General features: G+C 38.6%; 2 protein-coding genes across 2 annotated transcripts in view; both read right to left on the minus strand.

Annotated features, from left to right (window-relative positions):
• Positions 1–7106: 7106 nt before the first annotated feature.
• LOC144222219 (uncharacterized) lies at positions 7107–25526 on the minus strand. The gene is made up of 4 exons (XM_077752728.1): positions 25310–25526; positions 24818–24972; positions 20135–20311; positions 7107–7363 (listed from the first exon to the last, which is right to left on the minus strand). The coding sequence occupies exons 1-4, from the start codon at positions 25524–25526 to the stop codon at positions 7202–7204; spliced, it is 711 nt and encodes a 236-aa protein (XP_077608854.1). The 3' UTR covers positions 7107–7201.
• A 25473-nt stretch (positions 25527–50999) lies between these two features.
• TMX3 (thioredoxin related transmembrane protein 3) overlaps positions 51000–72089 on the minus strand; it is a 43857-nt gene continuing 22767 nt past the window's right edge. Inside the window, exons 9-16 of the mRNA XM_077752673.1 lie at positions 69504–69570; positions 65486–65584; positions 63146–63203; positions 62903–62956; positions 62003–62059; positions 57523–57652; positions 56045–56113; positions 51000–54455 (exon numbers count right to left, since the gene is read on the minus strand). Coding sequence (XP_077608799.1) covers positions 54198–54455; positions 56045–56113; positions 57523–57652; positions 62003–62059; positions 62903–62956; positions 63146–63203; positions 65486–65584; positions 69504–69570 — 792 coding nt within the window. The 3' untranslated portion in view covers positions 51000–54197. The remainder of the gene's footprint in view (positions 54456–56044; positions 56114–57522; positions 57653–62002; positions 62060–62902; positions 62957–63145; positions 63204–65485; positions 65585–69503; positions 69571–72089) is intronic.

The following is a 72089-nucleotide window of genomic DNA, read 5'->3' on the forward strand; positions in this document are numbered from 1 at the left end:
ATTGTGCACTTAGATATCTTACAATTTTATTTGTCATTTATACCTCAATAAACTTGGGAAAGTGAAATAAATAAAATAAATAAATAAATTTAAGCATCAGAAAGAATGATAACAGTAGGAACTTTAAAAATATCACTGATGTTAAAATGAATGAGTTATTATTTTTGCTATTACTAATAGTAGTAAAACTAACTGTTCAATCCTAGAAATTGCCAAAATCCTCTGTTATGACTCTGGTGAATTGATAAAGACATCCAGTTGCAGTTTCTTTTGGCTGTATTTGTGTGACTATGTGACAAAAGGTATTCATATTCTCTTCCTTTTCCTGGGAAAATAACCACAGACCCACAGTGAAATCCCACTGGTATTATCTCTTGTGTCATTTGGAATGTAAAGCAGATAGTGTCACTCACATTCAAACCAAAACCAAAACCAAGTTGATTGCTAAACAAAGGGGAATTTAAACAAGCCATTTGCTTATTTCATTCACTCTCAGTTCCTATATGCAACTGCATTTTGAGAAGGATTATAGATGATACCTACCATACTTAAAAGCAAGAGATAGAATTGATCAGTACTTGGCTCCTCTAAGAGGGCAAATAATTTCATGATAATGTCAAGAGTTTCAGGCCCTATACAGAGATTACCCGCCACAACTCCCCCCATAACAGTAGCCTGGCAGGAAAGTCATGTGGTGAAATCAGGAGCCCCTAGTACTTCACAACCTGACAGTGTTTGGAGACAAGTTCTTTGCAGAGGTAATTAAGCTAAAATGAGGTCACTAGGATGGCTTCCAACCCAATATAACTAGTGTCCTTATAAGAGTAGGAATATTTAGACAAAGGTATATAGACAGAAGGAAGATGATGAAGATGAAGACACAAAGAAAAGATGGCCATCTACAAGCCAATGAGGGAGGCTGAAGAAGCCTTCTTTCCTGGTCCCCAGAAGGAACTAAACCTTCCTGACATGTCGATCTCAGACTTCTGGCCTCCAGAACTGTGAAACAATAGATGTATGCCATTTAAGCCACCCAGTCTGTGGTACTTACAAACTCCTACAAGGGCTGAAACACATCTTTGTCCAAATGGCATTAGCTAACCAGCATAATTAATGCCTGGAACCTTGACTGGGGTCGCATCCACATGAAAGACACAAGTATATATTTCCGTAGGAGTAACAAGGTATGGGAAAATTACATAATTTTAAAGGGTAGATGCAGATGTAGAAACACAAAAAGAAACCAGTTAGTGACGAAACACGTTATGAATATTTCCTACACTGCAGCTATGTATTTTCCAGGAAACTTCAGGAGATTTTACTACCTTCACACTAAAAAATAGAGTTTAGTTACTGCATGTGTCAAAAGAAGGATTCCATCTCATGCCATTTCAAAACGGAACGTTCAACAAATTGTAACTAAAATGAAATGGTACAAATACATATTTACTTCTATAATTGCCCTTGAATTTATTATTTATTTCAGAAGCTTTCAGTTAAGATTGGAGTGAGTCACCTAAAATATAGAATAGAATGGACTACAGTTGTATGCCTTTCCCCAGTAAAAGAATATGTATTAAGGAAAAGCAATTGTTTGATGATGTGTGGGACACAACCAGATCTATTTGTATTCTGCCCTTTGAAATAGTCCTTGTATATACATATTTTTATGCCATACAGCTCAAGGGCTGGTGATTATCTCTTTAAAGAAACTGCTAACCATTTCAGGAAATTGTTGAATATAATATCTGAAAATGATTTCAGAGTGTGAAAACATTTTATACACTTTGCAAATCAAATGCATTTGGCTGGAAGGGACTAGTTTATGTTACTGGCTCGATTTTGCATGTTTTTAATACTTAAGAGTTAGATGGTTTAATCTTTGGTTTCTTTAATAAAATGCAGGTGCAATTACACTGATACACCTCAGTAAGCATCCTCCCTTAACATAATCTCAGTTTTCAGGTTTGCCTCATGATGTGACATTTTCTGCTGATGGCAGAATAGTAAGCAAACGAATGGGTCTTTTTCTATAGATTTTTTATGCTTTCAGTCACACCTAGAGTTAAGGAACATAAAAAGTTCACTCAGAGTTGATCCAAAAAGAAAAGGAAACAGTAAAATTGCAAGCAAAAATCTCTTTAAAAACTTGGGCTTGAAGCCAGTTTTAAGAGTAACAGCCTAATTAGTTTCTTTTGCTAACAAGGGAAAATGGGAAGAAGAGAAAACAGACATGCACAGCCATTAGCATGGGGTCATTACTTCTCTAGACCAGCACCCTAGTGACTTGGTGGACCTCATCACATCCCTATAAGGTATGACCTTGGGTCTGGACCCTATTTGCCTATAACTTATATTACTTAAAACTACATTGTTCCAAGGGGTACATGGGAAATTTCTATACCATCCTGAAATGTTGCTGTGAACCTAAAACTGCTCTAAAAAGTTAAGTCTTAACAAAATTTTGTTCCACTTTGCAAAAGTCAGTTAAGAGAATGAAAAGACAAGTCATAGCCTGGAAGAAAATGTTTGCAAAGCACACATATAATAAAGGACTAGTATCTAAACTATACAAAGAATTCTTCAAAATCAACAACAGGAAAATGAACGATCCAATTGAAAAATGAACAAAAGATTTGAGCAGACACCTTTTACCAGAGCAAATATACAGATGATGAAGAATCAAACCAGCGCCATGACCAGCTTCAGGAGGCCCCAGAAATTAAGAGGCCCAAATTTCTGAGGCATGACTCAGCAGGCTTAAACAACCGCCATTCCCCCTGCGGGAACCAATCACTGGGGGTTGGGAAGCACCGGTCGTTCCCGCTGCTTCTCAGGCCCTCCTAGTTTTAAACTCACCAATCCCTCTGCGCTGCACCGGCCTCCGCCGCCACCCTGTCCTATCACATTGCAGTTTCTGCCTATCGCCCCTTTCCCGCCCTGTCTGAAATAAAAACCTTACCCCTCCATTGTTCGGGGCTCTCAGCACGGATCCACTGCGTTGGTGAGGTCTGGGAGCCCGAGCTTAAGCCCGAATAAACGCCCTTTGCTTTTGCATACGTGACTCAGACTCCTTGGTGGTCTTGGGATTTGGGGGAGATCGCGATGTGGGCATAGCAATGACAAATAAGCATATTAAAAGATCCTCAATATCCTGTGTCTTTAGGAAAGTACATATTAAAACAGCAATACGATACTGCGACACATCTATTAGAATAGCTAACACCTGAAGTCTTGAAAATCCCCAGTGGTGGGATGCCTGGGTGGCTCAGTAGGTTGAGAGTCTGACTTCAGCTCAGATCATGATCTCACAGCTCACGAGTTCGAGCCCTGCGGCAGGCTCTGTGCTGACAGCTTGGAGCCTGGAGCATGCCTCAGATTCTGTGTCTCCCCCTCTCTCTGCCCCTCCATGCCAATGCTCTGTCTCTCTTTGTTTCTCAATTATAAATAAACACACACACACACAAAATACCCAATGGTGATAAGGCTGTGGAACAACAGGAGCTTGCATTCATTGCTTCTGGGGAAGGAACATGGAACAGCCACTTTGGAAGACAGTTTGATGCTTTCTTATGGAAATGCACATCATCTTACCATACAATACAGCAGTTGTACTACTTGGTTTACCCAAATTGGTTGAAAACTTATGTCCATGCAAAAACCACACTGATATTTTACAGCAATTTTCTTCATATTTGCCAAAATATGAAAGCAACCAAGTTGTCCTTCAATAGGGAAATGGATAAACAAGCTGGCACATCCAGATAACAGGATAACAGGATATTATTTAGCAATAAAAAGAAATGAGCTATGGAAAAAACACGGAGGAGCACTATATGCACACAGCTAAATGAAAGAGGCCAAATGGAAAGGCTACATACTAAATGGTTCCAAATATATGACATTCTGGAAAATGCACAACTATGGAGACAGTAAAAAAAAAAATCAGTGGTTTCCAAGGATTCAGGGATAGAGAGGTATTAATACATTGAAAATGGGGAATTTTTAGGACAGTAAAACTACTCTGTATGATACAGTAATGGTGGACACATGTAGTACATTTGTAAAAACCTAACAAAGTGCACAACATAAAAAGTGAATCTTAATGTAAACTGTGGTTGTAATAAGGTATCAGTTTTGGCCCTTCCATCCTCACAAATGTGCTACACTAATGCAAGATGTTAACAATAGGAAAACTGTACTATGGTGTCGGGGAGAAGGGGTCTGTGGACACTGTCTTCACTTTTTGTTTAATTTCTCTGTAAATATAAAATTTCTCACAAAATAAAGCCTATTGATTTTTAAAAACTACACGATACTACAACACATTGAAAGAAATACTTCCCAAGATTGGGACTAAGAGCAAAGGTCATGTTCTTTGTGGGAATCAAGTAATGCCAAGTGGGTTTTGTGTCTCGTTTCTACCCGCTTTTATTTAGTGGGCCTCAGCCATCGTGGCATTCAGAAATGAAGTATATCTTGTTTTCCAGCTGCTTTCACAATTTCCAGGCTCTAGAGAACCATGGGGAACAACTATTCTAATAAAATATATACACAAAGATACAGTGTTATCAGTTGTGCTTAATGTTTTATGAGCAGTGAGCAAAGAAAAAAATAATTTTACATCAACTCCTACATAGTTCTTACTGGTTTGGACATTGATGAACTTTTAGGTGCTGGGGGTGCACGTATGTCCCATGTCCTTCGGAAACTTCCCATTATGCACTTTTACCATTTCTTCACTTTTTCTTTTCTGTGACTTGCTTTTTTTCATATTTTCTTTAGCAAAACTTGAATTCAGTTAAACTCAGCAGGCACTACTTAAGCATCTACCATACACAAGACTCTACTTTGGGCATTCGATGTGATACAAAAGCACACAAATATATCTATCCTCACATAGACTGCAAGTGTGCAGGAAGGCAATGACAGATATCATCTAACATATAACAAATAATATAGATTCTCCCACTTACCATTTAGGGATAAAACCAAATGCTATGACAGCAAATGTGTGTGTATTATATAACTAATGAGTGAGAAGGAATCACTGAGTAGGTGGATCAGAAACTGGGAAAAATGTTTCAATAAAATAGTTAATGGAAGGTAGGTAATTTGCTTATTGTTTTTTTGTTTATTACTTATTATGCATGAGTAAATTTACATCTTTGCTGAGAATTAAGCATGGACTGTGTGTGTGTGTGTGTGTGCACGTGCACGTTGTGTCTCCTTCTCTTTCTGCCCCTCCCCTGCTTGCACTTTGTCTCTCTCTCTGAAAAATAAATAAATATTTTAAAAAATTTTTTGAAAAGTTCTACAATTTCTTCTCAGTATCAGTTTGGTCACATTCCACGGTTCTTTCTTTTATTTGAGAGGAGAATGTGGGGAGGGGCAGAGAGAGAGAGAGAGAGAGAGAGAGAATCCCAAGCAGGCTTCACATTCAGCTGAGGGCCTGAAGTGGGGCTCGCTCCTACCACCCTGAGATTATGACTTCAGCTGAAATCAAGACTCAGATGCTCAAGTGACTGAGCTACCCAGGCACCCCATCCATAGTTCTTAACTTATAGCCCTATCACTGTATAGCTCAGAGTTTTGAATTTGAAGAACTGTATGAAACGGCATTAAAAAAATGCATTTGAAATATAATGCATAGGCTTTTTCATTATTTATTTGTTGTTGATTTTAAATTGACTTTATAGTAGTCCGAGAAAAGTGATTTGCATCTTTTTTCTTGAGAAGTTAATGAGGTAGTCTTTGTGACTTAACACAGGGCCAATTTCTGTGATTCTTCATCTTTAAAAAAAAAAAAATATCCAATCTCTCTTGATTATTTGTTCTCATGAATACTCAAGCTTCTTAATTAAGGATTCGAGTCCACAGTATCCTTACTCGAAAGTCTTCTCTGCTTGGTCTATCCAGTGACCAGAGAAGACTTGAGGTTTCCCAGTGTGATCATTTTGTCTTCATAGTCTCATAATTTCATCAATTTTTCTTTCAGATTTTTCAAACTTGTAATATATGTAAACATTCATGACTTTTGTACTTTCTGTTTGCATTTTGTATTCCATCAGTATGAAATATCTCTCCGGGTACCTTTTTAATGTAGTTAATATCAAAGTCTATGTTGTGAAATAATATTAGCAAATCTGTGATTTTTTAAGTATTTACCAGAGATTAGGTTTTTTTCCTCTTTCTCTTTTTCTCATTCTTGCTCTCTCATTCTTTTCTTTCTCCTTTTATAAAATAATAAAACCTATGGCAGATACCAAATTGTGCTAAAGGGAAAATGAAATATTAACTAGTTTCCTTTTTTAAATTTTAACTAAAATGTCTTTTCTATCTTAAATTTATTTAAAATACTCCTTTGGAAATCTAGATCATGACACTCTATCATATTTTATCGAAGCATTATAATTGAGAGTAATTGAAGCTCTGATTCAAAGCTGCCTCTAAAATAAAGGTTGTTTAAGGGTACCTGGGTGGTTCAGCCAGTTGAGTGGCTGACTTCAGCTCAGGTCATGATCTCTCAGTTCGTGAGTTCGAGCCCCACCTCGGGCTCTGTGTTGACAGCTCGGAGCCTGGAGTCGGCTTCAGATTGTGTGTCTCCTTCTCTCTCTGCCCTTCCCTTGCTCACGCTCTGACTTTCAAAAGTAAGTACGCATTAAAAAAAAGTAAAATAAAGGTTATTTAACAGAAAATTTTGTAAATTATCTTATACTTTTTCTATCCTGATCAAATTTCAATCCAAATTGGTAAATTCTCATCAATCGTCCATAGAAAACAGGCATTTCATTTTTAATGTTACATATTTGAAAGTAATCATGTATCTAAAGGGAGAAAGTTGATCATTTTGAAGATTCAAGCTTTATTTTTGAAAACAAGGAGGGTTGAAGGAAAATGTCAGACAATAGGGGAAAACCCATAAACTGCTAACAGACTCAGCCCACGGCTGCTTGTTTTCTCTCTCAAGAGTGTTTGCTGCCCTCTGTCGTTCTTTGCAGAAATAGGATGTAAAAATAAAAAAGATTAAAAAGGCAAAACTAATTTTTTTCAAAAACGTCAATGAACAGCAAGCATCTGTAAATATAATTGTCAAAAAAGGGCAAATGTATAAGGGCTTGAGGTTCAAATATTTTGGAGGACAATTATGTGATGAATAAAATAAGCTTTGTAGAGGGATCTGTGAGATTGTAAAGCTGCCTCATCCCTGGTCTCTATGGAGAAAGAGGTGATTAAGGACCCCACCGTGTGAGCTGCCAGCTGTATGTTCTCTGGTCACTCCCACCGATGGGTCTCCTTCATGATGACGACCATCTATACAGTCCACACAAATTAGACTGTATGATATGAAGTCCACGCAAACCTGCACAGGAAATGCACTTTCTGTTGAAAGATGATTAAGCAGCTTTACAGGACATGCAAAGAGCACCGTAGGAACAGAGAGAAGCAGCAGGGGAAAGTTGAAGTTGATGGCAAAAGCAGGATTTGGCATAAAAAGAGGTAAGAACAACATAGAGAAAACGAAACTAAAAAAAGAAGAGCTCACTACAAAAGTTCACATGTTGAATAGGCACCAGATACCCAGCTCAGGCTATTGCTACATCCTGAAAGGTACCCCAGGACAACATGCGGCCTCTTTGAGATAATTCCCAATACCTACAGACTCCCCAATTTATCTTTACAACCAACCCATATTACCTAACATGCCTATATTTCTCTTCTTCCATGTGATATGAAAGGTATTATTTTATATAAGCCAATTTAAGTCTACAAATGTGTCAGTGATTAGTATATGTCATAAGTCCCTAAATATGATAATGAAAGATGACCTGGCCCCGTTTCCAGTTCTTACAACATAGAATTCTATACCTTAGACAAACTACTGTTTTCAAAACTTTATTTTCTTTTTTTCCCCTGCTTTATTGAAGTGTAATTGCTAAGAACTGTATATATTTAAGGTGTAGGATGTGATGAGCTAATACATGTATGCACTGTGAAATGATTACCATAATCAATTTAATGAACACATTCATCTTTTCAGTTACCTTTTTTGTGTGTGAGATGAGAATACTTAAGATCTACACTCAGCAAATTACAAATGTAGAACACAGTATTGTTAATTATAGCCACAATGCTGTACACGAGATCTCCAGGACTTACTCATCTTATAACTGAAAGTTTGTACCTTTTGACCAACATCTTTTTGTTTCCCCCACCGCCGGCCGCTGACAACCACCATCCCACTCCCTGTTTCTATGAGTTGGACTTTTTAGATTCCATGAGCAGTATTTGTCTTTCTGTGTCTGGCTTCCTTCAGTTAGCATGATGTTCTCTAGGTTCATCCATGTTTTCACAAATGGTAGAATCTCCTTTTTTTATGGCAGAATAATAATCCTTTGTATATAAGGCACATATGTACATATGTGTATATACGCACAAACACGCACGCACATATTTCTTCATCCACTCATCTGTCAGTGGACATTTGGGTTGTTTTCATACCTTGGCTCTAGTCAGTAATGCTGCAGTGAATATGGGAGTGTAGATGTCTCTTCAAGATACTGATTTCATTCCTTCAGATAAATATGCAGAAGTGGAATTGCTAGATCATATGGTGGTTCTATTTTTAGGTTTTTTTTGGTGGAACTTCCCATACTGTTTTCCGTAATGGCTGTACAAATTTACATTCCCACCAACAGTATACTAGGATTCTTTTTCATTCACACCTTTGCCAACATGGATCTCTCGTTTTTTAAACAATAGCCATTCTAATAGCAGTGAGGTGATATCTCATGGTGGTTTTGAAGTGGATTGTCCTGATGATAGAAATGTTGAGCATCTTTTCATATGCTTGTTGGCCAGTTGTATGTCTTGGGGAAAATGTCCAAATCAATTAATAAATAAGAAAACTAGGCCAAATAATGATCAAGATGAGGACCTTTTAAGGATCATGCTTACTTCACTTGTGTGCTCCTGAGATTCAAAAAGAAAAGAAAAGAAAAGAAGAAAAGAAAGAACTAGAAAGATTATACTTATGGAACAGAATGGTCCAGACATATGCACATAGTTGGTATCCTAGAAAATACACTTTTTAATGGAAGACATGGAAAATTTAATGGAAAACTGTCTTCAGATGCATAATATGAAAAATAAACTTTCTGAAATAAAGTGCTAAATTTTCATATTAAAAGAGGAAAAAGTGGTAAGGAATTACTAATTGCAGAACATACTTATCAAAGTGGAGTCAGAAAAATATATTTGTACAAGAAGGGAAAATCAGGTACCTGAGAGTGTTCCACTGAACTTCCAGTGTCAGCAAAGTTTTAAGCAAAAGGAAGTGCAAAAAGAAAATTTTATTCCCATCCATTTTTCCCCTAAAAAGTATTAAGGAAATAGATATTCATTTTCAAGCACATATAACGCAGAAACATAGGACCTATGAGCTCTTCTTGGAAGGAAAAATGCATTTGAAGGTGAAATCCAGGCAACTCAGAGCAAATATAGAACAAAGAACTCAGGAAGCGAATCAGTAGCGGGGGTGAGCATCAAATTGATTTACATGTAAAACTGTAACTAAACTCTGGGAACTATGGTTACAAAGCAGATTGTGGAAATTATGAACCTTATTAAAAATAAAAATATAACAAAATCAATAGTTTAGGAGAATGGATGTAGGAGGAAGTGTAAGTACATTGATTTCCTCATTTTTCATAATAAGGAGTCAGTAGACACGTCTCATTTTAATGGTAGTTAATGGACTCTAATCTCCTGCAGTGTTATTCATAGTCTTAGTTCTTAACCTGAGAGGAACCCCTCAGGAAATAACTTCTCATATCATGAAAGCATTTTCCTGAATTTCACCTTTTCCGACAGATCCATGTTATAACTTAAAATTGTATTTGTGAGGGGCGCCTGGGTGGCTTAGTTGGTTAAGCGTCCGACTTTCGCTTAGGTCATGATCTCGCAGTTCGTGGGTTCGAGCCCCGCGTCGGGCTCTGTGCTGACTGCCAGCTCAGAGCCTGGAGCCTATTTCAGAGTCTGTGTCTCCCTCTCTCTCTGACCCTCCCCTGCTCACGCTGTCTCTCTCTCTCTCTCTCCTATAAATAAAATAAAAATATTAAAAAAAAATAAAATTGTATTTATGAAAGTTCATACCACAGTCAAATTTGGAAAATTTAGAAAAGGGAAAGGTCAATATCCATTATAGAAACAAAAATAATATTATTATTCATTCCAAAGAAAAGCACAAAACAGAAAAGGAAGAATCTCAGGGGTTCTAGGATACTAGTCATTTTTTTAAATGAAGTTCATTTTTGTTAAAAGGCAATCATTGCTGTTTTAGGAAAGGAATGAAATCTGTGGCATTAACCTCTGTGTAATGATGTGTTCAGCTGTTATCGATCAGTGAGCTTTATATAATTAACATAAATCATTGTCTCCTTGACATTTTGCTGTACAATCCTAAGTGACACTAATATGAACAGTTTATGGCTCAACAATAAAATTTTGTAGTAAAATATGAAACTAATTGACACATTCTGTTTTCTAATCTGTTACTGCTGGAGAGAAAAACTTTAAGAAATATTTCCATGATGACATGAATATAGTTTTAGTGAACACAAGCATCTTTAGGAATTTTCTTTACTAGAGGAAGGTTTCAATGCATGACTGTGCCGTGACATCGGCTCCGAACGACCACATTCCTGCCTGTAGACATGGGAGAAAACGATGAGATGCTCAGTGATTTGACGTGCAGCCTGGGAAATGCAGACTGCCTCTGGACACATAAACTCCTAAAATTCTCATCCAGTTTTCATGGTTTCTTTTTTTATCTTTAACTTTCTCTAACATTCTATATTCAAGTTAATTAGTGATTGTCTGTCTCCCCCAACTGTTTATATATATTGAATGATGGAAGGACTTCATTTTTGTTCACCTCTGTGCTCCCAGATCCTAGAAATTTGACTGAGACATATTTGGAGCTCACGAGATGTTTGTTGAACAAATTGAATGCATGAATATGTAAGCTATAACCATAAGTTATCTGCCGTAAAGTATATTTTAGAAAGAGGTTGTTATTTCCAGGAGTCGCTTTAGCCACATCATATTAAGAATATCCTTAAGTTTTTGCATGAAAGCACTCATTAAAACCTCAACCTGTGGTCTTTTTTGATATTGATGTAATTGATACTTTGATATTTGATATTGATATTATTGTCTCTAAATCCTTAATAGGAGTCACATCTTAAGGGCAGACAAACTCATATTCAAATCCCAGTAGTTCACTTTTTAATTCTTTTTAATGTTTATTTTTGAGAGAAAGAGAGATACACACACAGAGTGTGAGTGGGGAAGGGTCAGAGAGAAAGGGAGACAGAATCCAAAGCGGACTCCAGGCTCTGAGCTGTCAGCACAGAGCCTGACACTGGACTTGAACTGACGAACCATGAGATCATGACATGAGCCAAAGTCGGCCGCTTAATGGACTGAGCCACCCAGGCACCCCAAATCCCAGTAGTTCAATTTACTAAAACTGTAAACTTACTGGTCAGGTAGACTGCATACTGCCTATATAGAATGTGGGAAATTACCTCGTCTTGCTAAAACTCATTTCTAAATTGTAAAACAGAGCATGTAGAGACATCTAGTGTTTATCCATGCCGATTTTTCTTTTGTTTTGGTATTAGATTATTTTTCCACCCCTAAAACAGAGCAGGACTATTTAGCGCATCCTTCCAAACTTGTTATGAGCATAAGCTATTTTGGCAACCAGGGAGTCCTCTGTTTAAAACAGTGGGAGCCAGTGTCCCACGGTCAGGGCAGAGTCATGTGTGGAAGAGCTCTTGACCCGCTGACGCAAGCTGGACTTGCACTAGAAGCACGAGATAAAAATCTGTGTGGTAGGATTTAATTTGTTATTGAGAGATAATAAAAATCTTGAGTAATATATGAGAGTGATATTTACCTCCTAATATTATTAAGTGTGTATCTAATACATTTAAAACAATAGGCTTGGTGCCTGTACAACTTTTAAAAGTCTGTGATTTATATCATTGTTATTACCATTACTGTTATTACTTCCTCTTATTCACTAAATCATTTTAAAGTAACCTCAAGAAGATATAGGAAAAGGGAACAAATGAGAATAAATGAGTAAAAGAAATACAAAAACAGAACATGGAAATTAAACTGGTTATAATATTCGTAATGACAGAGATAATATACAGATATTAACTGCCACATCCAAAATATTAGCTTAAATTTCATTACTTTAGACAAGGCTTCCAAAAAATGAATTGTGAGAAAGAAGTGGAAATAAAGAGGGGTGCCTGGGTGGTTCAGTCGGTTGAGAGTTTGACTTCGGCTAGGGTCATGATCTCATAGTTCCGCAGGTTCAAGCCCCATGTGGGGTCTGTGCTGACAGCGCAGAACCTGGAGACTGCCTTGGATTCTGTGTCTCCTTCTTTCTCTGACCATCCCCCGTTTGCACTGTGTCTGTCTCTGTATCTCAAAAATAAATAAATGTAAAAAATATTTTTTTAAGAAATGGAAATAAACAATATATGAAAATATTCTAATCCAAAGAAAAACTCAACTTATCAGCATTAGTTAAAGCAGCTACATAGAAATGAAAAACCTACATACCCTCCCCTCACCAATATAATACAGGTCAGAAATAAAAATATGTTACTCGGTTTTGTAGAAATAGACAAGCTTATTCTAAAATCTGTATGAAGACACACAAACTCTAGAATGATTAAAACAATCTTGAAATGGCAGAATGAAGTGATGGGAATCTTTGTACTCAATACTGTGGTTTACAATATAGCTACATTAGTCAAAACGGTATAGTGTTAGCGAAGGGATAGATACAAAGATCAATGAAACAATAACAGAATATAAAGTCGAGAATAGATCCACAGAAATGTGATTTTTGACAAAAATGCAAAAGTAATTTCACAGAGCAAGAAGAGTCTTTTCAACAAATGATGCTGATACAATTGAATGTTCATAGGCTAAATTGATTAACCTAAATCTCACATTTCATCTAAAAACTAATTCAAAGTGAATTGTGGACTTAATGATAAAATGTTAACAGTATAAGATTTTTAGGAAAAAAAATACAAGAAAAACTTCATAATCTAGGGCTAGGTTAAAAGATTGTAGGCCTGACATCAAAAACATGATATGAAAGGGGAAAAAATAAAGCTGTACCTTTTAAAGTATTTATTTAAAATCCAGTTAGTTAATATACAATATAGTATTAGGTTCAGGAATATAATACAATGATTCAATACTTCCATATGTCATCCGGTGCTCATCACAAATGCATTAATTAGTCTCTATCACCTATTTAATCTGTCTCCCTGCCCACCTGCCCTTTAGCAACCATCATTTTGTTCTCTTTAATAAAATTCTGTCTTTTGATTTGCCTCTCTCTCTCTCTTTTTTTTTTTAATGTTTTATTTATTTCTAGGAGAGAGAGAGACAGCGTGAACAGGGGAGGGTCAGAGAGAGAGGGAGTCACAGACTGAAACAGGCTCCAGGCTCTGAGCTGGCAGTCAGCACAGAGCCCGACGCGGGGCTCGAACCCACGAACCGCGAGATCATGACCTAAGCGAAAGTCTGTCGCTTAACCGACTAAGCCACCCAGGCGCCCCTGCCTCTCTCTTCTGTTTTTCCCTTTGCTCTTTTGTTTTGTTTCTTAAATTCCACATATGAGTGAAATCATGTGGTATTTGTCTTTCTCTGACTTATCTTGTTCACCGTAATACTCTCTAGCTTCATCCATGTCTTTGCAAATGGCGAGATTTCATTCTTTCTGATGACTGAATACTACTCCATTGTGTATATATACTATCACTTCTTTAACTGTTCATCAGTTGATGGATACTTGAGCTATTTCCATTGTTTGGCAATTGTAGATAATGCTGCTCCAAACATCAGAGTGTATGTATCCCTTTGAATTAGTAATTTTTGTTCTTCGTGTAGATACCCAGTAGTGCAATTGCTGGATTAAAGGATAATTCTATTTTTAACTTTCCGAGGAGCCTCCACACTGTTTTCCAGAGTGGCTGCACCAGTTTGTATTCCTACCAACAATGCAAGAGAGTTTCCCTTTCTCATCATCCTCACCAACACCTGTTTTTTCTTGCATTGTTGATGTTAGCCATCGTGGCAGGTGTGAGGTAATAATCTCAATGTAGTTTTGATTTGCATTTCCCTGACGGGAACTGATGATGAATATCTTTTCACGTATCTGTTGGATATCTGTATGTCGTCTTTGGAAAACTGTCCTTTCATGTCTTCTACCCATTTTTAATTGGATTATTTGTTTTTTGTGTCTTGAGTTTTATAAGTTCTTTATATATTTTGGATACTAACCCTTTATCAGACATAATTTCCAAATATATATCTTCTCTCACTTTTTAGTTTGCTTTTTAGCTTTGCTAATTGTTTCCTTCACTGTGCAGAAGATTTTTTATTTTGATGTAGTCCCAACAGTTTTTTTGTTTTTATTTCCCTTGCCTTAGGAGATCTATCTAGAAAAAAAAGCTATAATGGACGATGTCAAGGAAATTATTGCCTGTGCTTTCTTGAAGGACTTTTATGGTTTCAGGTCTCATATTTAATTCTTTAAGTTTTGAGGGGTTTTTTTGTGTGTGGTGAATGATAATGGTCCAGTTTCAGTTTTTGCATGTTGCTGTCCAGTTTTCCCCGCACTATTTGTTGAAGAGATTATGTTTTCCCCCATTTTCCCCATTGTATATTCTTTCCTACTTTGTTGAAGATTAATTGACCATATATTTGTGGGTTTGTTTCTGGGTTTTCTGTTCTGTTCCACTGATCTATGTGTCCATTTTTGTGCCAGTACCATACTGTTTTGATTACTACAGCTTTGTAATACAACTTGAAGTCTGGAATTGTGATGCCTCCAGCTTGGCCTTTCTTTCTCAAGATTGCTTTGGCTATTAAAGTGTCTTTTATGGTTCCATGCATATTTTAGGATTCTTTGTTCTAGTTCTGTGAAAAATGCTGTTGGCATTTTGATAGAGATTGCATTAAATGTGTAGATTGCTTTCGGTAGTATAGACATTTTAACAATATTTATTCTTGCAATCCATGAGCATGGACTCTCTTTCCATTTCTTTGTGACATCTTCACTTTCTTTCATCAGTGTTTTAGAGTTTTCAGAGTACAAATCTTTAATCTCTTTGGTTAGGTTTATTCTCAGATATCTTACTGTTTTGGGAGCAATTGTAAATGAAATTGATTCCTTAATTTATCTTTCTGCAGCTTCATTTTTGGTGTACAGAAATGCAACAGATTTCTGTATGTTCATTTGGAATCTGCAACTTTACTGAATTTGTTTATCAGTTTAGCATTATTTTAGTGGAGTCTTTGGGTTTTTGACAAATAGTATGTCATCTGCAAATAGTGCAAGTTTTATTCCTTCCTTGCCAATTTGGATGTATTTTTTTTTTCTTTTGGTTGTCAGATTGCCGTGGTTAGGACTTCCAGTACTATGTTGATTAAATGTGGTGAGAGTACACATCCTTGTGTGGTTTCTCACTGTGCAGGAAAAGTTCCTGGTTTTCCCGCATTTAAGATGCTATTCACTCTGGGTTTTTTATATACTGACGTTATTATGTTGAGGTATGTTCTCTCCAAACCTCAAAAACTTTGTTGAAGGTTTTTGTCATGAGTGGATGTTGTATTTTATCAAATGCTTTCTCTTCATCTATTGAAATAATCATATGATTCTTATCTTTTCTTTTATTAATGTGGTGTATCATGTTGATTGATTTGTCAATATTGAACTACCCTTGCAACCCAGGAATAAATCCTGCTTGTTCTCGGTAAATGATTCTCTTAATGTATTGTTGGATTCAGTTTGCTACTATTTTGTTGATTTTTACATTTATATTCATCAGCTATATTGGCCTGCAGTTCTCTCTCTCTCTCTCCCTCTCTCTCTCTCTCTTTTGTTTGTTTGTTTGTCTGTTTGTGTTGTCTTTATCTGGATTTGGTATCAGAATAATGCTGGCCCCATAGAATAAATTTTGAATTTTCTTTCCTTTTCTATTTTTTGGAATCATTAGGGAAGGATGGATATTAACTCTTGTTTACATGTTTGGTAGAATTTGCCTGTGAAACCATCCAGTCCTGGACTTTTGTTTTTGGGGAGATTTTTGATTATTGATTCAATTTCTTTTCTGGTTGTCAGTCTGTTCTAATTTTCTATTCCTGTTTCCGTTTTGGTAGATTATTTCTAGGAATTTGTCATTTCTTCTAGGTTGTTCAATTTGTTGGCATATAGCTTTTCATAATGTTGCCTTATAATTGTTTGTATTTCTGTGGTGAAGGTTGTTATCTCTTTTCTCTTATTTGCAATTTTATTTATTTGTGTCTTTTTCCTTTTTGATAAGTCTGGCTAGAGGTTCATCAATTTTATGCATTTTTTCAAAGAACCAGTTCATGGTTTCATTGATCTGTTTTATTGGATTTTTTTTTTAGATTCAATATAATTTATTTCTGCTCCAACATTTATTATGTCCTACCTTCTACTGGCTTTAGGCTTCTTTTGTTGTTCTTTTCTAGCACCTTTATATGTAAGGTTAGGTTGTTTATTTGAGATTTTTCTTGCTTCTTGAGATAAGCCTGTATTGCTATGTAATTTCTTCTTACAACTGCTTTTGCTGCATCCCAAAGATTTTGGACCATTGTGTTTTCATTTTCATTGGTTTCCATGCTTTTTAAAAATTTCTTCTTTGGTTTTCTGGTTGACTGATTCATTGTCTAGTAGCTGTTTAACCTCCATGTATTTGTGCACTTTCCAGATTTTTCCTTGTGATTGGCTTCTAGTTGTGTAGCATTGTGGTCAGAAAACTTGCATGGTATGATTTTGATCTTCTTAAATTTGTTGAGGCCTGTTTTGAGTCCTAATATGTTATCTATTCTGGAGAATGTCTCATGTGCACTTGAAAAGAAGGTGTATTTTGCTATTTTAGGATGGGACATTGTGTTAAGTTCATTTGGACCAGGGTATCATTCAAAGCCATTGTTTTTTTGTTGATTTTCTGTTTAGATAATCTGTCCATTGTTATAAGTGGATGTTAAAATCTCCTACTATTATTGTATTATTACCAAGTAGTTTCTTTATGTTTGTTTTATGTATTTGGGTGTTTCCATGTTAGGTGCATAAATATTTATGGTTACATCTTTTTGTTAGATTATCCTCTTTATTATTATATAGGGCACTTCTTTGCATCTGATTATAGTCTGTTTTAAAGTCCAATATAAGTATTGTCTAATATAAATGTTGCTACTTCAGCTTTCATTTAATATCCATTTGCATGTTTCTTAATCCCCTCACTTTCAATCTGCAGGTGTCTTTAGGTCTGACATAAGTCTCTTGGAGCACATGAGAGGCTCAGATGGTTAAGTGTCCCACTTCAGCTCAGGTCATGATCTCGCAGTTTGTGGGTTCAAGCCCCACATCAGGCTCTGTGCTGACAGCTCAGAGCATGGAGCCTGCTTCAGAGTCTATGTATCCCTCTCTCTTTCTGCCCCTCCCCCACTCATGTTCTGTCTCTCTCAAAAATAAATAAACATTAAAAAAATAACTCTCTTGTAGGCAGCATATAGATGAGTCTTTTATTTAATCCATTCTGACACCCTATATCTTTTGGCTGGAGTATTTAGCCATTTACATTCAAGTAATTATTGACAAATATGTATTTATTGCCATTTTCTCACTTGTTTTGTGGTTGTTTCTAGAGATTTTCTCTGATCCTTTCTTGTTTTTCTGTCCTTCATAATTTTCTGGTTTTCATTAGTGATCTATTTGGACTTCATTTTCTTTCTTGTTTGTATATTTATTAGTAGTTTTTGATACATGCTTACCATTAGGTTTGTAGATAACCTCTTCTGCATAGAGTAGTCTATAGTAAGTTGATAGTTGTTTAAGTTTGAACTCATTCTTTACTTCTCCCCATACTTTAGGTATATGTTGTTATATTCTATATCCTTTTTGTGAGTTCTTTGATTTTTTTTCCAGAAATATTCGTTTTTACTGATTTTGCATTTTCTCCCTTTATACTATCACTTTTGGTCTCTCCTTTGCACTCTAAGAATCCCCTTTAATATTTCTTGCTGGGCTGGTGTAGTCATCACAATTCCTTTAATTTTTGTTTGTTTGGGAAACTCTGTACTTTCTATCCTGAATGATAGCCTTGCTAGATAGTGTATTCTTGGCTGCATATTTTTCCCATTCAGCAAGTTGAATATATCATGCCACTGCCTTCTGGCTTGCAGACTTTCTATTGAAAAATATCCTGCTAGCCTTATGAATTTCCCGTCTAAGTTACTGACCTCTTTTGTCTTGCTGCTTTTAAGATATTTTTTCTTTAGCACTATATTTTGCAAATTTAATCACAATATGTCGTGGTGTATGTCTGCTTTTGTTGATTTTGATGGGAGTTCTCTGTACCTTCTGGATCTGGATGTCTGTTTCATTCCCTAGATTGGAAAGTTTTCAGCTATTATCTCTTCAAATAAATTTTCTGTCCCCTTTTTTCTCTGTTTTTCTTCTGAGACTCCTATACTATGAATGTTATGTTGGATGGAATCAGTGAATTCCCTAAATCTTTTATTTTGCATAATTCTTCTTTCTCTTTTCTTCAGCCTCATCATTTTCCATTACTTTGTCTCCTAGGTAGTAAATTGTTCCTCTGCTTCTCCCAGCCAGCTATTCCTTTCATCAAGAGTGTTTCTAATTTCATTCATTGTACTCTTCATCTTTGATTATTTTTAACTCTTTTATCTCTGTGGTAAGGGTCTCACTGAAGTCTTCCATTCTTTTTTCAAGTCCAGTGAGTGTGCAGGTGTTTGTGCTAGTCTTCTAGGGGAGGGGCCCACTACACTGGTCCTGAGCTGGTCTTCCAGCAGAGGGTCCCACTACAGTGGTACTGAGCTGGTCTTCTAGGGGAGGGGCCCACTACACTGGTCCTGAGCTTGTCTTCTAGGGGAGGGGCCCACTACAGTGGTCCTGAGCTGGTCTTCTGGGGGAGGGGCCCACTACACTGGTCCTGAGCTGGTCTTCCAGCAGAGGGTTCCACTACAGTGGTACTGAGCTGGTCTTCTAGGGGAGGGGCCCACTACACTGGTCCTGAGCTTGTCTTCTAGGGGAAGGGCCCACTACAGTGGTCCTGAGCTGGTCTTCTGGGGGAGGGGCCCACTACAGTGGTCCTGAGCTGATCTTCTGGGGGAGGGGCCCACTGCACTGGTCCTGAGCTGGTCTTCCAGCAGAGGGGCCCACTGCACTGGTCCTGAGCTGGTCTTCTGGGGGAGGGGCCCACTGCACTGGTCCTGAGCTTGTCTTCTAGCAGAGGGACCCACTGCACTGGTCCTGAGCTGGTCTTCTAGGGGAGGGGCCCACTACAGTGGTACTGAGCTGGTCTTCTGGGGGAGGGGCCCACTACAGTGGTACTGAGCTGGTCTTCTGGGGGAGGGGCCCACTGCACTGGTCCTGAGCTGGTCTTCTGGGGGAGGGGCCCACTGCACTGGTCCTGAGGTAAGCATGACTGAGAAGGGCAGTTCCACAAGCTCAAGGGGGCTTCGGGTAATTAAGTTAGGCAAACAGTGTCAGGGCTCTGCTGCCTCCTGCAGGTGGCTGTGTGTTTATGCTCAGGGGCAGGGGAGGGAAATGCTTTGGCCGCTCCTTTGTTCCCAGAGAGGTATTTCTATGAAGCCTGCCTCTCAGGGACACACTCTGAGAAGAGCAAATAATCTCCAAGCTGTGTCCCCAGGGGCTCTTCAGATTGCTGTTTCACCATCTGTGCTGCTGGGCTGTTTTCCCGTCTTCTCCCCCGGAGCAGTGCAGTGCCCTCCAGCCTCTATCCTAGCCAACCAAGCCCACTGACCTTTCAAACTCCAGGCTTTGAGCCCTGCTAGTTGCAAGAACTCACAAAATTCAGCCCCTTTGAAGCCAGAGGCTATGAGGAAACATTCTCGTTGTTGTGCACTCTCTTGTGTGCTCCTCTCTGTCACCTTTCTCCATGACTATGGCTCCCTCCCTTTCACAGCAGCCAAGATCCCTTTCTCCCCCAAACCATGTGTCTGTGTTTCCTACCTTCTTCGATGCAGTGTCTTCTCTCCTTTGAACCATGGAATTTGTTCTGCAAGTCTTCAGCTCCATTTCTGGGGTATTTAGAATTATCTGACAATTATCTAGTTGAATTTGTGGGACGAGGCAAGCGTAGGGTCCTCCCGCTCTGCCGCCATCTTCCTGTGTCCTGAAAGGCCATGTCTTAAGAAGATAAGTGACAAGTGATAGACTGGACAACATATTTGCAAACAGCATATCTGACAGAACACTAGTATCTAGAATATGCAAAATGTCTCAAAACTCAACAGTAAAAATAACAACAACATCCAATATGAAAATAGGCAGCAGACATGAATATGCATTTTACCAAACAGGATATACGGAAAGCAAATGAGCAAATGAGAAGGTGCACAGTTTCATTACCCATCTTCGAAATGCAAGTTAAAATCGCAATGGATAGCCTAGAAAACTTCTACATTAGTGACAACACCAAATGCTGATGAGGAGGAAGTGAAACTGGATCCCCTGTACATCACAGGTACAGGGCTAAAATGGCACAGCAACTCTGGAAGACAGCGTGGCTGTTTCTGTAACACTAAACATGCACTTACCATATAAGCCACAAATTGCACTCTTTGGTATATGTCATAGCAACTTTATTTGTAATAGCCCCAAACTGGAAACAACCCAGTGGCCTTCAAAAAAATTGGTAAGTAGTTAAACTGTGCTGTATTCATAACACAGAAGAGTCCATATTCAATGATAACAAAGAAGGCACTATTAATACAACCTAGATAAATACAATACAACTATTGGTTACAACCTAGATGAATCTCTTAGAATTATGCTGAGTTAAAAATGCCAATTTCCAAAGGTTATACACTGTATTATTCTTTATATTAAATTACTTGTAACATCAAAATTAAGACAGAGTGAACAGATTAGTGGCTGTCAGTGGTTAAGCATGAGTTGGTAGAAGTTGGAGAGATGTGAGTTGTGGTATAAAAGAGCAACATGAGGGATCCGTTTTTAAGAAAACATGTTTCTTTTATTTTGAGAGAGACACAGTGAGTGTGAGCATGTGTGAGTGAGGGAGGGACAGAGGGAGAGCCAGAAAGAGAATCTCAAGCAGGCTTCTGCACTGCCAGGGCAGAGCCCAACATGGTTCTCAAACTCACAAACCATGAGATCCTGACCCAAGCCGAAACTGAGAGTCACATGCTTAACCAACCTGGCTTACCACCCAGGCACCCCAGGAGGGAACCTTTTGGTTTTGGAACTGGTCCATACTTGACCAGGTTTATACACAAAACTACAAACGTAATAAAATGGCATAGAACTACACACGCACACACACACACACACACACACACACACACACAGAGGAGAATAACTAAAACGGGGTATCTGAAGACTAGTGGATTGTACCAATGTCAGTGTATCAATGGTTGTAATATTTTACTCCATTTTTTCAAGTTATTATCCTTAAGGGAAACTGAGTAAATGTACATAATCTCTATTATTTCTGACAACTGTGTTCAACTCCACAATAACCACAAAATTGAAAATGTAATTGAAAGATCATTACTCAAAAGTATAAGAATGATATTTCATATCTAATTAGGAAAAAAAGGAGCAATAGTTTTAACATTCTGAATGAAAATAATCCTGAATCTAGAATTTACTGTTGGAATTCTCACTGAAATGGGAGCACAAATTGACATTCTCAAATAAAAAAGGTTAAGAAATCTTATCATTCAGTAGCCTATTCTGGGGGGAAAAAAAAAGGACAATGACAACTTACAGATCTTTAAAATGAGAATGGACTCCAAGAATGGAATTCAAGATTGGATCTCACAGTACGTGAGTTCGAGCCCCACACTGGGCTCTGCACTAACAATGTGGAGCCTGCTTAGGATTCTCCCTCTCCCTCTCTCTCTGCCCTTCCCTTGCTTGTGCTCTCTCTCTCTCTCTTTCTCTATCTCAAAATAAATCAATAAATAAATAAACTGAAAAACAAAGAACAGAAAATTCTAACAATTGAGCAGAAATCTGAAATGAAAAATACTAAACTGCAACAAATAGAGAATATCAAATAAATATTAATAAGACCAAAGATTATCACTAATCTAATGAATGTGAAAATATCAAATTATCATACAAAATAATAGATTACTAAACAGAGTTAAAATATTTAGTTGAGGGGCGCCTGGCTGGCTCAGTCCATTAAACATCTGACTTCGGCTCAGGTCATGATCTCATGGTTCGTGGGTTTGAGCCCTGTGTCGGGCTCTGTGCTGACAGCCTGGAGCCTGTTTCAGATTCTGTGTCTCCCGCTCTGTCTCTCTCTCTCTCTCTCCTTCTCTCTCTCTCAAAAATAAATTTTAAAAAATCATTTAAAAAATATTCAGTTGCATCCATGATTTGATCCATCAAATCAGAAGGTTGAGAATAATGGAACCAAAACAGAAAAATTAAAAGAAGCTAATAGAAAAATAGACAATTACTAAAGAAGAAATAAGAATGGTAGGTAAGCATAATAAGCGATATTAACCTCATCTGCTTTATTAAATCAGGTTTACTTTTTTCACATTAGGTTAAAATTTTTTAAAAAATATCTAGTATCCAATATTGATGAAAGTGTAGGAAATTAGCTCTCTAATAAATCTCTATGAAATAAAATCTAAAAAGTGTGTGTATGTTATTTTATGGAGTTACTTTTGCATTAACATATAAAGTCTTTATGAAAGTTGCAGTTAAAAAAAAAAACTTTAGTGATACATTTAACCTCTTTCCCAAAGTTGTTTGACTACAGGCCCTTTTGCTAATAAGATGTATTAACATCCTGGGGTGCCTGGGTGGCTTAGTAGGTTAAGCGACTGACTTCTGCTCAGGTCATGAACTCAACGGTGGTTTGTGGGTTCGAGCCCCGCGTCGGGCTCTGTGCTGACAGCTGTGAACCTGCAGCCTGCTTCAGACTCTGTGTCTCCCTCTCCCTGTCCCTCCACAACTCGTGCTCTGTCTCTCTCTCTCAAAAAAATTTTTTTTAAATATTTTTAAAAAGATATATTAATGTCCTCCAAAACAATTAATGCATGCCACCTTAGTCAGTGGCTTAGTGAAGGAACGTGGTTCCATAGGTCTACCTACCCCAGAACAAGTGTCCTTTTAAAAGGAATAATAAAAACAAACAAGGTACTTGAAAGACAGTGAGAGGTTTTTATATTAAGATTCATGGTCCTGATACAGACTGTGCGTGTGTTTCAGCCACATCCCCTTGTATCTAAGCTCAGCATTTACTTTAAAAAATTAACAAGTCAAGAAATGCTGTGCCACAGAGTGAAGGAATTAACTCACATTCGGTCTTCAGCTTGTTTTAAAACCAGTGTTACTTATTTTCCAGATATGGAAATGATTTGCCTGGGAACATTTTGCATAGGCCTTACTATTTGCTAATTTTACAGGAAATTCATAGAAATATTCTTCTTAATATTTTATTGTTTCTCACAGTTGTCTGCAATGATCATGAGGAAAGCTTTGTCTGTGTACTATCAGCCATATTATGTTAGAATTAGAACCTAAAAATATACTGACTTTCAGTAAGAGTTTGTATATAATATCAAAGATTAATTTTTAGGCGACACAAATTTAGAATTATTTGCTCATTTGATCACAGAATAAATATACTGTTAATAAGGTGTGTCAATAGGAGGTGAGTTGGAAAAGGCCATTTCTTGCTAAAACAATGTCATTTTGAGCTCATCTGCATGAACATGATAATGGGTAACCGTTACTGTTAGGGAGAGCTGATCTCCTCTAAATACAGAAAGCATTCCTCCTACACTTCTTAGTCTATTTCCAGAAACTTTATCGATGTGTTTCCATTCCTCCAACAGAGCTCCCCTGGATTCCACTCTGTAGCTCAGAGGTGCTCTTTTCCTCTCCTGTGGATGCTTGGTCTATGTTTGTGTCCCCTCTCCCAAATTCCTATGTTGAAATAACTGATGAAGGAAGGAAGGAAGGAAGGAAGGAAGGAAGGAAGGAAGGAAGGAAGGAAGGAGAGAGAGAGAAGGAAGGAAGGAAGGAAGAAAGAAAGAAAGAGAAAGAAAGAAAGAAAGAAAGAAAGAAAGAAAGAAAGAAAGAAAGAAAGAAAGAAAGAAAGAAACAGAAAAGAGAAGAACAGAACAGAAAAGAATAGAAAGGAACAAAACAGAAAAGAAAAGAATAGAAAAGAAAAGAAGAGAAAAGAAGAGAAAAGAAAAGAAAAGAAAAGAAAAGAAAAGAAAAGAAAAGAAAGAAACGAAAAAAAATCCTAGCGCTTCATGGGATGGTTTTAGGTGCAGGGCCCTTTGGGAGGAGCTTAGCTCATGAAGGTGGAGCCCTCAAGAGTGGGATGGGTGCCTAATGAAAGAGGCTCCAGAGAGCTCCCTTGCCCCTCTCACCACGCAGAAGGTGGTGAATCATGGCACCTGACTGGCCCAGGCTCCCCATCTCCCCGTCCAGCCTCCGGAACTGTGGGAAAGACACGGTTTGTGAGCTACCCGGCCCGTGGATTTTGTTAGAGGCAGCTCTGCGCACCACCAGGACGCCCACCCCAGGGCGCCCACCCCGGGGCAGAGAGGCTGCCCGCCCGCCCTTCACGGACATCCCGCGGGGGGCTTTCTGGGGATCTGTTCCCCGCAGGCAGCCCCTTGACTTTCACCTTACCAGGGAGGTGCCCCGTGGGGTAAGGAGAGGGTGGCCCAGAGCGGGCCGTGTGTCAGTCTGCGGCTCTAGAAGACGGCCCTGTTTCCTCGGCACCCTCAGTTTGAGTGGGTTGGGTGACTGCTTGATCTGACAATTGTAAAATAAGATGCACTTAACTTACTATTCTCTACTCCCAGTGTGACAGAATCTTTTCCATTTTAAGCGTGATACGCAGTTTGGGGCAGCAGTGGTTCCAGAATCTCTGTTGTGAAGGGAACCAGGCCCGTGACGTGGCTGGGACGGGTGGGTCAGGCGAGATGGAAGGGCTGGGGAATTTATCTAGATTTTTCCCCATGAAAGCACACTTATCTGAGGATGGAGATGGAGATCCTAAGGGAGTAAAGATGTCATCAGCCTTTTTTTTGGTTGGGGGTAGGGGGGTGCCAGTTAGCATTAAGTGGAAACTGCCTTGTCTTCTGCAGGTATTCTGCAGTGGTGACCTGCGTCACTTGCTTTTGTGACGTGAAGCCCCGTCTGAGGCTGGTCGGCACCTGTAGCTCTGTTTTGGAGCGTGGTCAGTGTGCAGCTCTGCGGACCACAGAGGCGGGGCCGGAACCAGCCGATCCACTGCTTCTCGGGTTCTCAACACCCCTTTTCCTTGCGTTCTCTTATAAAGATGCAGAGAAAAATACAAAAACTTTATCCTGTAAAACGCTGAAAACACTGTCATCCTTCCACATTTGTTTACTCCTGTTGATTTTTAATCCCGGGAGAAGCAAGGGCAAGCAACAGTGTGGTGTGGTCAAAAGGAAGGAGGGAGAAAAGTTGCCCTCTTCTCTCTCTCTCTCTTTTTTTTTTAAATAGTTTATTGTCAGATTAGTTTCCACATAACACCCAGTGCTCATCCCCACAAGTGCCCTCCTCCATGCCCATCCCCCCCTCCCCCCCACATCCATCAGTCCTCAGCTTTTGTCAGCATTCAAGAGTCTCTCATGGTTTGCCTNAGATCTTTTGTGATTGCATACAAATTTTAGGATAGTTTGTTCTAGTTTTGAGAAGTATGCTGGTGCAATTTTGATTGGAATTGCATTGAATGTGTAGATTGCTTTGGGTAGTAATGACATTTTAACTATATTCTTCCTATCCATTGGCATGAAATGTTCTTCCATTTCTTTGTGTCTTCTTCAATTTCCTTCATAAGTTTTCTGTAATTTTCATCATACAGATCTCTTGTATCCTTGGTTAGGTTTATTCCGAGGTATTTTATGGTTTTTTGTGCAATTGTGAATGGGATCAGTTTCTTTCTTTAAATCTTTAAATCATCATTAGCTGAGGCTGCTAAAATATTCCCTTAGTGATTATTTTCAGGGCAGGAGAATACCTGTCACAAGTATTAAAATAAGTTGTGAAAACCTTCCATTTACAAACTACGGACACAACTCCAGGATAACGCGGAGTTATAAATTGTTAATATCCTGGTTGTTCGTGTGATTTCGAGTAGACAGCTTATCCAATCTAAGCACTTTTTTCAAAAAAGAAGACAAGACCCCTTCCTAATCCTTTTGTATCTAGCACGAAGCATATTTTTTGTTGTATGATGTAACAGTGTTTTTTCTTAGTTTTATCTTCTGCAGATTAGTACAATGACCTCTTGCATAGCTCATGATTAATCTGCCTATTGAGATTGGTTAAATGCAATTTTTCTCAGCCTTTTGAAGGGAAAAAAGAAAACTCTTCAAGGTAATTCCTTAATACTTAACTAAAAATCTCCTAATTGCTAATAAACAATAAATAACTTTTGCTTCTTGCCATATTTCATATTTTCTCTCTATACTCAGGAGCCTGAATGTACAATTAAATAGACTGTTGTTATGTTTTAGTCCAATTAATAAATATATCATTTCATTTTAGTCTTTTGTCAATAACATGGTCAATATTTGATTACTCTGGCATTGGTCTTAAATCCTAAAGAAACCTGTTCTAATAATTTTCTTCCCTTCCTCTATGCGATTATTTTAGGCTTATCACTTGCCACTCATTTTGATCCTATTTCAAATTTTAGGACCAACTCTTGGTATCCGATTAATTAAAAACCAGAGATGCCACTTATGCTGTTTTCAAGAGGAAGGGAACTCTCTGCTATGCTAAAAATTTCCTCCCACTCTTTATACTTATTTTTAAAAATGCAATCCTGGCAGCAAATAATACCACAATCTGTAAGTAATAACCTGTTGGGATGGCGGGAGGGGAGCAAACTGACAACGCGATTATAATCAGTATTGTGGGAGTCGGTAATGTTACATAAATAATTTATTGTTATGTTTCTTCCTTAGAAAGGAATCCAGTGGTTGGGCAAACACATGTTCCCCTCACAGCCTGCCACTCATCTCTAGCTTCACATTATTGGGTAGGTATTTAGAGCAAGATTTTATCTGGAGCAACGACTACCTACTCTGTGACTCGCAACTACAACCCTGCGAAACAGATTTCCAGGGACACATCGACCACTGTGGCTCCCCAGTAAAGTTTATTATAAGCGACGCCGAGCAATATTTCTTAGATAAAAAGATAGCTCTGCACAGATCCTCTTGAAAGAGTGGGCAGAAAGTCAGTGGAATGATACTAAGCCACAGCGTGCTGACCGATAGGTGACAAGCTCTGTTGAACATTATGAATTCACTCATCTTGAAATTCAGTCATCATGCTTTGTGGAAGCAGAGGCCACGCTGAGGAGGTGACTAGTAAGTACTCCAGCTTACTCCTCAGGAAAGATCAAGATCCAGATGACATCAACCTCTAGACATTGGAGTGAGGGAGTCTTTGAGGTGCTTCCATCCTTGGCCTCCACCTGATTGCAAACACATGAGAGGACTGAACGAGCACGAATGCCTTAGCTGACTCCAGTCAACTCAGAATCATGAGAGATGGCGATGGTGATAATATTAATAATACTAATGATGATAAATAATTGTGATTTTTACTGTTTTACCCCACGGTTTCAGATAGAAGAAGAGGAACTGGAACTTGGTGTTTGTTAGCTCTGAAATTCTCATTTGTTCACTTTTAAAGTTGTTTCCGGTTTAAATTCTCAACCTTGTCATTCATCTCTTAAAGTATTGTTAAGTGTCTGCATCTTGAAGTCTGTCTCGGGTAAGTTCAGCGATTGGGATCTCTGAGTTGGTTATTGGCCACACAGTTCCTTCCGATTTTTCTTCATCTCGAGCTGCTGTCTCATCTCAGTCTTGTCCTGATTATTCTTTTATTGGGCAATAAACATTTTATTGAAATAACTCGAGGCCTAAAATGCATACTATCTTCCTCCTGAGATGATTTATGTTTCTCTTCTCCAAGATCCTACTTTTGTAAATTTTGCACTTTGAATTAGAATTGTTGACAGAATGACTCAGTAGATGAAGGACATCTTAGTGAATTATAGCGTCAAAACTTTTAGCCCAAAATGAAAACAGTCACTTCAATCTTTTGAGAAATAAATGCAATATAAATTCAGGCTTAGTTCTTTGTAATTAAAATATGATGGTACTTTGAAAATCCATTAATTCTTGAATCAATTTATATGTGCATGCACTGAAGACACAGAGACAAAAGTTATAGTACCAGCCTTCCAGAGCTTCCTCAATAGAAGAGGAAGTAGCTTAATTAATTAACTATAAAAATAATCTAAAATAATAAGTGGTGTAATAGAAGTCGCATGCCACACTAGGAGAGTGTGGAAATTGTTAGGCAAAGCTTGAGCCACAAAATTGGGCTGACTAAAGAAGGAATCACCTGTCCAAAGGTGTGGTCCTTCNTCTTTTTTTTATATCACTCTGATACTCTTTGGATTTAACTAGTTACACCCATTTGGTTCTCTCTGAAAGAAAGAAATACATTCTGAATTGCTTAGTCACCCACCTGGCAAACCTTCTCCCATCATTTAGCATTCCTGTAGCACTTTGGATTTGTTAAGTGATTTATAATAATTCTTATTCTCTTGACTGTTATACTTTTGATGAGTAACAATATTTCAAATGTACTTTATTACTCTGGTTGCTTCTACATATCACTAAGGAGGAGACATAAGATCGAGTGGGAGGTCCTTGACAATATTAGTTTGAGGTCTTTATACAGAGTATTAATACTTTAACCAAGTGGAAAACTTTGGAATAAATAGTATAATCTGAATTAAATCACCATCACTTTCCTATAGTTTAGATTTATTTCTATGCATGTGGCACTGCTGTGCTTTCTCCAGGGTACTCAAACTTCTAGAGCCAACTTTCTGCTGAATCAGGCTTGACAGTAAATCACTGATTCACTGATAATTTTTCAGGTTCAGGGACAGTTTTTTTCTTCTTTTATATCACTTCATGGTCTCTAGGTCCCCTTAAGATAGTCATATTTCATCTTCAACTAAAGAAATAACCTAGGTATATAGAGTGTACACTAAGATTTTTCTGGGCTTTCAATAACTACACTGTTTCAGAAATATATCAGTTATGAGTCATGATGTCTTTAGCATTTTCCAGTATCCTTTGCTTATATACACTCAGATTATATATCTCAGGAATTCAGAAGGAGCTAACAACACACTACTGCAAACTGAAACTTCAAATCAACCAATATAGATTGCTATTTGTACAATACAGTCTTATTCATCATGATTTTTCAGTCATAAACCCTTCAAACTGTGCCCACTAATTCACTTATTATTAGCAACACACTGATTCATCACCTGCCTTAATTCTGTTCTATGATCTTGGATTTCATTGCCTCTTACCAATGCTCATTCAAAATTCAACAGTCATTTCATATCCAATATTCACTTCAAGAACCTGCCCCAACTATTAGAATCCATAGACACCTCCAGGAGTGTGTAATAAAAGAATAGTGAGAAGACTCTGCTTGCGTCCTGGCTTAAGTGTTCCCTGCTTCTGTGACACAGGGCGCGTGATTGGCTTCACTTAGCCTCAGGTTCCTGATCTGCAAGAGTGGATGATGAGTACGCCTGTTTCTCGAGCATCCAATTATTTAACATAAAATAACTCAGAAAAAAATCATTAAAAGTTATAACAGGTAAATTGTTTTCAGATATTTGCAAAATATTATTATACTTGGAGTCTGTGCATATCACTTAACAGTTGAGTAACACATCGTTTCCTGTTTGTCTTCTCTCTCTCTCTTTTTTTTTAGCTTGTTTATTTATTTTTGAGAGAGAGAGGGAGAGAGAGAGAGAGCAGGGGAGGGGCAGAGAGAGGGGGAGAGGTTAATTCCAAGCAGCTTCTGCGCTGACAGCACAGAGCCAAATGTGGGGCTCAAACCCACAAACCGTGAGATCATGACCTGATTCAAAATCAAGAGTTGGACACTTAACCGACTGAGCAACCCAGGCACTCATTTGTCTTACGTCTCAAAGCAGATTACAAGCATTGTGAAGCTAGATAATATGTACAGCCATTTTGTTATGTTTGCACAGCATGTAGTACAATGCTAGTCATATATCTGATTCAGTAAAATTCGATTATACATTCTTTCTCTTCTTCAATAGTAACTAAATAAATTATCTAGATTAGATGACTAGATTAACAAATGAGTTTAACTTGATGGAATTCATTTGACATTTCATTTCATCTTTTCTTCAAAAACGACCAAGGCATTTATGCTTTTTAAGGGAGTTTCTTGGGGTACCTGGGTGGCTCAGTCAGTTGAGCATCGGACTTAGGCTCAGGTCATGATTTCATGGTTTGTAGTTTTGATTCCCATGTCGAGGTTTGCACGGACAATGTAGAGCCTGTTTCATATTCTCTCTCCCTCTCTCTGCCCTTTCCACACTTGCACTCTGCCTCAAAAATAAATAAACATTAAAAAAATTTAAGAGAGTTTCTTTCTGACACAAAACATTGGAAGAGTAAATAGATAAAAATATTGCTTTAGTATAAAGCAGCAATAAACATCATTGAGGAGAAGATTGTATGCATTGAGGAAAACTGAAGCACAGTAAAAGTTAGCCAGGAAAGGAAATAGAGAAATTTAAAAATGGTTGGACCAAGACAATTCTGAATTCATACTATGCCGAGAGCAGTTGTCAAGCTGTGGAAAACTATGAGTTTTGGTGACCATCACATTTGAGTTCTGATACCTCGCACAAGTAGGTTAAGCTTTAATTACAAGTTTTATCATCTATAAAATGAAGGCATAATAAGACCTGGTTCATAAAAGTAGTGAAAGTAAAATTAAAAGCTTGCTTTTTAGCAAGCTCTCTGGTTCTTTAACTTTGGAGAATTTTCTCTAAAACTTTAGGAGAAATGGACTAGAATGATCAAATCTGAATAGGGTATTAACATAATTAAACACATATTTAGGTCTTGATTTTCTTTTGTGATTAAAAACTGAACCTTTATCTGTTACTTACTTAGCATATTTTCTAAAAAAAAAAAAAAAAGCAGTTTCCTAACACAAATACACCGTGTAACAATCTATTGTGATTCCATGTAATAAAATTTTAAAAATCTCTATTAAAGCTTTATTAGATTACACCATTCACAAAAATTAATTCAAAATAGATCATAGACATACATATAAAATGCAAAACTGTAAAACTCCTAAAAGATTACATAGGAGAAAACCTAGAGGACCTTGGACATGGTGATTACTTTTTAAATACAACACAAAGGCACTGTCTAGAAAGAAAGAGTTGACAAATTTGACTTCATTAAAGTTAAAAACTTCTGCTTCATTAAAGATACTGTCAATAGAACGAGAAGACGAGCTATAGACTGGGAGAAAATATACGCAAAGATGTAACTGATAAAAGGCTGTTATCCCAAATATACAAAGAACTCTTACAACGCAACAATAAGAAAACAAAAGAAAGACAATTTAAAAATGAGCAAAGGGGGCATCTGAGTAGCTCAGTCAGTTAAGCTTCACGATCACAAGTCATGATGTCAGGTCATGATATCACGGTCTGTGGGTTCGAGCGCTGCATGAGCCCCGCGTTGGGCTCTGTGCTGACAGCTCAGAGCCTGCAGCCTGCTTCGGATTGTATCTCTCTCTTTCTCTCCCCCTCCCTTGCTCGCACTGTGTCTTGCTCTCTCAAAAATATATAAAATAATAAAAAATAATAATAAAAATAAAAGTAAGCAAAAGATCTGAACAGATACCTCACCAAAGAAATATAGAGATAGCAAATAAGCATATGAAAAAAGCTCAACCGTTGTGTGTCATCAAGGAATTGCATATTCAAAAAATTAAAGGACCACTCTTACTAGAATGTGAAATCCAAAAATCCACTGACAACACTAAATGCTGGAGATGTGAGGTAACAAGAACTCACATTTGCTGCCACTGGAATGTAAAATGGGGCAGACCCTTTGGAAGACAGTTTAGGGATTTCTTACAAAACTAAGCATACTCTTATCATACAGCCCAGCAACTGCCCTCTATATTTACTCAAAGAACTTGAAATCTTATGTATGCACAAAAAGTTTGGTCCAGCAAATGAAAATTTATTCATAATTGACAAAACTTAGAAGTAACCAAGATGTCCTTTGGTAAGTGAATGGATGTATAAACTGTGGTCCATCTAGACAATGGAATGGTATTCAAAGCTAAAAGGAAATGAGCTATTAACCAATGAAAAGACATGGAGGAAACTCGAACTCATATCATTAAGTGAAAAAAGTCCATTTGACCAGGCAAGTTACTCTATGATTCCAACTAGATGACGTTCTGGAAAAGACAAAACTATGGAGACAGTAAAAAGACCAGTAGATGTCAAGAGTTACAGGGGAGGGAGGGAGATAGACTGAACACAGAGCATTTCTAGGACGATAAACTACTCTGTGATACTATAATGATGAACACGTGTTGTTACACATTTGTCAAAACCCATAAACTATACAACACCAAGAGTGAACCCTAAGGTAAACTAGGGACTTGAAGGGGTTATGTTGCGTCAGTGTAGGTTTATCTTTCGTAACAAATGTTCCATTCTAGTGGGGAACGTCGATAGCAGCAGAGGCTGTGCATGTGTCAGGGAAGAGTCTACGGAAACTTTCCATGCTTACCGCCCAATTTTGCTGTGAACCTAAAACTACTCTAAAAAATAAAGCTTATTAAAAAAACGTTATTAAGACATTCAGAGACAGATAAGTATAAATTGTTAATGACTTTCAAGACAGTTTCCAGACTGGTTATGCTGAAGGTTGACATTTGACCTTGAGTCGTGTGAAGGAGACACAATCAAAGCATCAAAGTTCTTCATGCTTCTTGCACTTCCTGTCCAGGAACACAAGACTTATTTCTTTAATCCTCCTTCATGGAATCTTCTTTACATCCCACCTTGCTCCTGTTTGCAAGCTTTCTAAATAGTGGTTTTCAAATTCCTTACATATCTATCCCAACTTGATTCCAATTTATGTAACTCCATTTCTTACTTTTCTGGTTTTGGTTCCTGGTAGTATCTTGTCTCTGTTTAATTCAAAGGAACCCAAAAGGAAAAAAATCCTGGCCCCTTCCTTTCCCATAAACCAGAGTATGACAAATATGTTATTTAGATGGTGCTCATCTATTTTCTCATAAAGGTTAAATTTAAACCACTACTAAAAACTTCAAGACTAAGTTTTATCTTCAAAAATAACACTTCTTTAGTGTAATTAAAACATAATATGATGCATTGCATTACAATGCTAAAAAATAGACTGCAAAACTGTTTGGAAATTAGATATTAATGCAATTTACAGGGGTGCCTGGGTGGCTCATTCAGTTAAGGGTCTGACTCTTGGTTTGGCTCAGGTCATGATCTTATGGTTTGTGAGATGGAGCCTGCATCCAGCTTCCTGCTGAGTGTGGAGCTTGCTTGGGATTCTCTCTCTCTCTCTCTCTCTCTCTCTCTCTCTCTCTCTCTCTCTCTCTTCCCCCTACCACCTCTTCCATTACCCTTCTCCCCTGTTCATTCTCTCTCTCTCTAAATTAACATTTAAAAATATATAATTTACATTATATACCTATATATCTAAAATAATTATAACAACTAACAGAAACTACACAAGCAGCAATGAGAAATACACACATTCACAGACACAAAGAGGCATTGGGGCTTTAGTTCCTGCCTTCCACGGAGGCGTGAGCAAGAGCTGATTTCTTTAAAAGCTAACTTTGAAAAGATCTGGTGGAAAAAATAATGAAAGAAATTTAATAAGTATGTTAGGCTCTGGGGGTTTTTTTGTCCTGAAAAGTGACTCCTTTGATTCATATACAAATTAAGAGAACTGCTCAGTTCGATTCAGTTGTCAAGAATTCGCTGCTTGCCATTTTATCTTGGAGAATCATAAAGCAGTACCTTCTCCATGAATATGTACTTGGTGTCTTACTCAATCAATACGACAGTGATTGCTTATGCAATCAGCCTGTGAAGCATTTTCTTACGACCCACCGTTATCATACTAAATTAGGAGTAAGAATCTGAAAGGTTTATTTTTTTAAACATGCCATGCTTTAAGGATTTCTTCCCCCTCTCTATTTAAATACCAGAAAATAGAGATTAAATGAGAAGCAGTTTGGAAAGTTTCATGTTTGGATTTTATTTGCTCCTAAATGTTCTTCACAAACTTTTTGAATATAGTAGAAGATTTAAGATGCATACAGCTCACAGTAACAGAAAACCACATCACGAGCTACTTTAAACAATGAGAAAAATGCATCATCTCACATAAAGCAAGAAGTCCTGAGAGCAGTTCCAGGGCTCAGTAAGAGAATAGTTTCAGTTTAAACTGAGGGTTCTCTTCATCCCTCCACGTATGGAAGTGTGCCTGCCTGGTTCTCAGCTTTGTGCCTCATGGTTACAAGCCGGCTGCCAGGGTTCCTGTTTTCTCATGCTAACTTCAAAACAGTGAGCAGAAAGAGACGGAATATCTTCCTGTGTGCCTTCTGTTCCAAGGGTAAGCATTCTGAGGGGAGAATTGACAGAAAACATGTCCCGCTTGGGACATTTTTCTATATCAGTCCATTAATCAGTCCACTAATCAGTATATTAGACCATTTCTAAATCGGTCACTGACCAGGGAAGTTGGATTGCCATAACTGATTTAGGAATACAAGTGAAGAGCGTGGATATAGAAATAAATCAACATTGGGGCACCTGGGTGGCTCAGGCAGTTAAGCATCCAGCATCCGACTCTTGATTTCGGCTCAGGTCATCATCTCACAGTTTGAGAGCTCAAGCCCCACATCAGGCTCCGTGTTCACAGCATGGCACCTGCCTGGGATTCTCTGTCCTCTCCTCTCTCTGCCCCTCCCCTGCTTGCACTGCCTCTCTCCCTCTCAAAATAGATAAACATTAAAAAAATAATAAATCAATGTCTTTTTCTAGGAATAAATCCTGTGGGCACATAACTAGCTGTTGTAAAACTGAGAAGCAACTATTTTTGAAATATAATTATTATCAATAATTATTGAAATATAATTGACAAATAAACATTGTGTACGTTTAGGGTGTACAGGGTGATATTCTGATATATGTATACATTGTGAAATATGTACCACAGCCAACTAATTAACATACATGTCACCTTCCATAGTTACCTTTTTGTGTGCGTGAGTGGTGAGAGCACTAAAGACATCCTGTCTTAGCCAACTGTGAGAATACAGTATAGGATTGTTAATTGTAGCCACCATGTAATACATTAGATGCCCAGAGCTTAGCCATCCTGCATAATCAAAACTTGACACCCTTTGACGGACATCTTCCATTTCCTCTCTCCCCCGGCCCCTGACAACCACCATTCTGTTTCTGAGATTCCATATAAATGGGATCACACAGTATTTGTCCCAGGTTCATTCCTGAGCATCTCCAAAAGCCAAAATCCTTTGGTAGTCCCATGGTGTGATAGCATTATGCATTTTAAGAATCAAATTATAACTGACAATTAAGACATATCACTTAATTCTTCATTATCACTTGTGATTAATATTATGTGCTCTTTTTATGTTTGGCTTCACATACTAAGTTTCAAAATCCTTTATTTTGAAGATGATCTATTTACACCTTTATGTATATTCAGTACACACAAAATAGCTATGCAGGAGCTTTTATCTTAGTTCGTTATATTGTAATTTAATGACTCATAAAATATTCTCTTTAGAGTTTGGCATATGAACCCTGCCTGCAGTCATGAACTTCAAAATAACAAATAGTGATTTACTTTGTTTAGTGCGAGCTCTGTGATAATTAGTCCCCAAGAGCAGTTCATTTCTTGCCCATCAGTAATTGTTAGGTACTCTCGGTAGTGTGGCCCGTGTTCAAGCAGACATTTCTGGACCCAGGATCAGAAAACGTCTGTCATCTTTATGTTTTCCCAACGGATTATCTTTCCTCCAGCCTGCAGGAATGGGTCAGAGCATGGGAGGATCTGACGGACCAGGATTGGAAATGTTGCAAGTCATTTTCACTCATTGGCGAGAACTCATCGGGTCACAGGAAACTAGTGGGCAAGGTGGGAAAGCAGCCTGGTTACACAGATAGATGAACTATTTGACACACGTGTAGCATGTTGGACATTGATGACCATGTTTAATTCTCCTAATAACCCACGATATAAATATGATTGACACCCCCATACTGCATATGAGAAAACAGATACATCCAAACAGGTCAATGAAGGGTTTTTTTTTTTTTTTTTTTTTATAGTAAGTAGTAGAGCCCAGAGTCCAAATTTCCAAGTTTTATCCTTTTTTATGTTACAAAAGTTGGCTGTCTAAAGTAAAATAATCTTTGGTCATTTGCACACTCAAGGTTCTCTTGATCATTCAGTGCGCTTCGCTTGAGCCAATGTCCTGCAGCCGGTGTCTCCTTCCTCTTGCAGAAGTCCGTGGCAGTGACACCTTGTGCTTGATGCTTCAATGGGCACCCGTATTGCCTGCGTCTGCCTTCCCATGCCACTCCCACACTTACCTGTCGGTGTTCCCAAAACTTCCCACAAAAACTACTTTTATTCAAACCTCTGTTTTAGGGTCTGCTTCTGGTAGAACCAAATCTAGGACAGTCAATCTCAAAAAATCTGAGGGGAAAAAAAGAGTTGCCACAGAATTCATAGAGTGTGGGAGCATCACACAGAGAGACATAGAGAACTGTAAATAGTTGTGTGGGGATGTACACATGTGTGATAAATCTAAAAGGAAAGAATGATGAACACACAATTTGGGAGAGCGGCATCCCGTGGAAAAGCAGGAAGAGCTGTCCCTCTGAGAGGGGGTGGGTTTCAGCTACATCTCCAACAGCCCGGCTCTTTTGTAAACATAAAGTATATTGATTTATTTATTATGATGATTCATAATGTGCAAGTGGGTTAGCGCACATTTATTCATGTGAATGGAATAATACACGGTTTTAGAACAAATATATTATGAAAAGGATATTAAAAATATCCCAAAATAAATAAATAAAGTAGGTACCATCTTAAGTCCTTAAATTCCAGTGGGGGTTTAGGGACGTCTGACTACAGCTTCAGTTTATGTTTTTAAGTGGACGCTGTCCAAGGAGAGAGTCACCGCAATGGGAGCAACCAGAATTGCTCCCCTGACAGGGCTGAGAAAAAACGCAAAGCTCCCAATTACATTTGAACTTCAGGTAAGCAACAAATAACATTTTAGTATAATTATGTTCCTGGTATAAGTATGTGCCTCTCCCTTGCATCTGGTGATGTCCATTTTATTTCTCTCTTTTAGCCCGGTGGGATATATATTTTTATGTTATTTAGTGAATGTATTCAAATATTGCATGGAATATACTTACACTAAAATACTTTTTGATCATCTGAAATTCAAATTTGGTTGGGCATTCTGTCCTGATTTGATTTTTCCAAAATCTGATAACCTCACTCATAAGCCTGCAGTTCATCTGATTCTGAACATACTTGTTACGAGTGAGAAATTGGTTTGACATTTACCTCCTGTTAGGTCTCCTATGTATGACCAAATGATGGTCAATTAAGATATATGTAGAAATTAAGTAAAATCATAATATATTTTAGATTTTAGAGTAACACGATCCCTGGCTCTGTGTGTCCTTCAATCATATGTTTTTCATTTTATAAAGATTTTTTTTTTAGTCTCTTCAACTATGATAACTGTACTAAGCATCAGAAAATGGACTTCACATTCAATTTCTTCACACACATAAATGCATAGCAGCTACTATCTACTTCCTAGGGAATCTAGAATGTGTGATCAACAGAACATCCCCCAGGAGGAAACTACCAAAATATGAAGGAAATTCGACTTGAAAACTGTATATACAATATTACTTACCACATTGCAATTCCATGTCATTTAGGAAAAGTACGGTATTTTTAGTTACTAGTTCCTCCTTGGCAAGGGGTAGTGAAAATAAGCATTAGAGGTTGACACACACACAAATTTCAATTCTAGTGTGTTAATTCTATTCTTGTAACAACTAGATTTTTTTCCAATTTGTAATGGGAAATCAATTTATGTTAGACAATTATAGACTTCTTCATGTGGTGCATATATAATACATGTAAGAATTGAATTGCTCTGCTGAATAGGATTATTGTACTCCAAAATGCACAAAGAGCATATTAATTACATAGAGATATCATGAAAAATTAATAACACACACAAAGAGATTGGGGGGTTAATTTAAACAGAATACCCAGAGGATTGAAGTTGTACCATTATATAAAAATAAAAACATGATCATCATCAAAGAAACACATGAAAAGATGTTCCCATCATCTGTCATCAGAAAAACGCAAATTAAAATGTATACCACTACACACCTATAAAAATGGCCAAAATCTATACTTAAAACACCTAATGATGTGAGAATGAGAAGCAATAGGAACTCTCATTTATTGCTACTGGAGTTGAAAAATAGTGCAGCCACTTTGGAAGACAGTTTGGCAGTTTGGTACAAAATCGAACTCACTCTTTCCATACCATCCAGCAACACACTTCTTGATAATTACCCAGAACAGGTGAAAACTTGTGTGCACACAAAATCCTGCACATGAAGCTTTACAGCAGCTTTGTTCATAGTTGCCAAAACTTAGAAGCTACCAAAGTATCCCTTAGTGGGTGAAAAGATAAATAAATTGTGGCACATTTGGACAATGGAATACAAGACAGTGTTAGAAATGAGCTATCAGACCATGAAAAAAACCCTTAAGTGCATATCATGAGTGAAAGAAACCAATATGAAAAGGCTACATATTGTATGATTCCAACTGCATGGCATTGAGGAGAGCCAAAATAATGGAGACAGTGAACGATTAGCCATTGGGTGAGGGGTTGGAATGGGGACATGTATAGATGGGGCACAGAGAATTTTTAGGGCAGTGAAATGTCTCTGTATGATACTATAGATGGATACATATCATCATACATTTGTTGGAACCCATATTCTATGTGTAATAAAATAGAAGACAAAGAATAGACATTTTCAGCTAAATACTAAAGGTGTTTGCTACTCCCAGGATGCCACTAAGTGTGCTATTTTAAAATGTAAAAAAGAAAACAACTTAATGTAATATAGTAATACCCAATGATTTCACAATAAAGGCACAAGAAACAGAATGTTTGTGAGCAAATAGATTAATAAACAGCAGGTAGGTCTAATTTTTGACTGTAAAAATATCAATAACTGGATGGTTTTATGGCATCTAAAATACCTTATGATCAGACAACTAATAAATAATCTCCATAATAACATTTCTATATAAGATTGTTGTCTTCACATATGATAATATAATAACATACAGAGGAAAAAGATATTTCAGAGTGAAAGTATTTTGAGTGTTCTATATACATCGGAAGATTGGAATTATTAAAGTTGAACTTTACAAAGTTGACAAGCCATGTTAAATTTCCTTATCCACATCACTAAAATTTCTGGAGCTTTACTACTCTCGTTTCAAAAATGTGAACATAATACTGCACCTTTTCACTTTGTTAAGATCAAGTGAAATTAGAAATGATACCAAGGTTTGAAAATCTTAATGAATTATATTTCAATAAAGCTGTCCAGTAAAAAGGCTTCAGGACATGGCGATGTTAAGAGTGGATTTATAATGTAAGACCTGGGCTAGGAAGGCCCAGAAGACACATCTTTCACCACAGCTATGAGAAATAAATTCATGAGGGGAGCTCTAGTCCTTTGGAAGAATTGTGTGGTCTCTTCCATGTCACCAGTTACAAGAGCCCTGCACATGGAAATGGGCTTTCAAGCAAATGGGGTTAATGGGACCCCAGGGTAGTCGGAGCCAGGTGAAGGACTTAATTACCAAAGGCAAAGTGAGTGTGGTTGCACTAATGGCACAGAGTCTGATGCCAATTAGTCAAACTAGAACTGAACCCAGTGGGAAGTCTAGTAAAGTCTTACTTGATCTATATAAATAGAAAATCTCCAGGTCTGATGAACTGAAGTCTAATTGAATCACTAAAAAAGAGGGCCGTGCCTCTTAACCTATTCCCAGTTCACATATTTACAGTAAATCATTCTTCTCTTCCCCTCCCCAAAGGGTACCACCAGCCATTTACCAGGTGACAGTTTTGTGGAAGAAAAAAATAATCAGATATTGATGATTTATAGACATTGGCTCAAAACTGACAGAACTTCTTGTGATCCATCAGTCAGAGAAGGAAATTATGGAGGTTAGATAATTAGTGGACTTTTGGCTTGAGTTTATCTCATAGTGGGCTCACCGTCTGATTATTTTCCTTGTCCTAGAACAGGTGGTTAGAATACATGGAGAGCAAGTCGCAGAACTTCCATATAGTACCTGATTACGGAGTGAGGGCCAGAGAGAGAGACAAATGGAAGTTCCTGGAACAGACTCTACCTTAGAAAATAGCAAACTAAAGGCAATACCACATCCCTGAAGAAACTGCAGGAATTACTGCCGTCATCAAGGACTCAAAAAGGTACAAGGGGGGGCGAGGGGGGCACCTTTGTGGCTCAGTTGATTAAGCGTCCAACTTCACTCAGGTCATGATGTCGCAGTCTGTGAGTTCCAGCCCCGCGCTGGGCTCTGTGCTGACAGCTCAGAACCTGGACCCTCCTTCAGGTACTGTGTCTCCCTCTCTCTCTGCCCCTCCCATGCTCATGCTCTGTCTCTCTCTGTCTCTAATAAATAAAAGCATTAAAAAAAAAAAAAAGATACAGGGGTGGTGATTTCATCCAACTCTCCTGTTTTGCCTGTGTGGAAAATAGAGGAGTATTTTAAAGACAGAGAGGAGATAATTGACAGTTTAATCATGCCTTGGCTCTAATTTCTAATTGCAGCTGCTGTTGTGGTTGTGATCTATTTGCTGGAGCAAATTTAACACATATCTACCCTCCACTCCTCGTATCTAAGACATAGCTGTGGATCTGGGGAGTACTTTTCCCCTTTCTACCCGGCAAACCATGGCTTGCGGACCCAATCCAGCCTGGAACCTGTTTTTGAAGAGGGCTTGAGTGAAGGAAGATTTTTACATTTTTGAAGAGTTTTTAAAAAAATAAAAGAATATGTGACAGAGCCCATATGTGGTCCTCAAAGTCTAAATTATTTAGTATCTGACCCTTTACAGAAAAATGTTTGCTGACCCCTTGTGGGGTTTCAACGAAAATACTTCTATTTCTGCCTTGTGAAGGCTTTCTGAGCAGTTTTCACTGAAACCCAGAACCTGGGCTGAAAGCAGGTAATTTATGACTGAATAGAACTTGGAAGTTTGCCTTCTGGAGGTACTGTTTTCATCTCAAGGGGGGGCTGAGGCCTGCGATGCAAGGCATCCCTGGGCTGCTGGATACAATGGAGTTATCCCTCCCCCCTGAGAAGTGTATTTACATTCAAAGGGTTGTAGGGAGAACTCAGAATACTCCGGAAGAAGCAGTTTTCTCCCTTCTTTCTGGGGGAAGGTGGGCATCACCTAGAGGTGTGAATGAGCCCCTCATTTCCACAGGGTTTCTCACCGGCATCACTGTTGTGGACCAAATGTTTGGGTTTTCCTACAAATTCATACGTTCCGATCTCTCCCTCAGTGCGATGGTATTAAGAGGTGGGACCCTTGGGAGGTATTAGGTCAGGAAGGTGGCGCCATCATTGATGGGATTAGTGCCTTTCTAATGGACACGCCCAGAGAGCTCTTCTGCCCCTCATACCACATGAGGACCCAGCAGGGAGGCTTCTGGTCTGTGGCTGTGAACCAGGAAGTGGCCGGGGCAGTAAATGCTCCACCTTCCTAACACAGATACTAATGTTTAGCACTTAAAGGGCTTCCGAAGGATACTTTTACCACCAAGGTCAGAGTCCATGAGAACTAACATAGGCTTCCATCTTGCTTCCGTCTCACCGCCCAGACGGCCAGCTCTGCGTACCACACACTCAAGCACCACACCCGAAGACCACAGCCTTACAGAGAACTTTCAACCCATTCCTACCACCGTGTACATTCATATTACTGCAGTGAAACTCTGTGTGTGTGTGTGTGTGTGTGTGTTTGTGTGTTACAAATCACCTAGAGGTTCTGCTTCAGAGATACTTTATACTTATTGATTTAGCTGTCTGCACAGATGACATTTTACAGTTTTTTTGTTTTGTGGAAATATGTAATGGAAACGTTGCCTTGTGATACTGTCACAGGAAAAGTAAGATTTGTGAAGTTTAAGTGTATGCATGTGCGGTCATTCCCAAGAAACTGACTGTGAAGATAGTGGCCTTTATTGAATTGTTTTTGGGGAGCACTGCAATTTGGCTATTTATAACCATTATGATTTTTTGAAAATTCTACCTTGTCTATCTGTCCATGGATCAATTCAACAGTGAACAAAGGCTCATTCAGTCTTATTGAACATTCAGCCCAGACCACACAATATCAACTCTTAAAAATATTATTGGCTTTGGAATAAATACATTGACTTAGTTCATTAATAGTGCAATTAATAGTGCAGCATTAAATATAAAATATGTTTATATAATGTCCTGCATAGCAAAGATGGCGGGAGGAAGGAATTAATATCCCTTGGATCAGTGAAAGCTTCAAATAGGTGGTGATTTATCAATTAGGCTGAGTTTTTTTTCTTTTCTTAGGGTTAGTGATACTCTGATATAAGTGACAGTAGTCAGAATTATTTACATGCTTTCCTGGAAAAAATTATAATCATATGTCTGCTTATATATTTATTAATTTTCCAAGTTGATTGAAAGGGATGAAGCTTTCTATCTCTGCTCCTGGCTTTTGAATATGATTTGTTCATTTATTTTTAATAGCAAGAGACTTAGAGCTCTCAAGAACCAATTTGTTCAAATCTTTAATGTGCATATTTAATTTGGTACCAAGGTTTTTATTTTACATAAAGCCACATGGTATCTACGTTGTTTGAGATATGGTACTTCTAAAAATGCATGTACAATGCTGCCACGGTACATTTTATCCAGAGCTACAATATATATTTCCATCATATTTCATATTAAAAACACCTCAGTCTTTATTCAAGATTACCACAATGACACAAGCATTTATAATAATGCTTACTCTGTTCCCCCCCACACACATTTATTTTGAGAGTTTTGAAACCTACATGAAAGTTGCAAGAATAATAATTGTTGATTCTAGGTGAAGCATACATGTACCTTCCTGTCCTGTACTTAGAACCACCCATTGTAAACATGTAGCTACTTTTCACTTTACCTGTCTGGATCCCTAAACACATAGGAAGAAGTATTTGTGGGTGTTTGTTTAACTAGAACATATAAAACTGACTAAAAGCAGAATCTCTGGGGTCCAAGCCGTGGGGCTGTCCCTACCCCCTCTGTGACAGCCATCACTCCACAGAAGACTGCGAATTTTAGCTCCTCCCTTATTATAATTCGTGGACAATGTGAAGTTATACAATCCAGCTTCTTCGGGAAGAAACTGCATTTGATCACAAAAGTCCGATTACCTGGAAGTGAACGGTACCTGATGGCCGCAGGTGCTGGGGCAGAAATACCCTTGGCAGAGACGTGCTTTGCTGTCTCGGAGCTACGCCCCAGGTTAAATGCGTTAAATGTGTATCTCCATACACATTGTAGACTCCCAGCGGTAACTGCTCACATAAAAAAACTTGTTTTATCTTATTTTACGTAAGATAGCGCAGGAGAAAGAAGCAACACTGTGAATACTTCTGAGTTTTAAGTTTCATTTTCTACACAAATGACTCATGGGGATGAATGGAGCCAGAAAGCATGACAGTTGGACGTTGGTGCCTCACCAGTGCCCGGCCACCACCCTCATCTCCAACAGCAGAGGCTAGTGTCAGTCCCCTGAGCCACGCCGTTCCTCTCTAGAGGAAGGACGGTAGAATGAGAAAGGGAGATGAAGGAGCCCAGCTGGACATAACCTACTTTCTTGTTTACAAGAAAAAAAAAAACAAAAATCCACTTTCCTGAAGCTGCTATTGTTGTGCCAGCAAGTCAAGGAGGGGACTGAAGCATGTCCGGCTCTTGTGTCCTACCTCACCCCTGCACGCTCGCCAGGGAGTCACAGAAAACCCACTCCTTTCAAGGCACTGACACTTGGCCCTTCCCTAGTAACCATTTAAACCATCGGTTCACAACTGGGAGTCCACATCGGCTGGGGAAGGTTTCTTTCTCCTCTCTGTTTTGGCTTCGGGAAGAAGATCGTCTGAAACCAACCTGATGGAATTTCTAGGGCTTATCCATATTTTCATAAATCATCTGAGGCAATGGATGCCTATGAGATTCTGATAATCATTGCTCGTTCAGAATCCATAACTTAAAGTATAGTAATTATCGCCACAAGTCTCACAGTTTTACACTGACATTTGCAAAGGAGCTAATTAGTTTTCAACAGTATTTGAGGGATAGAGAATATTTGGCTCCCTAAAAGCTTTCATAGTTCTTCATCTCTAATCCATTCTTATTGTCACTGACTGTGTAGATTTTAAGATTTTTGACCCCAAGCTAAATAATATAAGAATCTTCCATATTAAAACATAAAATATTTCCAAAGCTTATGACATTTTTATGTTAATTACTTTTCTTTTGCTCAGTCAGTAAGCATTCAGACACTTTTGGAACACGCATTTAAAACCTTCAATTGAAGTAAGTCTTTCTTCAACACTAACATACTGGTAATAAATACATCATTATATACATATATTCAATTACTCATCTATTCATTCATTTATTCATAACTATTTATTGAGTGCATACTTCATGCTAAGCATGCTTCAAGAACTGAGAATGTAGTGTTGGGGAAAAAATAAGATATAGTGTCTGTGACCATTCAGGGCTTACATTCGTGTATATTTAAGGTGCGAAGCAGGCAGTAAACAAACACGGTATAATGTTACAAAGAAATGCCTGTAAAAAAGCAGCAAAGGAGTTAGGGAGACCTGGAAGCCGGGAGGTTTAATTTAGGCAGAATGGTTTAAAATGCCTTAATGATAAGATGGCCTCCAGTGGGGAGGGAGGGAGTCACATGGAGGGCCAGTGGACCATCATTCTACTCAGAGGAAACAGCTGGTGCCAAGCCACGTACTTGGAACAGCAAGGAACGAGAGGACAGGTGGAGGTAGCAGAAAGAGCAGGCGGGCTGGGGAGGTGGGTAGGAGATATACGTGTGCTAATGAGTCAGGGGCAGGGATGTCCTAAGGAATAATTACAAGTTGTATCAGTTTGGTAGGGTGGCTGTAACAAACCACAACAAACCAGGCAGTTTAAACAACAGGGAGTCATTGTCTCACATTTCTGGGCTCAGAAGTCCAAGACCAAGGTGTCTTGTAGTCTTGCAGGGTTGGTTCCTTTGGAAGCCACGCGGGAGGATCTGCTGCAGACCTTTCTCCCGGCTTCCCGTGGTCTGCTGGCGATCTTTGGCGCTCCCTGGCTTGTAGAAGCATCACCCCGCACGCTGCCTTCATCCTCACACGGTATTCTCCCTGCATAGGATAGGTGTTTGTCTCCGAGTTTCCCCTTTTTATTAGGACACCAGTCATTTGGAACAGGGACCCGCTCTCTGCCAGTATGACCTCATTTTAACTCATTCCATCTACAATGACCGTATTTCCCAAGAAGGTCACGTTGTGAGGTAATAGGGGTTACGACTTTGACATATGGATTTGGGGTGACACATTTCAGTCAATAGCACAGTCCACGGTGAGGGAGGACCTGGTCTGTGAGACTGAGGCAGCAAGACACTGGAATGTTTTGAGCAGGAAAATGCCATGATCTGCCTTACATCATACAAGTGATCCCCTTAGCTACCCTTCCAGCGGTAGGCTACAGTCAGGCAATGGTGCAGGGGATTGAAGTCTGGAACGGGTGTAGTGGCCTCAACCAGGCTGCTACCCTGTAAAGTCCTGCGAAGTTTGGCCTCCAAGTATATTTTAAAGATACAACTAACAAAAATTTCTCACAGCTTAGATAAGAGGCATTGAAGGAAGGAAGTCTCAGATCAATCCAGGGCATTTGGCCCAGGTAATTAAAATGATGATGTTATCATTTACTGAGATCAGAAAGACAGAGCAGAAGCTGGATTTGGTGGGCGATCAGTATTTTGGATACATTGCTTGAGTTGCTTACCAAACACCCAAGTGGAGATGTTGAGTTGGATATAAAGTCTGGAGTTCAAGCTGGCGATCCCAGTTTGTGAGATGTCCACACATAGGTTTTTAAAATCAAGAAACTGGGGGTGCCTGGGTGGCTCAGTAGGTAGAGCATCCGACTTCGGCTCAGGTCATGATCTCACTGGTTCGTGGGTTCGAGCCCCGCGTTGGGCTCTGTGCTGAGAGATAGCCTAGAGCCTGGAGCCTGTTTCAGATTCTGTATCTCCCTCTCTCTGACCCTCTCCGCTCATGCTGTCTCTCTTCCAGAAATAAAAACATTTTTTAAAAAATCAAGAAAATGATTGAGGAATGATGTTGAGCACCTGTTAATAGGTCTATTGACAATTTGGGTTTTCTCTTTTCTAAGTTTCCTATTCAGGTCATGTTCTCATTGTTCACAGTGGTTTGTCTTTTCCTTATTGATTTGAAAGTGTTCCTTATATATTCTGGGCACAAGACCTTTGTTAGATGTAAGTATTGTGAATCTCTTAATGACATCTTTTTTTCATAAACAGAAATTCTTAATTTTAACAAAATCCAATTGATTTTTAATGGTTATTTGTGTCCTCTTAAACATTTCTTCTCTACTGAAAATCATGAATATTTTCTACAAGAAACATTAGTTTTATTTTCCTGTATTTTATATATTTAGGTTCATGATCCATCTTGAAATAATCTTTGTGTATGGGGTTTAGTATGGACCAACATTTACTGATTCCCATTGATACAGCCAATTGATTCAGCACCATTTACAGAAATCCTTTTCCACACAGAGATTTAGACAAGAATATCTAAATACACAGCAAGTACTACTTCCTAGAAATATTAAATTTTACCAGTAGGGAAAGCCAGAAGATCATCACTTAGCAGTAGAATGAGTTATGTGGTCAGGGAACTCCAGTCTTTCTATGGTTCCCCCATATATGAAGATGATCCTTAAATTAAATCAAGCTTGGAGCAAGAAATTTGCTTGTTGCCAAGTGAAAAGGGGAAATGGTTACCTGTCTTGTACCGTTGGCTCCAGGAAGCTTCTCTTAGAAGGAAAGCTCCCTTCTAGCTTTCTGCAGTCTCTTGTAAGAACCTTCCAGAAGTTTACAGGGAGTAGCAACATGCCCTAATGCCCTGAGATACTTCTACCAGGTCCCATATGAGCACACTGTTCGAAGGGAACAGTGAACAAGTCACTGCCTCACTTCTCCTTTCCCACGTGGACTCTGCTAATGGATGAGTAATGTTACTTGTTAAACAATCATCAGTAATTCTACAGAGATCTCAACCTTAGTTTATCTCCAAAGACTCTTTTGAGCTGTACATCTTACCATAAATATTAAAAAAAAATTAAAGTATCAATGACTTTTCTCCACAATATATCTGAGGAATATCTAATAATTTTATAAATAACAGTGGCTCTATTTGGAAAAATAAGTTCTGCTATTATCTTCCTAGATGTTGGTGGACCCCTGTGAAAATTATTGTTATAATTTACACATTAATATTGGAATGACTGTGTATTTATGAGGACCCTAGGGAGGAAAGTACATTATTTTGAAGGCTAGCAATTCGGAATTTGAGATTACACTATTAACAACTCCGATTGTACCAAGTGTGGTAATTTGGGCATGAGAGGCTTACATAATAATCTTGGAAACTATGCTACCTAGGCTTTCATGAAAAATGTGAATTTACCTATGTCCAAATTTAAGGTAAATCTTTTACTCTTTCCAAAATTATCCCTTGTAAAAAAGAGTCACCTTCTACCTAACAAAAAAATTTTTCAGATTAAGTCAGTCTTTCATTTGATTTAGAGCAGTGACGTAGTATTTGGAGAAGTTGTATGATCTTAAAATCTCAAAAAACTTATAAAGTTCCTCTGACAATCAATTTAAAAATAAAAAGGAGATGGAGGACTCTAACAGATTTATTAGTTATGCAGATTATTTCTGTGTATAGCCTCAAAATTTTAACTACTAAATGTCATTACATGAGTCATTAACATCTAAGCATTTACTGTTAGGTTTGCTTGAGTTCTTATGGTTTGTAATAGAATTTCTAGGACTTAGCATCAACCATGTTGAGACACTCGGTACATCACGCACCTCTGATGGAAGAAAACCAGTTACATAAATCCACAAGTGAACACAGTGATGAGGACAGAGATGGAGCCATGCGGAAAAATTCAATGAGTAGAAGAATATCCTCAGTTACTATATATGCTTCAGTTTCACTGGACTGCTCCATAGACCCAAGTAAAATGTATTAAATTCAATATATTACAATCGGCCAATTTTTAATTAAAATTCTTTTTTTTTTAATTTGAAAGAGACGGGACTATTGTAAAATGGACAGAGGGTGGCTTTAGTGTTTATTTACATTAATGGCCTTGTATAATCTCTGTCTAAGAAGGAAAGTAGTGTGTCAATATTTTCAGTGTGGGTGCTCTGAACCTCCCTGACAGCCCATTCGGTTTCTGGAGATTTCTTTTGTGGAGACCCCTTTCCTCGCATTGCGCTCCACACCTGTTACCTGTATCTACAGTACAGGCGCAGTTACAGACACGCTGGGTAGATCCGATGCCTTCATCTGTAGGAAGAAAGCCACTGTGCTCTGCACCGCCTGGTCTCTTACCCCGTGTCCCAGAGATCCAGAAGACCCAGCAAGGATTTCATGTTGAACAACAGATGATAGGAGAAGGAACACGAAGACAAACAAAATAGTAGAAACCTTGGAATTGAACATTTTAAGTGATGACTGAGGTCGTGACTGTTCTTTACTACTGTATCCTCAGCACACAGAAAACATTTAATAAACCTTTGTTGAAAGAATAAATTGCAGGGGTGCCTGGGTGGCTCAGTCGGTTAAGCGTCCGACTTCGGCTCAGGTCATGATCTCATGGTTCATGGGTTCGGGCCCCGTGTCGGGCCCTGTGCTGACAGCTAGCTCAGAGCCTGGAGCCTGTTTCAGATTCTGTGTCTCCCTCTCTCTCTGACCCTTTCCTGCTCACACTGTCTCTCTCGCCCAGAAATAAATAAAACACACACACACAAAGAAATAAATTGCAAGAAAACAACTACCACTTTCTTACTAGTTGTTGAAAATCCCTTTTCAGTTTATAGGGAGATGGACTCAAAGGAAAGAGTTCTCTTCCTGAGAACTACTCAGGAAGGCTTTCAGGATAATCAAGTCATCTATATTCAGTATCAATTAGTATTCTAAATCTGGGCCCAAATAACTCTTGTATCTGTCTAAACTACGTGGGCTGATAAGCCTACTGGATACGTGTACCCTCCTCTTCTGCTTGCTCACGTTCACTTAGAGCACAAAACCCAGAGGATTTTCAGAGATGTTTGTGAACCTAAATTAATTTCAGTGTTAAAGAAAACTTACTTCTTCACATTCCTACCCATGGCAAGGTTAGAGCTTGAAGTGAAAAGGTAGCTGAGCAAATTTAAGCATACTAGTACTTCATATGCTTAAAAGTCTAAATTCAAAAAGAAGGGAGAAGAGAAATAAATTGGAAACAAAAATGTGATACTCTGAGCTGTTTTCATGTGCCAGGCATGTTCTAAACATGCCTCATGTGCAACTCACTCAATCTCCTAATCCAATGAGATGGGCACCATCATCCTGGAGTTAGCACGGGAGCAGGGAGGGTAAGCCTCTTACTAACTGTGCGCAGCAGGTGACAGAGCAGGACTGGACTCCAGGCCCCCCACACCCACAACACAGTCCAGCCTCTCAGCAGGGCCCCGGGAGCCTGTCCTCACCCACGGAATTCACACAGTGGACTCGCCTGGTCACTCTTAATGAGGTCTATTCTAACCAGCTTGTTTGTATGATTCCCAAGTTGGGTGGGGCCATTGTTTTTGGCTGTTACACCCGTGCCAGAGCCAATTCTAATGAAAAACGTGCCCATGGTATAAAATATGAAAAATGAATTATTAAAAAATTAGTATTTGTATAAAGTTTGCTTTTTCATAATATACTCTCCCCATTTGATGCTATTTTTTTTTAAGCTTATTTATTTTGAGAGAGACAGAGACAGCGCGAGTGGGGGAGAGGCAGAGAGAGGGAGACAGACGATCCCAGGCAGGCTCTGCGCTGACGGCACAAGGCTCGAACTCACCGAACTGTGAGATCATGACCTGAACCGAAACCAGGAGTCAGATGCTTACCCAGCTGGGCCACCCAGGCGGCCCCCTCTGTGGTGCTATTTTAAAAAAGAACATCTTGAGGCTTTAGATTCTCCCATTTTACTGACAATGAAAAGGAGGGGAGGCTGTGTTATGTCCAAGGTCACAACGTAGATGTCCATCATGGGCTCAGGTTCATTGCTTTAACTCTAAACTATGAAATTAATATTTAAAAATAATCAACTTTCACAAATATAAAATATACCTGACAAATCTCAGGTTCTTCATTTATAAAGGGATTAGGTAGCAATCTGATCTCAGATGTGTTTAAACTCATTGTTTCTAAAATGATGAAAAACTTACAACTTAATAAAAGGGAAAACATTTTGTGGAAGATCAGTCTTAGCTATCCTCTTTGCTTGCACAAGAACTATTTGTGTTGAAAACAAAATATAAATAGCAAAAATAATAAACATGTTTTCAATTAATTTATTTTAGAAAAAAACAGGTTTACAATTCGTGCCATAAGGCAAGATATCATGAATTCAACAAGTTAGTAATACAGACTTTCAAAAACCTTTATAGATTTAGTCCAAAGTAGAAAATTATTTTTTGCCCACTCTTGGACTCAGACACATTCAGAAAAAATATATATTTATAAAAATAAAACGGCAAACCTAATCCCACCATTAATTAATTGATAGTCTTAACATCCCACACTGGTTCATTTGAACAATGTGTGCACAATAAGAACAGCTTAGTATTTTTTCCTGTCCTGTGTCCACAGCATATGAAGCAATGATCAAAATATGTAAATTACTTTTTAGAAAACCAAAACCAAAAAGCCCCTGAATCAAAACACAAGAAACATCAACAAAAATCCACTAAAAAAAAAAAAATAATAATACGGCCGTTTACTCACATAGGCCCTTCCTTCAACCTTCAGATATTTAGCTCTTAATGCTATCTGTATGTCAGACACCAGGAAAGCATTAGGTATGAAGAAGATAAAAACTCAGGTCTAATACACCTCAAGTAAGTTTCAGATAAAAGTAGCTAGAGAAGTATTACTGTGTATGATGAAACAAACAAAAAGGACTGCAAGCTATAATGGGGGGGGGCACTGTTTCATGTACTTTCTGTCTTTGAAATATAATTAAATTGTTTGAGCTCAGATCCCACAACCACCAAGCATCTAGAATTTTGAATTTTAGGGTTAGAAATAGAAATTTTATTACAACTGAAAGAAAGGTAAAACTCCAACTTACTTAATATGTAATCATGATAAGATTCACCAATGAATTAGGGTATATGTGTCCTAATACTAACTTCATTAAGAAATTAACTTTCTTTTGCAGTAATTTTTCCTGAAACGAAAATAGCATTCCAAGTGCAGATACCACATAAAAGGGAAAAGTGTACTAGTGAAGAAAATTTTAAATTTGTTTTGTAAGAGCTTTGTAGAAACAAATAAAATGCAAAATTTTAATAGAAAAAGAAAAAAGTATTTACTTATTAACTATCTATCCATTTTGTTTTCCTAACAGACACTGAGAAACACAAATAGAGTATTGGGCAACGGTAGAAGCTGTGAAAAGGAAACAGAGAACTAAGGCATAAGTTTATAGATTAATAATCCCAATAAAAAGATCGCTGAACTTTTTGTATGTTGATGTATATGGAGCTTTGAATCTTTCTCTCCCCCTACTGAGGTCTTTCATTTGTAAGTGATGCCTGACAAAGGCTGAAAACGTACAACGTACAGATGATGAACATCTGATGGTGATAAGCAAGAAGAAAACGGGGACATTTCCTACAAATTCCTGCTGCCCCTGGCAGAGGCTAAGCTTTACCTTCCTTCCTAGACTCAAGTGAGGTTTTGCACCCACCTAAGCTTTATTCACTGTGGCAGAACAAGCTTGACCCCTGGGAACATTAGTATTTAGCCTCCCAAAGAATCCCTCTTTACTCTTTGGAGACAAATCTACTTGTTTAATTAACAGCATTCATCTCCAGTTTCCACTTGAGAACATTTCTTTCCATTATTTCCTGAAATTTCCTGGGACTTCCTATGTGCTTCATTATTAAAAATGATAAGAGCGCCAAACAGTAAGAATAAGCATTTAATCACTATATGTAAAAGAGCACGTGGATACGATAAAACGACCGCTAGAAACTGATTTGGACAAGAGTTTTGGTTTAGTCGTGAGCAGCACGGTATCAGAAATCAACAGCTGCCTTGGGACCAAAGCCCTGAACAACTTCAGTATCAGGGCCATGAGCTGCATATTTTTAAAATGATTACAGATTTTTCAGCATTTAATAAAAACCATTCTATTGTTTAACTCCATTGCTCAATGAATAATCACCCAAACAATGGTCATCTAATAAAAACCTAAAGTTAGCTAAAATGAAAGGCTCAAATATAATCTACAATAAATATATCATAATGTTACTTACAACAATGCCAATTTTTATACACTACTTGGGACAGAATTCCTATGTTACTTCATTAGAGAGAGAAAATGAAATGGGTGTCAGAATTGAGAGGAGGGAGAAGGTAACAGTTGGCTCTTAATCACTGGATATAAATTTTGCTGACAGGCTGATTATGTCACTCGTTACTCATTATGAACATAGACATGCCCATAATATTACATGACAGACATGTCAATAAATTGTATATGTATATGTAAATACATGTGCATGTGTGTGTGTATACACACACACAGATACACACATTATAAGTTACCATAAAGTTACCATAGCATAAACATTAAAAATACAATATATATTACTTTTAAAAAGCAGCAGGAGCTTGTTATCAAAGGAAATTTTTAGAAGAAATTCCAATATATAAAACAAGAAAGAGAAAAACGAGTAGGTCGTTCTGGCTAAGGCAGGGCAGGAGTTCACACTCTCCCCTTTCTACAGTGGTCACCGAGACACATGTGAAGCGTGGCCCAGCCCGTGGCCTGAAATCACTGCTCCAGGTCAATCCTGTTTAATTTCCAAAGATTACACTTATTTTTTTCCCACTATATAGATCCATATGAAAATTTTATAAGGTAACTGAGTAGAAAGTTAAAAAGTAACATTTCCTCTCCTTTAAAAATAACAAAATAAAATTGCTATACTATATAAAACCAAATTATTTTTAAGTCATAGTCTTAATTTGACCCATGGAAAAAAGTGTTAGTTCTCCCTAAAGTGCTAAACTTTAAAGATGTAATTTTGCCCATGGAAATCTTATCTAAAATATATGAGGAGAATGAATGGTAGAAGGTGGAGGTACTGTTTTTCTTTATCACACATGTAACTTCTACCTGACTGACCAATTTAAATATTCTGCCCAGGAATCTTAATTTTGTCTCAGAATGCTCAGATAGAGAAACATGCAAGAGAACTGCTCTGCTAAAATAACATCTATGCAGTAAACGTTGATGGAGTGTTTCCTCATTTCTTTTTTTGTTTTAGATAAACATTTCCTCTGTTTGCTCCAAACGCCTCCCCATTTGTGAAGGGCAACTTTAATCCATGCAAGCTGATGTTAGCAAAATACTAGTAACATATTCTCTTTTGTAAAGATCATGATTAAATGCCTAAGTTCAATAAATAGACTCTTTAATAATCTGAAATCCTATCAAATATTCCACACTAGCAAAGTTCAATCTTTCTTCTTCTCCAGTACATCTTTAGGTTCTTGCTCCGTAGACCCAAGGGCGGCTCCGCCGCTCGCCTCCTGTTCTTTGCTTTCTTCCGTTGGTTCTTGGCTTTCAAGTTCACTTTTGGACACCTCGTATCGTTCTTCTATGTACCCGCCATCGGCGTCCGCCGTGTAGATGCCGTAGCACATGATACTGATGACGCCCAGGGGAAGGCCGAAGAGAAAGCAGCCCATGAGAGGGGAGCTCCTAAAGATAGACTGCGGGAAGACGGTCGCAGCTCAGCACGTGATAAAACCTCTACCCGCTTCTCCCTCTTGCTACACCCCGACTGCTTTTAGTTCTAGTGAATCAATGTCAAGATTTCTGCAGTAACTACCATGTTAAAGACACTGTAAGCGACAGAAATTTTACCCTTTGTGTGTGTATCCCACTACCAGCAGCAGAAAAAGGTGCCAAATACTCTCTAACTTTTCTACAGACACTTATTTTCCTCGCTTTAAGCACAAAGGTCTCTCAAGATGGTAACTACATGCCCAGAAGCTCTGGAGTCGGATCCTGGACTAGCGGAATCAGCTCACCGAGAAGGCTGGTTATTTACCGTATAGAAGGGACACACACATTCCACTTCACAGGACATTTAAAAACTTTCTACTTACTGGTTAGTAGTAAAGCCACATTAGCTTAATAACAATTCCCCTCAGTTTATACACCATCTCCTCAGGTCTCAGAAAAGTAAAAGCAATTTTACTGAATAGGTTTTTCAACTATATTATATTCTATGGGTTGTGACTGTACAGTTCTCAGACTGTAACTCTGAGAACGATATAGGCAAGTTCCGAGGATGGCAAGGTCACTTTGGATTGAGATAACGGAAGCAGGCTTCCCAGAATTAAAGAGTTCTGAGTGGAAATTTAAGCATGAGTTAGAATGAGGCACGGAGGGCACCAGGCGGCTTCTGTGGTATTCAAAACCTAATGAGAACACTTGAGATGGACAGAGTATTCTCACATGTGTGACTGGAAAAGGGAAGGAAAGTGACCACATGTGACGATTTTAGTTACACTCACTGTGTAGAGGAATACAGAATGGACAGAGCCAGGGTAAAAGGAAGTGAAGAAACTGTGCCGAAGTCGGAGCAGTAGCCAGACATACGTGGTAAGGGCCGGCTCTGCTGACTTCTACTTTGGTAACTGCCTTTGGCCATAATAGATGAAAACACCCACGGACTGAGTAGCTCAAGACAGACAACTGTAACTGAACGTAAGGCTCAAATTTAGGAATGCTGACCGGGAGCTGAAGCAGGTTCAGATCCAGCGACTGAAGGGTAGGAGGAGGAAGGAGACTGGAAAGTACTTTCAAGTCATGCCATTGAGGTAATGGTTCTGAATTCTAGTTAACTCACCCATCATCCAGAAATGAGTAATAAGAGAAACCTCATTTCTACCTGAAGAATACATTTTCTTAATGTAAACATGGACTAGTTCTTACCTTTAAAATTAAAGGTATATTTTTAGGGGCACCTGGGTGGCTCAGTTGTTTAGGCACCAGACTCTTGACTTAGGCTCAGGTCACAATCTCGAGGTCATGACATCAAGCCTTGCGTTGGGCTCCATGCTGGGTGAGGAGCCTGCTTAAGATTCTGTCCCCCGCTCCTCCTCCCCGCCCCTCCGTGATTTCTGTGTGCGCAAGTGCGCGCGCACGCACAAACACACACACACGCTCTCTTTCTCAACATAACAGATGTATTTTTACCTAATCCTTTGATATTTCAGATTACCTTCATTAGACATAAAGCACCCATCCATTCTTAATTATCAATGACACTAAGCAAACTGTCACAACTTACCACAATAGTAGATTTGGCATCAAATATTATTCTTTTCAATCTCTGCAAAATGCTATCACCTCCTTGTGCCTTAAATTTAACCAGGAAAGAACAATTAAATTATTTAAGTACTACAACTTCATTTTTATGTTCTATAATCTTACAACTACAGGTCAAGGGTTGACCCCAGGAGATTACAAAAAGCACCTCAAAGAGCCATGCGGGGGGAGGGGGGAGGGGTTATAGCTCAGGGGCAGAGCATTTGACTGCAAAGAGCCATGCGGGAAATATTTGTGGGTTTTCTGACCTGCACCCCCTTCCATCTGCCTTCCTGTGCGAACACTTGACCTCCTCTGAAGAACTCAGTCTCCCCTACTGACACTGCAAGCACCCTGGCCGACGCCAACCCACCTGAGCCCTGTCCCACCCCTGGGCTTAGCTGAGCTGGTTACAGTCACCGCAGGACCCCCTAGCTACTGTGTAGGGCAGTCTCCCCAAGAGGGACGCCCAAAAGGCAAAAATGTGCTCGAAGGCAGAGAGGAAAATTCCTGATGAAAATCAAATCCCTGCCTTGAGCCGTCTCTGAAGTCTGGCTCATTCCTTGAATTTCCGAGCTATATGAATCTCGTTTTGCGGTCAAACAGTTTGAACCGGGTGTCACTAACTTACCTACGGAATTCTCACTCATATAGTGAGTTTCATTTCAACAAGTAGTATTTTCACAAATATAAAATTCCTACTATGTGATTGTTTCCAGAAGAAACACTTGTTATTCTGTGAGCCAACTTTCAAATAAAGTTGGTAAAAAACTGAAACAAAAGTCTCACAAAATAGTAATTACACTTCATAGAATTTCACAGAAGTCTCTTATTTTTTCTCTTTTATTCTAGTGTACTGAATTACGATGCCTGCTGCTCATAATGTGAAGTGACTTCATGAGCCTGTAACACGGGTTACAACCCACACTTTGAGTAAACACCGCAGTCAGTGCTCCTTTCAGGGAGAAGTGCGAAGTGAAGACCACCTGTTCGTTATTTCTATGAAATACTTTATCCAACTGGATTTGGACTCTCCACTGAGGCCGACTCTCAGTACGTTTCCTCGTCTCTCTTACCAAAGGTTTTCGGAGGAAAGCAATCTGAATAACTCAACCCACTTGTGCTCTTGAACCCAGAAAGGTTCGGGGCCAGGAGCGGTCACTAGTGGGACAGCTCCGCACACCACAGACCTCTCGGCAGCTGCAGCCCTGACTCCAAATGCTGCCACCGCCTCCCGGTCACTGTGACAGCCAATGACCGTAAGACAGCTCCAACCCGGAAACCACCTCCGCCAGAGAACCTTCTGTCTCAGAGACCGTGGCTCTGCGGCTTGAGGGAAACGAGGCCGGAGGCCGCCCCTCACCCTGGTGACGGCTCCTCCCCTCAGAGTCGGAGGAGAAGAAAACTCATTTCTCCTCTCCCTCCTCACACTGCCCCGTGAACCTGAAGTGAGCAGCTCACCTCCACTGTGCCATCCAGGATGCTACTGATGAAGTGCACCATGTCCTCCACGCTGTTGATCTGTCTGTCCAGCAAAAAGTACTGTTGGTTCGAAGTATTCAGTACGACCACCGTTGGGACTTTCAGTTCGCTGAAAATAGAAAAAGAAAGCAAAACACACATTGAACAGACATAACAGATATTCTGACAATCGTTTCCAGGACCTCTCAGTAATAATAAGTTATAAGAGGAGGAAGCTGTATGAATAGCTTTCCTCCCTGTGCCTACACGGAGAAAATTTCAAATTGTGCATCAATTCAAAAAACAGCTAAACTAAGACTGTCTGAAAAATATTCTAATGTACAGCATCAGACAGCTTGGGATTTACGATTAAGCAGAAGGATAGAAATTATTAGGTACAAAGTGTCCATTTCCGGGCAGTCTCAGTCCTTTCCATCCGAATACCAGCTGCGTTGGTCACACACCCGCTCCAGTCAAGGGGCACAGAGGGCACGCGACGGGAAAGAGCACGGGGTCTGGGGTCACACCGCTTGTGATCAAGCTCGGGGCTTTCCCGCCCATTACCTTCTAAGCCTAATGTTTTTCATTTATAAATGAATAAAAGGTGGGTCGTGGGAGGGTATCTACCTAGTTGTAAAAATTAAGAAACCTCAAGTTAAATACTCAGCACAGTCCCCTGTCCATGACACACATTCCACAGACACGATTCCGAAGTCTCTGAACCCCGGCTCTCCACTATGCCTTCCACCGCGTCCTCAGGAAGGCCTCCGCTGATACGACAGGAAACTTTACCAATAGGCATCATTTAATTGAAATAATGTGTTGGTTTTTTTTCCTTTCAAGGATAGGTTGTTGGCTGAATAATCATAGCAGCTCAATTCTGGATGTCACCTACACAAGGGTTTATGGCTATCTGTGTGCCTATATGAAAATACTATACAAAAGCACAAAACTACAGAACAATTCACACGACTGCATTATCACCACATAAGTGACAAGAGTCCTGTGGATTGCTTTATTGCTCAAAATTCCCTACCCCTCCTGATGCCACACCCTCTTCCCAGTGAGGCAGGTAGTGAGTGCTGTGTGAGTCCTGATGTTGGGCTCAGCCATGGAGCGGGCCGGGGGGAAAGTAACAGAAGGGACCAAAGCAGAGGCTTTCACTGTGCTTGCAAGGCCAGGCGTGCCTTCCGGTATGTCTGCGACTGCCACAGCAAGACCCGCAGGAAAACTCCTGCCAAGGTCTAGGCCATGGAAGACTGTGTGGCTGACTGGGCCTCAGTGGCAGTGTGGAGCCAAGCCATCTATGCCCACTCAACAGGAGCCAAGCCCAGACAAGTGAGAGAGTGAATACTACTGCTTGAAGCTACTGGTATCAGGTGGTTGACTACCCAATATTATCATCAGGCAAAAATTAACTGATTGTATAATTAAAAAAAAAAAAATCTTCATTCTTGTTCATAATACAAAAAACAACTTTTTGACTGACAACAGTTTAGTTATTAGTTATCATAATGCATAAGTAGCAAAAGAGTTCCATTTTTACATAATGGATCAGAATCTGGCCTGCCTATAAAAGCACATATTGTAAAAAACTTAAATACACAGATGAACTAGAGACTATCTGTTGTGAAATAACTCTATTCGAATAATGACAGAAATGGAGAACATCACTTTATCCTATTCCCTCTTAATTATATTCACAAAAACCCCAAACAAAACAATTTAGTAGACCAAGGGTCTGACAGAACCCTATTTAGTTTGAGAAAATTTAAAAAACACAGTCAGTGCTTCCATGTAACTATCTTAAAAAATATCTTGTATTTGTCTGAAGTTACTAACATTTTAGGTATCAATACCTATCAAATTCCACTACCTTATTGGACAATACTAATGCCACGGAAGAGCTCTGGAGTAAGAGAGATCTGGAGCTGAGAACTGGATCTCTTTAACTTAACTTGCTGGGCATCCTTTGACATATTATTTAGCTTCCTTGAGTTTCTTCTAAGAAATTTCAATTTCCTCATCTATATAAAATGGAAATAATAGTACCTACACCTTACTGAGTTACTGTAAAACTTAAAAAAATACATATTGACCACTCAGTCCAGTGTCAGTCACAGAATTAAGTGCTCAATAAAGACTTTCAATTATTATCACATAACTGTCATCATATGCTTTCTCTTCTTTAAGGAAAAAAAAAAACCCAAAATAGGAGTAAAAAACAAACAACACAGCACAACAAGGTGTTGGTGGTAGTGATTATTGTTCTCTGACCATAACTGTAGCTCAATATGTCTACTATCTCACAACTCATGTTAAAAGTCATACTCATGAAGGACGGTCCATCATCTATACATATTCTTAATATTACCCTGGATCAAGGAGTTGTTTATTAGACCCAAACTGCTTTGGCTTCTTACAAACCATGTTTTACTGAATGTTGCCTGGCCTTGAAGGGCACTATAAAAAATGACTGTATCAAAGTACCTACTATATATAGAGTGTAAAACTCTGTAAAACTCCTTATACATAAAAATGTATTTCTATTATACAGTGTCCCCCTTTATGAGATCATACACCACAGCCTATTCTCTTAGGTTTCTACAAGATCTGCCATATTCCTTATAAGCAATAGTTGTTTGACAGACTATGGGAAATGTGTAAATAATATTTTTCTACTTTGTTTTGAGTATGAAAAATTCAAGGCCAAATTTTTCAAGGACCTTTTATAATTACCTATAAACGATAAATACCTAAAATAATAAAGATCTTTTATTTTATTTTCCTTTGTCTTGATTTATTTGTTATATATGATATCTGATACTTTATGTCACTGGTAAACACTCCCAAATTTTTATTGTAAGAAAAGGGGTAATAAATATAAATGAATAAAGGTAACACTATAATTTTAAGGCTTTTAACTGAAAATTACAAATGTTCCCTTGGGATTGTAAGTTTGGTTTCTATCTCCTCAGTGCTCTTCCTTGGGAAACGGAACAAATACCCTGAGACCTGAATGAAGGAAACTGCTGCACCTTCGCTACCAGGCAAAGTCAGGGAACACCAAACACGGCACAACGCTGTGACCTTGAACAGTGCAAACACTGGCACCTCAGTGCTGCTGGCCAGGTCAGGGCCTCTAGCGGGCTTCCCGCACCCTCGCTTCAGGGGCTCCTGCAAGCTCCACGCCCTCCAAAGCCCCATTCTCCTACCCCCTCTTGCGTGTGTGCTGTTAAGCAATGCCTCACAGAACTTCTCTGCATTTCTTCGTCCAGGTAACTTCTAATTACTGCCTCCTCTAGCAAGCATTTTCTGAACCTCCTGCCTTTGTTTGCACTGGGGTGGGGGTGAGAGCCTCCAGGTTTCCAGAACCTTCTACCACAAAGACCTTTTCATACAGATTTGCAATTACTGTGTCGTCTTACCCAGCAGACTAGAAGCATCTGGACTGGGACTCGACTCATTTTCTACATCAACAGTACCAATCACAGCATGTAACATGTAGTGAATATTAAAGGTCTACTCCATAGAGTAGTTCTTATCTGAAATTACTTCAGTATAAGTAGGTTAAGTGTTTTCTAATACTAACTTTTTGAAGTCACAAATCAAATCTTCACATCATAAACACAGCTGATAAAATTATTTTAAAATTGTATATTTTCCCTATAAATTTATTTTAATCTGTTAAAATAAATTCTTCTAGAATAGCAGTTAATTCTTGAATGTAAAAACATTCTACTTAAGGGATGCATGGGTGGCTCAGCTGGTTAAGCGTCCAACTCCTGATTTAGGCTCAAGTCATGATCTCATGATTCGTGAGTTTGAGCCCCACATTGGGCTCTGTGCTGGCAGTGCAGAGCCTGCTTGGAATTCTCTCTCCTTCTCTCTCTGCCCCTCTCCAACTCATATGCGTGCACTCTCTCCCTCTCAAAATGAATAAAACTGTGTTTACTTAAATTACATTTACTCATTAAAACTGAACTTAAGGTGTGTGTTAAACAGAAACCACAAAATCTAGAAGTTTTTGAACATTGTCTTCTTTCCAAAATACTGTAAATTATTAACATGGAATTGAGAAATACTTTTTTTTCTAATTTTATCTGAAAGAGTAGTTTGTGTGTGTGCGTGCCCACATTGNCCAAATAGTCTCTGTGCTGTCAGCACAGAGCCCGACATGGGGCTCAACTTCATGAAATTGTGAGATCATGACCTGAGCTGAAATCAAAAATTGGATGTTTGACTGAGCCACCCAGGCGCCCCAAGGTAATTTTTTTAATATAGTGCAATTATTAAAGCTCAGTGAATTTCAAATTTAGATTACAAACCAAGGTAAGATATTTGAGAGGAGAATGTCTGCATCAGCATATATGAAAGTGTTTTCTTTCCAGCTAGTAGTCCTTTTGTTTATCAGAAACAGAAATTTAAAAACTGACAGAATTGATAGGGAAATCATTTACTCATTTAGAACTTTACTTACTCCATTAGCAAAGTATTTATATAGTCATTTCCATCCATATGGCCAAACTGAAAATCTCTAACGAGCAACAACCAAAAGAAAAACAAAAGAGAGAGAGAGAGAGCAATATTAGATACAAAATAAGGTAAATATATACCAAGAACTGAACTTTAGGGCTTGGTAAGCATATAAACACTGAAAACATTAAATACAAATCACATAAAATCAATGTACAAAAGATTATGAATTCTACTGGCTCCTGAGATACAAATACACATGAGTAAAATTAAACAAGTCCTAAAACATTTCTACTCTACATTTACCATGCAGGGCAATATAAGCTTTTCTAACTAAAATATGTTTAATAAAAATTACCCCCTTCTTCTAAAAAGAACTAATCAGAAAATGCTCATAGCAGGAGATATATAAACACGTATCACTTATACTTCACTAGTATTAAAAATAAAAGGGGATAATAAGTAAATATTAACAGATTTATAATGAAGGTCTCTTATGGCAGCAACAAACACAATGATTAGCACAAAGCGAAAAAGATCAGTTATTTTTTTATAGTTATTCTTTGAGTTCTCCTGAAAATCATCATCTGTCTGTATCTGACTTGTGATTCCACATTTAACTTCGTCTTCAATGCATGAGTGCATATATCCTTACCACAAATGTATCCCAAATCCTATCAAGAAGTAGGCTACAAATTACAAATGAAAGTTTCTTTTTCACTTATATGACATATATCAACAAATTTTAAGTCCAAACAATTCATACTGAAATGCAACTTACTATAGTTCGCTTCAGTATCTTGACTCACCTTCGAAAGTATAAAAGAGTACTACTTTTGCCTTACCATATAACAAAATGTAATTAAGCAAAGATAAAGGAATGTTCCTGAATGTAATCACTTACCTATGGAACTGGTCTCTGTAATCTCTAGCAACTTCCTGAATAATTGATTTTAATCTGTGAAGGAACACATGAACATTTCATCTCTGCAGTTTAAAAATATATTATGATTTTTCAATTACAATATCTGCTGCCTTATCTACAGCAGTGTAGGAAAAGTAAGATACTATACCAAGTTTATCTGAAGCCATGTAAAGCTTCCATGAGACGGTATTTGAAGCTTAAAACTATTTGAAGACGCTATACCTGGTGTGTTCGTTTGATGTATTTTTCTCATCAATAACTGCAATCGCCACAAGCTTTCCTGAAATGAAGAATGGCATATCTAAATTCAAAGCCCTGGTCAAACTTCAATTATTATTGTAGATGTGAATTGGTAATTAGTAAACAGCTTCTAGAATTTAACTCCGATGATCCTACATGTTATACACAGTAGAATAAATCAGTGCACTGGTCAACTCCAAGTGACATCCTCCCTCCCAGCCCCCAACCCCCATCTGTAAATAATAGTAACTATTTATATACTCAAATTGTCTTGTTTTCACACAACTGACAAACTGACTAAAATAAGTATTTTGTCAAAAGCTAAGACATTAAGAAATAAGCTGATAAAAGAAATTTACTATCAGTTAACGTAGCTCTGAAAGAATGACACGTAACAAGGGAATGATGTTTACAGGCTACTCCTTCCAGTACCATGCATGGGTCACTACCTGCCACTAATGCTACACAAAACAAGGCTGACCCCAATTTATCTAATCCTGAACAAAACATTCATCTCTACTATCCTCTAGTGGACTGGACAGCATGATGTAGTAAGCAGAGCACTGGGACTGGAGTCAGAAGACCAGACGCTGCAATCCAGCGTGTCTATTCTGTTCTAGGCCAGGGCGGGTGGCGGGTGGGGCATGGGGGGTGCACAGCAGTGAGGCACCACCGTTTATTAGCTGAGGGATTTAACCACACAGTGACAGCCACACAGACACAGCCCTGCATCAGTGGACAGCACAGTCTAGTAGTAACAGTAACATACAGAGAAGGTTACAGTAACATACAGGGATCATTTACAACAGACAAACACATGTAAGCTAACAACGAGAAGATTCTGAAGGAAAGGAACAGGAAGCGACAAAACAGTGCTCCGAAGTGAACTTCATTAGTTTGCGAAGACCAGTAAAAGGTGTTGTTAAGAAGCAATGTCTGGTCTGAGTTTGATGGGTGAACATGAATTAACTGCACATTCCCAGGAATGAAGGTGCACTGGCCCATGGTGCACAGGCTTTGCAGGAAACCGAGAAGTCGACGTGGCTGGAGAGGAGATGGGAGACTCGGGCGGGGTCAGAAGACGCAGGGACCCGCTGCCACCAAAGCCAGGGTCTCTTGTGCTCGTGTGGAGAGTGGCCAGGGGGACAAGGGGTAGGGCTGAGCCGCGGCACTACCAAACAAGGGCAATTATGCTGGACACAAAAGAGGAACATTCCAGAGCCAACTTCTTTCCGAATTAATCTGGGAGAAGAGACTTAAACCACCTCAAGGTCATGGGGTCCCTTATGATTACTGAACCAAAAGTAAAACTACTCTATTCCTATATTGCTCCCGTCTTCCCTTCACAGGGGTCTGAAAGAGTCCGGAAGTAAACCACAGTCTTCGACAGCATCCACATCAACTTCCAACACTGAGCTAGCGCCCGCCTCTCCCTCTGTAAGGATAAGCAAAGATAGAAACGTCCCTAGACTCAGAACATGAAAAAGTGGGCTCAGGAGCCAGAACAAATATCCCAAGAGTCAGAAAATAACATGAGAACCTATTAGAACATTTCTAATTTGTATTCTTGATCAGATTCAAGAGCAGGAAAACATGAAGAGGAAACTATGCATACTACTTCTCATGTAAAAAAACTGAACGCTTAAGTAAAATTTTCCCATTTTTTTAAAATCTAAAACTATACTTTCATCACACTTACCAATGAAATTGTAAACGAAAAAAAATTTGGCAATAATATCCATAATTTACTTCTCATTTGTAATTTAATATAAACTGACAAACACTTCCTCCTACAACTTACATGGTTAACTCCTTATGATAGTTTGCATCTATTTAAGACCCTACAGTCAGCTTCTGATAAACTTTCATTTCTGCCTCTATAAATATATTTACTTGGTTTGTCCTTTCCAATCATGCAACTTTAAGAACCATGCCAATGCGGTGCCCACATTTTCCTCACAAGTAAAAGCAGGCCTTAATAGGTGGTGATAAGTTGAATTCCAACTCCTACTACAAACTCACCCTCCTAATAAAGCTTCCTGGTTATTTTTTCTCATTTCCTTATTACACAGGCTTGGTTTTCTCTGTCACTGTAAGTTGTAACCAGTGAACCTTTTCTAACCAACCTTTGATCCCTATCGGATGTTTGTTCTTTGTTAATATTAATCTATATTCTCATAAAGTGGAACTGGCATTCAGGTCTTATACAAGAATGAAATTATGAAACAGAGCTTAAAATTCATTCCCTACAAAATCAAAGTAAAGTAACCAGTAAACGAAAAGCAGTGCAGACTGACAGAGAGTTGTATATTTGCTTGTTACCCGTGTCTCCAAGTTCATACAAGAGGAAGCCGTCCATGGTAAGATAGTTCTGAAACCTCTCCCTGTTGATCCACGATGACAGATCACCATCCTCGTACTCTTAAAAATAAAACAAAGCTAGTAAGTTATATGCAGATATGACTTTAAAATGTTCATAGCGTTCCAACCCAGCAATATACATAAAATGCCTTGACACAGAACAATAATCTTAAATTCATAAATTTCATCTTAGGAGTCTATTCTAAGCAAACAGATGTATAAAAGGATTAATGCACAAAGCAATTCTTCACCGTGGCATCATTAAAAACAACAAAAGATAAATGAAAATTAAGGAAATAAGTGAAATACCCTAAACATAAAGTAATTTAAATAATTATGGTAACTTATGGAAGACCATTTACAGACTTTGAAAACAGTAGTAATTAAGTGGTAAAGCAGGTTGCAAAGACAGTATTACAACATAACTGTAACTCTGTAAAACATGAAGTATGAAAAAAATGGACAGAATGATAAAATGAAGGCAAATACTCCTACCAAATGGTTATCTTGGGCTGACGGTTATTCCTGAATGATGGCACTATGGGTAATTTTTTATTAAAATTTTTTACTCTTTTCTATTTTATGATATTTCTACCTCAGTTTAAGATCTTTTCTCATAGTAAAACTAACACAGCATACATATAAAACCATAGTATTTTGACCTTTTTCCAACGTCAACTACTTCCCCTGCTAAGTAGATAGAAAGCATTTATAATATGAAGTATTATGTCCTGATTAGAAATAGAATTCTGAAGTAATTGTGAACAATTATTAATACCGCATGATAAAGAAACTGATGTAAAAGCCTCTATGGCTTTCAATATGTTTGGCTAAAGACTGGATTTTAATACTTCTTGAAAGATGTGCTTTTTCTGTCACTTGAATTGCTAAACAAAACATTTCAAGTTATGAATTCTATAAAATAAGTGACATACTGCAAATCTGGAAGTACTTATGGATTTGGATTTAGAATCAGAAGAATAAACATAAAATTATGAGTTGATTATTGGGCCACAATCTCCACTGCAGGTCAAAAGCAAATGTTCTAAAGATCATACAAAGTGATACATCTGAAACTCATCAGAAAAACTATCCTTGGGGTGTGTGGGTGGCTCAGTCTGTTAAGTGCCTGACTTTGACTCAGGTCATGATCTCAGGGTTTGTGAGTTCGAGCCCCATGGTGGGCTCTGTGCTGACAGCCCAGAGCCTGGAGCCTGCTTAGGATTCTGTGTCTCCCTCTCTCTCTGCCCCTCCCCTGCTCTCTCTCAAAAATAAATGTTTAAAAAAAGAAAAGAAACTATGCTCCTGAGCCCCTATCCCAAAGCTTCTAAATTTACTGATAACAATTAACTACTAGAAGAAGCATTCAAAGCAAACCCGTTTTATCTGAAGCTTCAGGCAGGTTCTCAAACTAACTGCACATCAGGAAACGCTGGCCTCTATAATAGCTACAGATACTTAACCTACACCTCCTGCCCACTCACAGGAGGCCCCATCTGAACCAAGGCAAGATGAGGGTGGGTACTTTCTTAGCCATGATAAAGAAGAGATTTACGTCTAAACAGGTATGATCAGGCTTTTCCCTAAAAGAAACAAAGTGGCTCTCTGAAGTGTTAACAAACTCATAAGAGAACCAGAACAAGAGATCTGAACACTAATGCTTGATTACACTATTCTGATTTAGGGGGAAAAACCCAAAGGAATCCTATTTTTTCATTTGTAAAATAGCATGAATAGTGATCTCAGAAGGTCTGTTATCAAATAAGACAATATATGTTACAATATATGTTAAGTGCTTATCGCACAAGGAGTGTAGTAATCAAAGACCAAATGGTTAGAATCGGTGTAGATATGCATTATTTTCCTTCTCATATTTTCATATATGCAAGTTCCTTTTAACTTCCTTTTTAAGCCCAATGTCTAATACAGACAATCAATAAATATCCAGTGAATGAACAAATAAATCAATGAACCTGTGATTTAATTATACATCCATCTCCTTATCTAACACTCTGGTTATCTCTTTCATAATCTGGGAATATTAATCTACTTGCTTTAGTATCTACCCCCACAGATTATGGTAAGGATAACATGAAGTATCAAATACATAATAGTATTTACTGTATAAACCATACAAATAAATGGTGGTCGTTATACTATAGCAAAAAAATAAAATTCAGCCTTTACATTTATTTAAATTAATGAATATTCAAAATTTTAGAAATGCTTAGTTTTCATGATTATTAAAATAATTAAAATGTTCCTTTCATTAGAAAAAAATCAGAATATTCCTTTTATTAGATATTCTTCTACTTACTTGAGTTATGTAAGGACTCCAAAGCTTACAGCTCTCAAGTAGTTCTAGTTTCTTGTCTGTTATAAGATAACAAGACTCTAGAATATTTCTGCAATGTATAACATGTTCCCTATCTGTGCTCTCCAACATGGTAACAAAAAGCCACACAAAGGCACTGGGTACTTCAAACGTAGCTGGTGGAAATAAGAAACTGAAGCTTCAAGCCCAAATGTCCATAGACTGGACTCACGAATGGATAAAGATGTGGTATATATATAAATGGAATGTCACTCGCAGATCAAAGAGAATGAAAACTCACCATTTGCAATGACATGCATGAAGCTAGAATGAATTATGCTAAGCAAAATAAGTCAGAAAGACAAACACCATATGATTTCACTCATATGTCAAATTTAAGAAACGACACAGATGAACAGAGGGGAAGGGAAGGAAAAATGATAAAAACAGAGACGAAGCCAAACCATAAGAGACTCTTCAAAACAAACCGAGGGCTGCTGGAGGGGAGATGGCTGGGGGCTGGGCACTGAGGAGGGCACTTAGCTGGGATGAGCAGGGGGTGTTATATGTAAGTGATGAATCAGTCACGCTACACTGCATGGTAACTTGGACTTCAATAAAATTTTTAAAAAGCATCACATCATGTGCCTTAAATATATGTTAATTCTCTCTCAATAAATGTAGAAAAACATAAAAAAAGGAACTGAAGCTTCAACTTCAAGTTGTAACGCAGAAGGTCTCCAAGACTGCTATCGGGCGTGACTTGGCATTTACTTTTGCTTCTGAGTGGCTGTGTGGGGTCTAACCGATGCAGTTTCACTGTTTCCCCTGCAATTTAAAGGCTCTCCTGGAGCCCCTGGGAGTCTGCTCCACTGGCCTGAGGAACCCACTGCATAGTTTTGAGACTGTGGGAGTAGGTATTTGATAATGCCAAGAATTACTGCAGATTTTATTAAGTGTTATAACAGCCTGTAATTATATATAAAGGAAAAGTAACATTTTTAAAGAGATGCGTAATGAAGCACATGGTGATGTAAAGCCTCTGGGATTTGTTTTAAAACAGTTCAACAAAGAAAAAAGTTGTTGAAGCAAATGTGGTAAGATCATGGTAATTATCCAATCTGGGTGGTGGGTATGTGTTTTTTTATTATTCTAGCATTCTCTTGATTAGGATGTACATTTGGTAGAACACAAGCATTTTAAAAATAGGCTGAGTACTTACTTCACTGCAGAAATGCTGAATAGCAGTGAGTGGTTATTCTGTCAGGAAGAGAGGGAAGGAGCGAGGGAAGAACATACCTACGGGGACTTCACCACTATTGAAGGGGTTTTGTTTCTTCATCTTTTTGTGAGTCTGAAACATTAGATTTTTTTTCTATATAAATAATTTTGAATGTTTTAAAAAAATGCACAGAAATTGCTCAAAAGACAAATGACCGGATCAAAAAAAAAAAAAAAAATTAGAAATTCATTGTAGGCAAGACCCAGAAAGCACATTAGATGGAAAAAGTAAAGCTGAAGGGCAAGAAAAACCTGCCAGTCACTCAACTAATGGGAGATGTAAGAATTGCTGCATCTACAAATTCCTTCAACACCTCAGTCCTATAAGAGACACAGCATTTTAATTTTAAAATGTTTTGTATCAGTTAAAACTTTGGAACTTACCATCATAAACAAAGTAAGCCTCATCTTTGAAAACAAGGACAGCAGGCACCTCCTTCAATGTCACATACTGCGAAAATAAGATGTGCAAGCAGCTTTCATCATTACATAAATTGTTAATCAGTAGCTAAAATTTCAAAAGTATTGCAAGACACCAGAAAAACCCGCAACAGTAACAACCGTGTTGCCAACATTTAACAAGCACAGTCAATCCCAAGCTTCATGTGTTTGGCATCTCTTTATACATCCCCAGGCACAGTGCCCTGTTTGCTGCTGTGAGAACCATGGAACATTCTTAGGGCTGATAACAGACATGACGACACCACAGGAAGTGCGGGAGCCCCGCTCTGAGGCGACGAGGAGCAGTGGCGGAGGATCAGCACTGGGAGACTCGAGTCCCTCCCTGCCATTCCCGGGCTGTGGGGCATGGAGTCCACGGCTGTCCCCGGGAGCTGGGCTTTCTCCTCTGCAAATCAGGGACCCGGAGTCCCCACTCACCCTCACCAGAGTTAGGAAAATTAGGTCCGTTAACAAATGTGAGGGCAGGTTTAAACTGTAAATTGGCTTTATACATGGGAACCTATACTGGCAATTAATAATAAGAAATTCTTTCAGAAGGTATGCTGTAATTATTTCTAAACAGTACAAATATTATAGTAGAGAAATCTATCCATGCAGAACAGATGTAATTTGGGTAAGCCACATAAAACTATTCCATGATGTGGTAATAATGAAAAGCAACAAATAATCAATTGATAACTAATGACAGTAACAGTAACAAAATAAAAATAGAGACAGCTGTTCTGGAAATACAGAAAAGGGGGAAAGGCATACCTCAGGTAAGACAGAATGATCTGTTTACATGACTGTTAACACAGGGTACAACACCACGAAAATAACTGTTTCAAAGGCAGCAGCAAAGCTCATAGGTAAGGCTCTATCATCGAGTACCTCTAAGCACCTGCTCTTGGCAACTCATCTACAAAACATGCTTTCAAAGTAGTTTTAACATTCAGCATCCCTCTCTTTCAAGGATGCCCAAGTTGGCCATACTCTTACCATTACTACGTAGAAGGAATCTTACAGGCATTGATTTCCATATATTCTGAACCTCTCCTCCTCTCTATGTTCCCTTAAACTCACTAATATTACAGTTATTTGTCTATAGGCCATTTTTGTCCATTCACCTTTAAGTATCCTGAAGTTAGAAATTGTCTTCATCTTTATATCCCTTCTTACACTTACTAAGGTTTTCATAAATACTAGCTGAAAAGCTGTAAAGCTAAGGAAGCTTTGCATGACTAAACCTAAAGTTCAAAATGGGAGTAGGTGGGTGGGGAAATAAAATCATGGGCTTTGTCCTTATTTGAGAATTCTCTATGGGAGTAAAAATCCTCTTATTATTCTGAAATAACACTGACTCCCCGCCCAGCAGACTTTTGCAACCATATACACAGAACTAAATCAGTGATGACAAATATTGACATTTGCAGGAATAATTAAGGAATGTTTGAAGAAACTAGTTGAGAAGCTAGTAATAATTACAACCCATGATGACCAGAAGTGTGTCCACGTAGCAGACACTGCCTGCGCCCACCCAGATGTTTACCAGCTAGAATTCTGGTCTAAGACACTGTCCCTGCACAAAGACTGGCGTGGCGTCAGACGCCATCAGGACCCAGAACGCAGCATGCCCTCTGCTGCGCTCCAAGGAAATTGGAGCTTCAGAGGTGAGGCTGTGGTGTGCATTCTCATGTCTAACACTAAAATGTGGTCCCCTGGGCTTTGGAGAGGAGAATGGACTAAAAGTTCCAGTCCATTCTCGAACTTTCCATCACAGTGAGATATTCCAAAGAGGTTCATAACCCTTTGGCGCATCTATTTGAGAATCTAATGGTGAAAACGGCTCTTCATTCATCCTATCTACCCCTCCCCCAATAAATGCATAAGAAAAATACTTCAAAATAACTTCTTAGACCAAACTAAGTAAATAAACCTAGAATGAGTTTTAGCTGACCAGAAATGGTCTGAGGCTCCCCGAGGAGCTGAACTGTGTATGTACATACTGCAGGAAGCACTAGACACGTGCTCTAGGTAACTCTGTCATCTTCTTAAAACAACACTACCTAAATATTAAAAAATAAGGAACAAAAATTAATCAAATATACATTATGAGTTACCTTTGTGGAAAAAGAAAAACTTTTGATTTTTCGTAACTTAAACTGATTAAAAAGAAAAAGCTTCCCTTGATTTCATGTTTCTCCTCAGCTACTGCCAAACTTCTCAGGTCCCTGCTCAGCAAAACCTTTCTAAAGAGAAACCTACAATTTCTTACCCACATTCTGTCAAACGACAGCAGAGAGGCACCTGCCCTCATAAAACCAACCACCACCAAACTCCATGTGTGGACAAGTATCATGGTTAACTTTACACTCCTCGTCTTGACCGCTTTGCGAGGACCTTGCACAATGGACCCTCTTTTCTTAAAGTATAATTTTTAGGGGCGCCTGGGTGGCTTAGTCGGTTAAGCGTCCGACTTCAGCTCAGGTCATGATCTCGCGGTTCGTGGGTTCGGGCCCCGCGTCGGGC

Source organism: Crocuta crocuta, unplaced genomic scaffold (assembly GCF_008692635.1).
Source record: "Crocuta crocuta isolate KB4526 unplaced genomic scaffold, BGI_CrCroc_1.0 scaffold101, whole genome shotgun sequence".
Lineage (NCBI taxonomy): Eukaryota > Metazoa > Chordata > Mammalia > Carnivora > Hyaenidae > Crocuta > Crocuta crocuta.

Bases quoted from the DNA above. Each gene is read 5' to 3' on its own strand.
- LOC144222219 (XM_077752728.1), bottom strand. From the start codon at position 25,526: ATGACAGTGTTTTCAGCGTTTTACAGGATAAAGTTTTTGTATTTTTCT. The intron at 20,312-24,817 runs GTAAGGTGAAAG...TATCTTCTTAAG, and splicing joins CCCCACGGGGCACCTCCCTG to ACATGGCCTTTCAGGACACA. The intron at 7,364-20,134 runs GTAGGAAACACA...TTTCCTGTGCAG, and splicing joins AAGACACTGCATCGAAGAAG to GTTTGCGTGGACTTCATATC.